Below are 51,090 nucleotides of genomic sequence, written 5' to 3'. Positions count from 1 at the left end.
TCTGAACCTCTCTGAGACCAGTAAAACCAGTAAAATGCTGTTTACACTGTTTACAAAAAGTGATTTATGCCAATATATTTTGACAAGAAGCCTATTTCTGCCTCATTTTAAGTCAGTTGAGCTCTCCTTGTTAATATTGACAAATTCAAATTAACTTGATAGCTGTTTGTACCTGTCTGAGACCAGTACAACCAGTAAGATGCTCGTTTTACATTGCCAAAAAATAATTCATGCCAATATCTTTTGACAAGAAGCCTATTTCTGCCTCATTTTAAGTCAGTAGAGCTCTCCTTATTAATATTAAACAGATTTAAGTTAACTTGACCTCTATCTGTACCTGTCAGAGGCCAGTAGAACCAGTAAGATGCTGTCTTCACATTGCCAAAAAGTGATTCAACTCTCTTTGTTTTGATGAGACACTTATTTCTGCCTCATTTTAACTTTAGATGTGTTCTATTGGATCAAACCGAAGATTTAGTTAACATCCAGTCCATCTGATCACTTCTTGTACCAGTCTGAAATTAGTAGAACCAAGAAAAGGCTTGTTGACCACCAGTCATGTGGCCAAAAAGTGATTCTAGCTCACAGGTGCAGACTGTGGTCAAGTGAACTTAAATCTGTTAATATAATCAAAAAGAGCTCTGTGAACTTAAAATGACACAGAAATAAGCTTATGTCAAAAGATATTGGCATGAATCACATTTTGGCAACGGAAACAGCTTCTTACTGGTTGTACTGGTCTCAGAGAGGTACAGAAAGTGGTGAAGTGAACTGGATGTTTATTAAATCTGTTAATATAACCAAGAAGAGATTGATGAAGTTAAAATGAGGAAGAAATAGGCTTTTTATTAAAATATATTGGCATAAATCACTTTTTTGGCAATATGGAAACAGCATTTTACTGGTTGTACTGGTCTCAGAGAGGTAATGACAGGGGTCAAGTGAGCTGGATGTTCATTAAACCTGTTAATTTAACCAAGAAGAGTTTGATGAAAACGAGGAAGAAATAGGCTTCTTGTCAAAAGATATTGGATGTAATCACTTTTTGGCAACGTGAAGACAGCATCTTACTGGTTTAACTGGTCTCAAACAGGTGTAGACAGTGTTCAAGTAAGCTGGATGCTCATTAAATGTCTTACTGTTAACAATGAGAACTCCACTGACTTAAAATGAGGCAGTAATAAGCTTCTTGTTAAAAGATATTGGTGGTAATCACTTTTTGGTAACATGGAAAAAGCTTCTTACTGGTTGTACTGGTCTTAGACAGTTACAGACAGCGGTCAAGTGAGCTGGATGCTCATTAAACCTGTAAATATAACCAAGAAGAGTTTGATAAAGATAAAAATGAGGCAGAAATAAGCTTCTTATCAAACGATATTGGCTGTAATCACTTTTTGGCAATGAGAACACAGCATCTTACTGGTTCAACTGGTCTCAGGTGTAGAAAGTGATAAGATGTACTGGATGCTCATTAAATCTATTATTATAATCCAGCAGAGCTCCATGAACTTAAAATAAGGGAGAAAGAAGCTTTCAGTAAACAGATACTGGCCTTAATCACTTTGTGGCAACATAAAACCAGCATGCTACTGGTTCTACTGGTCTTGGTGTATTACATCTGTAAATATAATATATGTGTATATATATACAAAGCAGAGCTCAGTGTATTTAAAATAAGGCAGAATTAAGCTTCTGACCAAAAGTTTTGGCTCTAATAATTACGTTTTGGCACCATGAAAGCATCTTACTGGTTTAACTGATCCCATACAGGAAGTTAAAAGTGGTGAAACAACTCGGTGGTCACTCGTGCAGTTTTAATCAGACCCAAAATGTAAAGAACAAACATGTTGCAGCAATATTGGGTCGTAGATCTGAGTCCTAGCTTCATGTCATAGAGTTAAACAGTCACGATCTACGATCGCTGTAAAGAGAATTGCGACGATTATTGCCGTCGTCTACTCAAAATCTAAAAGACGTTGCGTCACTACGTCCACTAGAAAACGTGAAGCGGATAATATTTACAATTTATGGCCGTTTGAAACCTAAATAAGCATCTGTAGTCCTACACAAACCGAGCTAAACGCCTTAACGAGGCGGTGCGCGCTCCCGCGTGCGGAAATCAATTTCTGGCAGTCACTTTTTGGCACGACAGCGGTGCCAATGAGCCTGTACAACTCCTTCCTCTGTAAGGGCTGATCTTCATCCGGGCAATAACATGTATAATAAAACTTGTAACTAGTAATTAGGTGTGAGTGTGCGTAGACGTAAGTGAGTAGCTAACGCTTTAAAACCATACGTGGTAATATTTTTGAGTAATGATCATTCAAACTACGAGAATATAAAATGTTGACGTCGTCAAGACTTTTGAGCAATAGGAGGCGACACGTTTTCTTTTCTCACTAAGGACACGTCAGAAACTACAGAAGCTAGGTAGGGCAATGTGTTTGAATGACAACAAACAAACCAATCTCTTTTTCGCTGGAATACCGCTGACACGCCGTCCACCAATAAGCGCGAATCGTTACGTGTTAGGGGCGGGATTAGGACGTGGTCAAGATTGTGCGTGAAAAGTGTATGAATACCAGGAGCGGAGCGGGTGAGTTTAATTAAGATTAAATATGAAGCCTATTAACCACCTTGTGAGCAGCGTTTTTGTTAAAGGTTATTGTTTCGCTGTTGTGTGTGAAGTAAGGGCTGGTATTTCAAACATGATTATGGAAGCGGCTTGTGGTTTGGGTATTCATTAAATAGCAGCTAGCACGTTAGCATCGCTAGCTATTCACAATTAAAGTTTAATAGAAGCGGCATCACTAGCATAGTGCTGATTAGCTGGAAGATGCCTGATTTCTGAAATCAGAGGTAATCGATCACCCCCATGCATGTTAATATGTAATAAACAAATGACTGCTGGAAATGTATTTTTTGATACGGTGTCACGATCCCCACCTGTAAGGCTGGCTGTACTGTTGCCTTAGTAAAAGGTAGCCTAAATGCTACGTTTAAGCTCGGCTTAGCTTCCATGTTTGTGCATTTACTTGGCACAATTATTTAATGTAAGATCTGACGAAGACTGATACAACCCTCTGCAGAAGCTTTCCAGAGTGGGTGCTTCCTGGTTCCTGACGCCACATCTTGGTGCGTGGCCTTATCTGGTTGGGCTGCACATAGCGGCAGCGATTTGCGAGACTTTAGCAGATTGTGAATGGCTTCAGAATCACTCGAATGTTGGACTAGAGATGCTTCTCTGGTGCCTCTTAGTATCAGTGTCCTGGTGTTACTGTGTCTTTCCTCCTGTCTTCAGGTAGTACGGTGAGCTGTTCCTAACCTCGCCAAAATGACCAAGCTGGGCTTCTTGCGTTTGTCCTATGAGAAACAGGACACATTGCTGAAGCTGCTCATCCTGTCTATGGCTGCTGTGCTTTGTAAGTCCACTACTTTATTTAAACCAATATTGTCTACATTGTTTTTAATGCAAACATGACACCTTTTATCAATCACACTTTTCCTCTCTAGCCTTCTCCACCAGATTGTTTTCTGTCTTGAGGTTTGAAAGCGTTATTCATGAGTTTGATCCGTAAGTGCTCCTTAAGCGTTACTTTTTCCAGCAATTGTGGGCATTTTCTTTCTGATATTGATGTCCCACTTACAGCTTTGCCTCACTTTCAGATACTTCAACTACCGTACCACCCGCTTCCTGGCAGAAGAAGGATTTTACAAGTTTCACAACTGGTTTGATGACAGGGCATGGTATCCTCTGGGGAGGATCATTGGTGGAACCATATATCCAGGTAGGAGTCCGATCAAAATGACCAAAGAATGGTGAACAATTACAAGCTTATAAACTGTGGCTTTTTCCTGTTTTTTAATTTTTTTATTTTGCATGTAGAATTCATATGTGATTTAGAACGTCAGCGAGCTTCTCCCTATCTCGTATTTCAACAGGACTGATGATCACTTCTGCTGTCCTGTACCACGTCCTACATTTTTTCCACATCACTATTGACATTCGTAATGTCTGTGTCTTCCTGGCTCCCTTGTTCTCCTCCTTCACTGCTATTGTCACCTACCATTTCACGAAGGAGCTGAAGGTAAGAATAAAATATTTCTGAATAATAATAAATAATATTTAGTATTAAGTATGAAAAAAATTTGCAGACTATTTTATTTGGCACTTAGAGTTTGAGTATATGTTGTAGGGCTGCGACAATGAATCAATGTCATCAACATTAATCGCTGACAGAAATAAGGGATAATGAAAAATCGATAATGATTTTCTGTTATCGATTAGTCAGACTGCTCATTTTACGGCACAGCGCGACAGCAAAATGACGCAGCTGCTGGCGAAATGCTGGAGAAAATAGATCAACCAGCAGCAGGAGAAAGGTTGCGACCTATTTTCTTTATCTAAGCATTAAATATTAAACAAAGACAACATCCTGAAAGTTATGCAAAACTCAGTGATTGGCTTGTAAATACTACAGCGATATACAAACACAAAAGCGGAAAACACAGTAATGGATGTGGCAGCTGTAATAAATGCTGTGTATAGATCCTGTGAAGATGCTTCATTAAGTGCTACTGCGTTTGTTACTTAATTCTTTCCGCAATTACTTGCGAGTGTCAGTTGGCTGAAGAGCTAGAAGGAGCCCACAGTCTCTATTGTATACAAATGATTAGTTGAAAAATAATCACTGAATAATCTATTATCAAATTAATCGTTTGTTGCAGCCCTAATATGTTGGTTAGGTGAAAGCTCCAGAATAAACAATTAACATAGAGTAACTCTGTTATGTTGTTCATTAATACAAATTAGGAAAACCCAGGTGAAACAATCTCTACTTTGTGTAACTTTAGTAGGCACTTCGTACAGTTACAGCACGCAACTGGCCACACAATGTCACTTGTAGACTTGAGCAGTGGTATGTCATGTAGAGGAGGAGTGTTTTTGTTGGATGCTGATTGTATGTTTTAAAATGTAATTTCTGTGTACTAAGTAGCTGTCTTTCTCCGCAGGATGCAGGTGCTGGGCTCCTGGCTGCTGCCATGATTGCAGTAGTGCCTGGTTATATCTCTCGTTCTGTTGCTGGTTCCTATGATAATGAAGGTATGTTTATGATGTACATAAAGATGCTAAAATTCAAACTGTCTAGAATTGTTAGTAAACACCCCCGTCCCCTCAGGGATTGCCATCTTTTGCATGCTGCTGACCTATTACATGTGGATCAAGGCTGTCAAAACCGGGTCAGTGTACTGGTCATCCATGTGCGCACTGGCCTACTTCTACATGGTGAGAAGATGTGAAGCATGATACAGTTTACTGACTGATGGCATCAGTAATTTCGAAAGTGCTTGCTTAAGTGTTTGCGTGTGTGCGTGCGTGTATAGGTCTCCTCCTGGGGTGGCTACGTGTTTCTGATCAACCTCATCCCCCTACATGTCCTGGTGCTGATGCTCACAGGCCGTTTCTCTCATCGCATATACGTGGCTTACTGCACTGTCTACTGCTTGGGCACCATCCTCTCCATGCAGATTTCTTTTGTTGGTTTCCAGGTAAGACAAAAAGTGTCTAATGTCAGACGAGCCAAAAATTCTGTGTCACATTTTCTGATGCCTGAATGAGAAAACATAGACTTGGCAAAGATGATAAATGATAAAGTCAGTATGATGTGCTTCATTTCTTGAGACACACAGTTTAACCCCCTGTCTCTCCTCTCACACTAGCCAGTTCAGTCATCAGAACACATGGCAGCTTTCGGTATGTTTGGCTTGTGCCAGATTCATGCTTTTGTGGACTATCTGCGCAGCAAACTCAATGCTCAGCAGTTCGAGGTCTTGTTTAAGAGCGTCATTTCCTTGGTGGGCTTCATCCTGCTGTCTGTTGGCACTGTACTAATGCTGACAGGTAAGAGGAGCAACATGGCACAGAAATATGAAGCTGGCATATACTTAAACAGCAGATGAACAAAATGTGTTTGTCTTTGTTGTTTGCCTGTTCCGTTCCGAGTTCATCTTTTGCTTCGTCTAATGACTCACTTTGTTTCTTTCAGGTAAGATCTCTCCATGGACTGGTCGTTTCTACTCCCTGCTGGACCCCTCATATGCCAAGAACAACATCCCCATCATTGCCTCTGTCTCTGAGCACCAGCCTACAACCTGGTCCTCATATTACTTTGACCTTCAGCTTCTGGTTTTTATGTTTCCGGGCAAGTATATACTAAGCAGCTCAGCAGTAACCCAGCGTTTGATATTGTCTGCTGATCTGCTGAGATTTGGCTGATGGTTATCTCTACTTTCACCACAGTTGGTCTTTATTACTGTTTCAACAATCTCTCGGATGCCAGAATCTTCATCATCATGTATGGTGTGACCAGCATGTACTTCTCAGCTGTCATGGTGAGTTTTGTGATGAGAAACATCTTCTTTTATTTTTTGTTATAATTTCGCATTTACAGATATTATCAGTATAACTAAAGCAAATAATAAATATATATCCTGTAAAGTTAATTTGGATTTTGAATACAGAACTCACATTACAGCCGTTTAATGTATCTTCAGGTTCGTCTAATGTTGGTGTTGGCTCCAGTCATGTGCATCCTGTCGGGCATCGGTGTGTCCCAAGTGCTAACCACTTATATGAAGAATCTGGATGTGAGCCGGCCAGACAAGAAGAACAAAAAACAGCAGGACTCTACCTACCCCATAAAAAATGAGGTAGGATGATTTAATAACAGGTTGACAGTACTGAGGCTCTTGGAGGGTGGAGTCATCAACAGTCTGTCGGCATTCTGAGACCAGCGTGACCTCCCTATTGATTCAGCAGGAGGCATTATCATTGGTCATATTGATTTTACTGTTTAAACAGAAAAAAAGACTGTTCTAGATAAATCGGCCATGCCAATGAGCTCGGCCAGTTGCTGTGATATTAGTGCTGTTGTAAAAATTTACACACTGGTTTTCAATCTATAAAATAGAACCGTTCAATGCGTGTTTCTTTTCAGTTAATGATCTCAAATTCTCAGATTGTGACCTCCTGTAGGTTCTAGACCCCAAGGTTGATAACCACTAAACTACTACTCTAAATATCACTGCAATCTACTAACCATAAATAAAGTTCACCAAAATGTGACTTTGACAATAGAGCTTTGATATTATTACTTTAATAGATTAGAGGGTCGGTCACGGTATTCTACTAATGTACAATAACAAAGCCAAATCAGAATTGGTACTTTTTTTTAATGATTATTTATAATTTGAAAATGCTTGTCTATTTACTTTTTTGAAAGTCTCTTTTGCAGATGTGTATCCGCACATCCGTGGTTCTATTATTTTTTTTCCAGTTAGTGCCTCCATTTAAAACTTGCTTCAACCTCCCAGGTTGCCAGTGGGATGATTTTGGTTATGGCCTTCTTCCTCATCACATACACCTTTCACTCCACCTGGGTCACCAGCGAAGCCTACTCCTCTCCCTCGATTGTCCTGTCTGCTCGTGGAGGTGACGGCAGCCGCATCATCTTTGATGACTTCAGAGAGGCCTATTACTGGCTCCGCCACAACACTCCTGAGGCCAGTCCTACACAAATACATTTCAGTTGTCAAACTACAATCGTGGCATAACTGGACTACGTGAGCAATGCAGAGCCATGACATGAAACGTTTCTATTTAAAGAGTCAAGACTTTTGTGTTTGCAGGATGCAAAGGTCATGTCCTGGTGGGATTATGGCTATCAGATAACTGCCATGGCTAATCGAACCATTTTAGTGGACAACAACACGTGGAATAATACTCACATCTCCAGAGTTGGACAGGTGAGCTGGTTAGCAAGACTGATCATGCTTTCTAAGTGCTGCTGTGTTTAATAAGCTGTTTGTTCTGCAGGCCATGGCATCTACAGAAGAGAGGGCCTATGACATAATGAGAGAACTAGATGTCAGTTATGTCCTGGTCATCTTTGGAGGACTAACAGGATATTCCTCTGATGGTACATGACAAATGAGCGGATAAGGGGTCCTGCAATTTGATTTCTGAACTTTTTATGCTGAGCGTGACTTAAAGCCAAGCTCCTTTGTCTTCCTGTGGGGTGTTTAATAATAAATGTTACTGTTTCTTGTTCAACATTAAAAGTGGCTTGTCCTCTTATCAGACATCAACAAATTTCTTTGGATGGTTCGCATCGGTGGAAGCACTGACACAGGCAAACACATCAAGGAGCATGACTACTACACACCCACAGGAGAGTTCCGAGTGGACCGTGAGGGCTCGCCTGTCCTGCTCAACTGTCTCATGTACAAGATGTGTTATTACCGCTTTGGCCAGGTCTACACAGAGGCCAGTAAGTATCTCAATAGAAGTTATTACAGGACTGTTAATTTTAAGATGACTGTTTAGTACACTATATTATATACTTGGTTACTATGAAACCCAGATAAGATGTAATGCTGATGATCTTCTCTACAGAACGTCCACCTGGCTATGACCGAGTGAGGAATGCTGAGATTGGCAACAAAGACTTTGAACTGGATGTGTTGGAGGAGGCCTACACAACAGAGCACTGGCTAGTTAGGATATACAAGGTAAAATAGCTGTGGCTCTAGAAAACGATGGTGTTTGATTCCTTCCCATAAGCTAAACAACATCCTATCCTATCCACCACTAAGCACTTATTCTTTCTAACTCTTGTGTTCTGTATTTCAGGTGAAAGATCTGGACAACCGGGGTCTTTCCAGAACATAAGACTATTAGAGAGGCGTGAAAGTGTCTTTTCACGCACAGCACTGAACACCTTCCCCCGTGGCAGATCATTGACAAGAACAATAAAGAATACCTTTTTATACATTTGTGGGGGTAGGCAATGCACAAGAGATTTTTTTTTCTTCATGGATTTTTTTTTGTGTGGGAAAAATAAAACATCTCATTTGTGATCAGAGGGAGCTGGTTTCAAAATGCCCATGTCTGTTAGAAGCGCAGTTTGTAATGAAGTGGCCAGAAGAAAGCTGTGTTTATGTATGAGCGCTTTGGATTTTTAGTGTGATTAAATAAAGTGGAAGGATAAAAAAAGGAAGTTGGACTTGTCTGGATATTTAATCCACACATGCATCACCAGCAAAGTATATTAATTGTGTGTTGACATTTATATATTCAATTAATAAATCTTAAATTATGATCAGCTATTAGTAATTAGTAAATTATGGATTAATAACCATGTAGGTAAAATAGTTACCTAATACTTCTCAAAAGTAAGTAGAAATACTTCTCACAGGTACTTAAATACAGAACGTTATACATCTATAGTAGATTTGTATTTTCAAAATCTGATGGTAGGAAAATAATAAGTGTAGATTAAAAAAAACATTTGTATGGCAATCATTTAATGTTGTGCAATTGTGCATATTTCAACTTATAATAAAACAAGCAGTGTTAGAGAAGCTACAATATATTTAGAACAGACAATAACTTATGTTGTCCCCACAATACAATAAAAAAAATTAGTAAAACTATGATTGTATAAAATTTTCTTAGCTCATGTCCCATCATTTACTTAACCAAGTCATAGTCAACGCTGGTCTGGCAGATCTTCCAGAAGTGCAGGGTTTTTTCTGTAAATATAGGCATTGGGATCATCATCCAGCTTCACCAGCTCAGCCAGAGATGACACACAGGGATCATGATCAACCAGCATCGACGGCAGATGTGAGGATTTGTGCTGGATACGGCAGGAGCGGCGCACAGGTGTCAGGAACTTTAAATCTTTGATGTTGCTCCTCCTCCTAGATGTGCCACGCTCCCCTTCAATTGTCTTCTTGACACTGCACAAGACATTAAAAGGACTGATTAGTTTTTCATTCAACACTGGAAAGATAAGTTTAAGATAGATAAGTTTTTAAACTTAAGCTTACCTTTGCAGGTATGGAGTTGTCTTTACACTATATTTCACTACTGAAGCGATTTCCATGCGTGGTGTGCTGACACCTTCATTGTCACTTTCCACCTCATCTGCCCCCCCCCCCTGCTTAAGACTTTCTTTAGGTTCCTTCTTCACTTGCTCAGACTCTTTAGATTCCTCCTTTGGCTTTTTATCCTTCAATTCAACTTCACTCATCTCCTGTTCAAGGTCTTGGAGAAGAAAAGAACAGTGCTTGTGTAAATACAAAGATCTGTAGTGCATCTGAACACACACACACACACACACACACACACACACACACACACACACACACACACACACACACACACACACACACACACACACACACACACACACACACACACACACACACACACACACACACACACACACACACACACGCGTAAATTAAATTACCATCATTGCATCTGGATGGTGTTGCCATTGCCTCCAAGACATCACACAAGTTCACAACAACCTGTCCAAAGGTAAACCAGTTCAACAGAACATAATAGTATCTAACTATAAAACACTCATGAAAACACTGCTTGTCCTTACATCATCCAGTCCACCCATCAGCACATCTACAGAGTTCTCGAGCAGCTCTGGGGTTTGCCTGTCTGCTGTTAACTGTATTTCCTGTGTATCTGCACAGTGAGCCGTGGAAGCAGAATCGCTCGCTTGCGAGCTTTGTTTCGTTTTACAATTTTCTTCTTTAGCAGCCTGAACATGAGACTGGGATTTTTGGTTCACCTTGGATTTTGCAAAGGATTTTGGGGGTGCTGATGTCATCATGGCCGGTCTCTTTAAAGTCTTTCCCTTGGAAGCCATCCATTTAGCCAGCTTTGCTCTGCAGGCAGGACACCAATTATTTAACATGATGTGCAAGAGAATCACAAATTGGTTTGTGTGTAGAACAAAACAAAATACCTTCTTTGCTCAGTAGTCTCCATAGTCAATCTGTACTGGCTGAGTTTGTTGCAGACAGGAGCCTTCATAACCTTGTCAGTCACTGAAATATTTATCTTTGAAGTCTGACTCCCACTTACCTTGGTGGGAGCCACATTGGTGTTTTTGGAGCTAGTTTTGGCTAATGTTGCTGGAACTGTTTTACCAGGATGGCAGCTACTGACAGGTGGCCTGGTGATCACTGAACTGGATGCTGGTTTTTGTGGACCACACCGTGCTAGATCACTTACAGATCTGGACCTGCTTTTGGTCACATTTCCAGGGTTTTGGATCACGGTTGCTCTGGCACTTGCTTTCCAAATGGATCCAATTTTTGACTGGACAACCTTTCCTTTGTACATGCCTGGAGCAGACTTGGATGGCATAGCAGATGTTGGCTTTGCTACTTCTTCAGCTATTATTCTGACATTGTTAGACACAGCTTCTTTTCTCTCCTTCTGCACAGGGTTCACCATACTTGGAGCCTTGCTGGATGTTGTGTCCACCTGTTCGGTGTTGGTTTTAAAAGGAACATGTTTTTTCAGGGTTTGTTTTTCAGTTTCAGGTTTCAGTTGAAATGGAGCAACTATCGTTTTGTGCCGTTTGATGAAGGATTTGTTTCCTTGTGCGGGCCGAGTATTCTCTTTGTTTTCCTATTAGAGTACAATAAGAACATTAAGGGCGAAAGGAAACTCAAAGCCAAAAGAACACCAAACATACAATCAACACAGCTTCACAAACATTTCGTGACCTACCTTCTTATTGCCGAGCTTTTTACTTGAAATTGCGACAATGTCCATTATGTCACAATTTTGTGTTTCTTAGGTGAACAAAGCACATCATAAGTTACATGCAGCTACTGGCAAAACTGCTTCACTTAACGAAGTTACGTTACGAAAATGTTATTAATAGCGGGATTTTATGTATTATGTATATAAGTTTGCTCTAAAGTTGTATAAAAATAACGTTAGAGGATCAAGCATTGGCTTACCCTATATTGATCTTTTGATAACAACGCCAAGAGAATCCTGCACAGCTTCACACGTTGCTTGTTGCCTCCCTGTAAGGAAAAATTTTGGATTTGAGTTCCCTCTGAAGTTATAATTCGTTTCTCAGGTATCGCGAGAAGCCCAAATCAACCAATAGAGTATCTTCAAACGAAGGACGAGAGTTGAAGGGGGCGGTGTTATACTTCGATTCGAAGTTTTCGTCCTTGTCGTTTGAATGTTTGAACCTAAATAGAATTCCAAGTGTACTGGTCCAGGACGGCCAAGCCCAAGTACAGTGTTCACATGTAATATAGTGGGAATATACACACTGATCGTTTTACTGGGTACAGCTGTACAGTATAAATCAATCGGATACGGTAATTCTGCCGTGAATACTGCCTTTACAGGTTTGCTGCATTATTTACATTACGTTGTACAAAAGTGCCCAATGAAATGGCAAGTTATTTTATTCTTTAGATATATAAGCAAGACTATTTAGGGGAACATTAAATGTTTACATTACAGTACAATAATATAAATATAATATTAAAGATAAATAAATAATGATCTAATTCTTAGCATAATAATTATTATAATTATTTTATGTATTAGGTAATCACTCTACTGAAAACGTATGTCAAACGTTTGAGCCTGACTCATACCTTTTATGAATATTTCTCTATAAAATTATGATACTCATTAAGGGCTACGAAGCTTTTAGGTGTGGCTGTCCTAAAATCGGCCGTGATGTGGTCAAGGCATCCGTCACGTGGTAATGACGATGCAATGTTTAATCTGATTTTAAAAAATGTAGAAACGCATGAACACGATAACTTTATGAACGCACGGTTTTTGAAATTATCGCAAAGGATTGTGGGAAAGGTCGAATTTGCGCGTTTCTGTAAACCGAGCACATGAATTTCAAAATAAAGTCAAATGTATTCTAACAACAAATTATTTTTAATTTAATGTTTTAATGCACTACTAGTGAAACGACATATTAAGGATGTGTCCAGTTCCTCAGTGGGAAGGATATATTTTTACGTTATGTTTATGACTTTTGCTCTTACAGGTTTTATTGTATCTATTGTTTTTATTTTGAAATCCTAATCAGGAAAACGTGTCCAAGAAGCTTCTAAGCGTTAGCAGCTAGCTATCAAGAAAGTCTTGAGCCCAACATTTTTTCAGCAAACAAAACAAACGTATAATGCAAAATCATTGCGCTGTACCAAGCTGCAGTAGCAGCAAATTCGATCCCCAGCCACTCTTCAGGTTTCCACGTGACCCGGAAAGGTACTGGTAAATAATTTAACACCGATACTAAAGCACGGGGTTTGTTTTTTAGTGCAGTGTGTGCAGGCAAAAGCCACAACAAGGTTAGACATACATGAACTATTTTATTTCCTATATTCGTTGTTTAGCAGACAGCTAACGGTAGAGTTCTTGGGTAAACCGCGTTAATGAGTTTGACAGGGTCAAGGGCTAATGCGTTTTGCTAGTGCATGAGGTGAAAACTTTCATTACTGTTGTCATTTTGGTTCTTTTAGATCCAAGAAGTGGGTTGAAAAATGCCAGAGGAAAGATCTTGCAGACAAATCACCAGACCAGCTCTACAGATTCTACAGAGTTTGTGGAAAACATTTCGATACATCTCTGATTGATAGTGTAAGTTATGTTTTTAAACGGCACGTATTTTGAACATTATATGACCTCTGCCTCTGAACTTATAGGTTTATGAAGTCTGTCCCACTAGTTGTTTCGTTTTACACATTATTGTCTTCATATATGCCTTTATAATATATTTTCTTTTGGCTTGACCATTTTCAGGAGGCTCAGCATACAATCTTAAAAGATGATGCAGAACCAACTGTATTTGACATGTTAGGGCAGCCTCCAAATGAACAGGTGAAGCAAACCAAAGAACCGGTGGTCATCAAAAAAAATCCCCAAATTCTTCATTTGTACATTTACTTCTTTCTCATTATATTGTCTGTAAAATCACATTTCTAATATCTCATTTTTGTAGACCAAAGACAATGAAACAGAGCGTAAGGGGAGGAAAAGTAAGTAGAAATGTCAACACACATATGCATTTGTATTGTAAAGAAACTTAGTCCATCTTGAATATTTCTGATGACTAAATTGCTTTCTGGCACTTTTTGCTTTTAGAAATGAAAAAGTCCCAAGAAGATACAGTTAAAGAGGATGTTCAGACATTATCGGAAGAGGATGAAAACAAAGAATTTCTCAAGTCTTTATTTGAAGTTCTTTTACTGCTAGGAGAGCAGAGTATTCCTCCTATAACTTATGGTGATAGCAAATGGGACACTCAAGGGCTGGGCAACTTTCAGGCATTGTTAGAATATCGTATGAATTGTGGAGATGGAAATTTAAAAAAGAGGTATGAGGTGAACAAACAGTGCTGCTCATCAGCTCAGCTAATTCACCTGCTTGAGGTCTGTGAGAAGTTTATTCGTAGTAAGCTGGTTGAGGAAGTTAAACATAATGGCTTCTTCTCATTACTAACTGATGATTTGGTGAAGATCTCAGAGGAATGGTACCTCCCTGTCTTCATTCGTTTTGTGGACCAGTCTAACTGCCAGCGTGAAAGGTTTTTTGGATTTTTGAACTTGGAAGAAGATGAAGATGTACTTGCAGAGAAACTGCTGTCTGAAATTACTGAATCTTGGGGTTTAGATATGGAGCAGTGTAGAGGTCAAGCTCACTCTTGTTCTGGGACTCGTTTCAGTAAAGTCAAAACATTTGCTGCAGCACTTCTTAAAAGGTATCCAATGGCAGTGCTTACACTAAGATCAACACGCACACTGAACATAGTATTGGCTGGTGGTATGGCTTTGTCAGGGGTTCAGCTTGTCATGTCTACCTTTATGAAGATTGAGTCATTTTTCAGTCAGTCACCTTTTCTGCAGTTGGAGTTGGAACACGCCATTTCCATTTTCTACCCTAACAAAGAGGAGAAAGCAAACAAACTAAAGGAAATCTGTCGTACCAACTGGACCAGAAGACATGATGCGTTTAACGTGGCAATGGAGGTACTGGAGGCATTACTACTCTGTGTAGACAGCGTGCATGACAATGAAGACATGAGGTGGACCGATCAAGTCACACACAATGCTCTAGAGATTTCAAAAGCATTAACTGACTTTGAGTTTATCATGGCCTTAGTGGTCCTGAAAAATGTCACTGCACTCACTCAAGCATTTGGGCAGAATGTTCAGGGGAAAGCAACAGATATCCATTTTGCTGCAGCAAGTTTAAAAGCTGTGCTGCACTCCCTGAAGGAAGTGTCTGAGAACATTGATGTGTATCATGAGTTCTGGAATGATGAAGCTGTAAACCTAGCTGCTGCAATGGAAATCCCAGTTAAAGTTCCTCGGTCCATCTTGAGAAAGCACCAGTCAGAGTATAGAAACATTCGGCCAGAGCATTACTATAAGAATCATCTGTCTGTACTTGTGGTGGACTACATCATTAAAGAACTGAACGAGCTCTTCTGTGAGGAGCATGTTAAGACTCTGAGGTGTCTGACGCTGGTACCAACCGTCATAGAGCAGAATAAGTCCACTGAACCTGAAGAGGATAGCATACAGGTGTTTAAAAATGACATACCAACAGTAGCAACCCTCTCCGCTGAGCTGCACTGCTGGTGGGTTAAATGGAGCAAAAAGGGAAAGGGTGAAACCTTTCCCTCCAGTCTCCATGAAACACTGCAGCTACCTGATGTGAAGTTTTTTCCAAACATGCTTGCAATCCTGAGACTGATAGGCATCATGCCTACCTTGAGTCTGGAAGACAGCTGCAATGTTGCATATAAGCGCTTCAAGATGTACATAGAAGACATTCCTCTCAAATTCAAATCCAAAAGTCTTGCTGTTATAAACCTAAACTATGATGTTGGGTGTGATCTGGATTCAGTGGTTGAGATGTACATGAAAACAAACCCTGAGGAGGCAGAAGAGTTGTAGTCAATAGTGATGTGGTAGTTCAGCTCCTGTACAGATTGTCTGCATCTTTGTGTTTTGTGCAAATTGTGTTATGTTGACCTTGACCATATCACATTGACTCTAGAGTAAAGCTCTGGAGTTGAATAGAATAAAGGAAAAAAATCACATTCTAATCTGATGGGTATAAAAGAGGCATAACATAAGATAAAAGAAAAAAATGTTTAAACTTCCAAACTACTTGTTGAAATACAAAAAACAGTTTCCTAGTTTGAGTCTGGGTTTAACTTAACAGTTTTTGTTTTGTTTTACTTTCTAATGTGACGCCTGAAGTTGCATTTTTTGTACATCATAAAAGACAGAATGTATGTGATTTAATCAAATGTCATACCAGCATATTTTTACGTAAAAGAAAGTGTTATCAGTGTTTCTAGTGCTCAAGAATTTGGAAAGATGTAAATAAAACAAAGCGTTATTTGGCTTAATAACTTGTGTTGATTTGTTTTTCCAAATCAATTATACTTTTAAAACGTTGAAGAAAGTGGAAACTGAAATTAAACATTTTCTTTATTCAATAGGCAATAATTTAAACTATGACTATAATTACTGATATTTACAGTGCAAAAGGTTGAAGGAGACTAAATCAGTGAAGACAAGGTCTGTCTTCACTTACCTTAAAGTTTTAATTATTAGTTTCAACACATGCAAGTTTTTTAGTAGTAGTGGTAGATTATTGCAATTAGCCTCTTTTCATTCACATTTCCAGTAATATTAGAGATAATGAGTTATTGGCACCAACAAATCTAAAGTGTGCTAAATAAAAGACTTTCTTTCCTTACTGCTGTGTTTTTTTAATGCCACTGCTTTGAAGCACCATTAATTCTGTGATAAACTCAGGTCACTATTGGGTATTATGATGTAGATCTAAAAATGGAGTAAATAATTTAAGTAAACAAGTAATTCCGAGGATCATCATCATCATCATTGATAGCTTAAAATTTCTTCTATATTTTGTATAAGTAAAAACTGGCAAAAACCATCTGACCTACATACAGTGATTGCTGCAGTAGACAATGTTGATTGGATTGTTCACATCTGTGACACTGTTCCTTGTATCTTACCCTTTTTAAAGAGGTTAATGGTAAGCATTTCCCAGACTATTTTATAAATAAGACTATTATATCAAATAAAAAATTATAATGGAACCATTAAGCTATGAATTTTTTAGCCTTGCTAGGTATGCGGAATTTATGAGAATAAACACTTTTTTATCAGCAACGGCAATCCCGTTTTTTTCCTGACACGAGCAGGAAGAGCTCCTCGACCAGCGGAACTCCGAGCAGCTCGGTGCCACACTGCCCCCTCCTGAATAACATTTAACACTGCACGCCCTAGTTCCTGGTTGATGTTAGAACACGCTTTCGGCGACTCTTGGCTCACCGCGCAGCATCAACTTTTGCAAGCATGGATTTAGTAGGTTCCTAGTTTGCTAAGGAGAGATAATTGTTAAAGGACACTTAAACACAACTCTACCGGTTGCAGATTTTGTATAGGGCACCACTCTGTAGTCTCCTCTGCAGGTTTGCTCACAGTAGGCTTGCCAGCTTACAATCGCCAGCTAGCTAGCTAGCCAGCTAGCTACATTGGAGTCCAAAATGACTGACGGCTGCGCCGTGGTGAACTGTGATTACCGCCAAGGGGAATCAACCACTGCACTTTTTGGCTTCCCCTCGGATCCAGAGCGGTAAGGCATGCGCTTATTTCGCTGAACCGTTTGTTAAAAATGAGCCACCGAGCTCACAGAACGACTGTGGTAGCTTGCTGCTGTTAGCTTAACATCATGCTGGCTAATAGTGACACAACTCTATGGAAAATGGCGCAGAGCAAGCTAACGTAAACGTTAGTCAAGAACGAAAAATCAGTGTGAAATTGGTTCTGCTCGGCCGCACAGCTTCGTAGACAGATAGTGACGTGCAATAGTGGCGCAATCGCTTTGTATTTGTGTTCCACGATTGCACAAATGGAAAGAAACAGTTGTTAAAAACTTTTCGGTCTTGTAATTTAAATCGCATTCGATACACGACACCTACTGTCTGACTGGCGTGGTAACGCTTCTATTACTTCACATGTTGCGAAGAAAACACTTCTTACCCATAACGCGAATTTGTTGTGTTTAATGCAACCAAACGGCGTAATCTGTGCGCCATAAATCAATATAAACTGTAACAAACTCAAACTTAATATTTAAAACTGGCGATAATCTTGTAAAACAGCAGTCTAGCGCCACCCTTTGTTCTGTTTATAGCTCGTAACGCAGTTTCTTTATATTGAAATACTGCTTGTAACACACACTTTAGCATTCAGCTTACGATCTTCTAAAGGTGAATTAGGTGTAATTATAGTAAAAATCACAGCTGTATGGCTTCCCTGCAGCTCAGCTACTTACGGTATTAAAAACGCATCTCTGAACAGGAAATGTAACCTTTGAATTGGGGGGGAAACACTACCACTAAACACAGGAGTGCCCATTCCTGGTCCCCGAGAGCTACTTTTCTGCTGATTTTCCAACTCACCCTGCAGATTACCTTGATCAGGTGTGTCAGTTACCTGCTGATTGATTGAACACACCTGATCTAGGTAATCATTATTAGCTAAGACAGGGAGGGTTAGAAAACCAACAGGACAGTAGCTCTTGAGGACCAGGATTGGGCACCCCTGTCCTAACAGATCATGGGTTATCTAAATGTTACAGGCAGAACCTAGCAGTGACTTTCTCCTGTCTTCCCCTGTCTAATGTTTACAACTAAACCACCGCGATTATATTTTTCAGTGATACTGTGCTCATTAAGTGCCGCATCATTGTAAAGCTGTACTGATTATTGGTTATTTATTTTACTAAAGGCTACATGTTCTTTATATACATCAAACAATACACAAAAGCATTTCAGCAAATTGATGTAATGGTTAATGTGACCTCAAATAAATAAATTTGTTTTTTCACTTCCTGTGTTTTGTAGCTGCAAGCAGTGGTTGAACAACTGTGGTCGCCAGGATTTGGCATCAGAACCCCCTGAGCAGTTGCATAAGCTGTACAGACTATGTGCAAAGCACTTTGACCCTTCTGTGATCTCAAATCCGGTAAGGATCATATCACCAATGTTTCCCCTACCATTATAATATCAAAGACATCTAGCTGGATAGTTGTGCAAGTGTTGTTACTTATTTGTAACTAATTTGACAATTACCAGGAGAAAAAACAAATTGTTGATTAACATTCTTCTTTACTCAATGTTACATCAATAATAGCTACAACTCTAACTCCAACTCTGATATTCTTCCAGTATTAGCTTGTATTTGTTACCGCAATGGATACCCTGACAAATAAATGTAATGTATGTAAATAAAAGTGTCATGAGGTGTCATATTTTGCTAAGCTTAATATTTTGTGAAAAATAATTCAAGAGGAAAATGTTGCAAGTTTACAAACCCAACTGATTAAGATTAAAGCAATGCACTAAGTTGTAAACCCCTCAAGATAAATCCATTGTATGTATGTGCTCCTAAATAGTCTTGGTTTGGCTTTTGTTTTTGTCTGATGATTAAGTGCTATCTAAAGTATACACACACACACACACACAGTTTGGTAGTAGTTTGAAGTGGATACATTGTTTTTCTTGCTCCTAATATCACATAGTGTGAATATGTTATTGGGGAATATTAAGAATGTGCATTATAATTTGATGTCATGCATCTTTTTCAGAGTGCTTCCGGTTGTGTCTTAAGGGAAGATGCGGTTCCTACAATATTTGACTTTGCAACGCCTGTGAATAAACAGTCCACTTCTAACCGGAAACGGGCTGGAGATATAGTAAGTACTTCTGGAGGCATATTTTCTCACATTGGAAAAATGCAAAGTGTAATATTTTCTTTTATCTTTCTAGCCTGAAGAAGGACCTACTTCTGTAAAGAAAACAAAAGGTACATAACTAAAAAATGCAGATGTCAAAAGTCAGGGAAAAAAAATGTCAAATCAAAAGTTTAATCCTTTTATTTTTGTCAATATCAAGGTGTGTTGGAAACATTTGGTCAGTACTTGCTAACTAACTTACCTAAGTTGAAATTACTTCAGAAATCATTCAATATATCCCCTGTTTTTGTTTTCCTGTCAGAAAACACAGCAACACTAGATGTGACCGAGGAGACAAATGTGTCTGAAGAGACTAGTGCAAGACCTGAAATGCATGGAGATATACAAATCCAAGAAGATGTAGCCACCTCAAAAGCAAAAGAAACGCTAAAAGCATATTTTAAGGAAATCCTGGCACTGACTGGATTTAGCATAAATGGTGCAAATATCAATACTGATGAGCCTATTGGAGGGGCCAGGGGTCAAGCTCTCAATCATGTCTGCATAGAGAAAATTGACAAGAATGAAATCCTGCAGTTCAGTGAAGACCTCATGCGACAGGAGATTCAAAAGAGCCTCCGACTGGCACGGTTCTTCTCAATTCTGTTTCAGGATGTGACAAGCATAGAGGGAAAGGATCAGATCCCAGTTTTTATTAGATCTGTCACTGTAGCAGGATTCCCACAAAAGCACCTTGTTGGGTTTTTGCCATGTGATGTCGATGCAGAGAATCTGTTTTACTTGCTTCTCTCAGAATTGCGAAACAAGTGGGGGCTGAGGATGGAACACTGCAGAGGACTGACTTACCTTGTAACGGGTAGTACTTGTCAGAAAATGAGAGACCTTGCCAGCAGGATTCTACAGGAGTTCCCACAAGTAGTTTTGTCACCAAGTGACCCATATGCCTTTAACATATGGATTATTCGGTGCATGCCTGTGCCCTCCATCCAGAAAGTTGTAGATACTGTCGAGGAGGTGGCTTCTTTACTCAGGAGAACACCAGAACTGTCTAAAAGATTGGAAGGAAATATCCAGCTAACATGTGGGCATCTAAAAGGAGAAGTAGAGCGAATCAAAGCAGCAGTCAGTGGGAACTGGGAATATACCACTGATGCCTTCCAGACCATGTTGGATATTTTGGAGCCATTCCTAAACTGCATCAATGAGATGATTTCAAAGGTTGATGAAGATACTGCTGAACAGATGGCCAAGCTTAAGTCTGTTTTGAAGAATTTCAATTTCATCATAACACTTGTTGTTTTGAAAAACACACTCTGTTGTGTGAGCATTCTCAACTCAAGTCTCAGGGGAGTAATTAGCATCAGCAGTACCTTGCAGTACACAATTTCCAATGCCTTAAAGCTGGTGAGCAAATATCAACAAGAGCTTGCAATATTTCACAGGAAATGGTTTTCAGATGCAGTTGGACGGGCCAAGAAGTTGGGGGTGGAGGTTTGTAAACCAGAGATGGACCAAGGAAATGCAACTGAGACACCATTGGAGGACTTTTACAGAGAAAGCCTGAGCCGGCCTATCTTGCTGTATCTAGTGGCAGAGGTGAAAAGAGTGTTCAGCACAGAGATGGTTAGGATTCTTCGATGGCTTTCATTAGTGCCATCTTACATGGCTGACCACAATTTCAGCATTCGCAGGGATAAAGTAGCAGATGCCAACTTGAACAACCTTGCAAGGCCTGACACATTTTATGAAGAACTGGGCTGCTGGGAAGTGAAATGGAGGCACGCAAGCAAGCGCAGAATCCTGCCAACCACAGTGTTTGCTACACTCAAGATTCCCGATATTGGGTTTTACCCAAATGTGCAGAGCTTACTGAGGGTGTTGGGCACTGTTCCATGTGTAAATGCAGAGGCAGATGTCTATGGCCAATACCACATGGTCCTGGAGCGCTGCCATGCCTACTTAACAGCCACACCTGTGGACAAAAGACAGTGTGGCATGGCGTACATCTTTGTGAACCAAGATGTTCACTTTAGCGTTGAACAAATGGTGGAGTCCTATGTCCAAAAGCATCCAGATATTCTGAAGTTACTGCAAATGGTGAGTTTCATAAGCAGGATACCTCGACTTGATAGCTCACTTTGAAGATTTATTTATCTTTTGTACCTAACACTAGGCTTTTTTTTTTGTGCTACAGAATGATGACACAAAGGAAAAGCCTCCCCAAGGTAAGTCTTTTATAGCCGATTTTAACATGCTACAGTTTGTGACTTCAACGCAAGGCTATTCAATTGTGAATAGAATATATAATTGAAGGCAACTGAACTACAGCTGACAAACTGTTAATAATTGAAGATTTGTAATTGGACACTTGAGTGAAAGGAATTAAGCAAGTTAAATTCTATTTTGTCTTAACTTACATTATCTTTTTGTTTTAGCACCAACTCAGAAAAACCATGCCGAAAAAGACACAGAGGAAGAGTTACAACTCCTAAACCTAGAAATGGACGCTGACAGACTTGTGGAGATGAAGTGTGCAGAGACAGACAGAGAAGCACTTAAATCTGCTTTGCAGTCCGCAGTGATAGCTGCATACAGCAGTCAAAGCAGGCTGTGTGGTGAGACGTCTGCTGCCCAGGATGCAGAGGTGGAGTATGTGACCAAGTCTGAAATGAATGAAGTTCTCACGGTTTGCGAGACTGCTGTCAGGGAGGGAATTCTCTTGGAAGTGGGGAGTTCCTTCTTTTCTTTGTTCATTGACCGTGTTGTGAAACTGGGGGAGACGGACTACCTTCCTCTTTTTCTGAGGTTTGTGGATAGTTTTGACGTAATGCGACTGGAGTTGATAGGATTCCTCGAGGCAAATCTTGATTGTGAATCTATGGTTCAGCGTCTCCTGGAAATAGTTACAGTTGATTGGCATCTTGATTTCAATAACTGTAGAGGTCAAGCATACCTTGGTTCTGGTGACATCTCTTACAAGCTGAAAGCCTTTGCCTGTAAAGTCCAGGAAAAATACCCCCTTGCTATAAGCACACACTGCTCTTCTTACTCTTTCAACACATGGTGGTCAAAATCCATCCCAGTACCTGCTGTTAAAAGAGCGCTTGATACATTTGAAGAGGTTTTGATGTTTTTTGGCAGCAGTGCTGCTTTAGAAAAACAGCTTGACCATGTAATAGCATATGGGCTTCGAGAGAGCTTTGAGAAAGTCCAGGAGATACAAGGGAAGTTCTGTGCTCTTTGGCAAGAGAAGCATGACTCCTATGAGGTGTTTGTGCAGATGATAGAGCCTCTGGTTGAATGTTTGGAGAAAGTCAAGAGCAACCCACAAAGATGGAAAGCATCCGTGTCAGATCAGGCTGCAGTACTTCTCTGTAAGGTAATGGAGTTCGATTTCATCATTGCAATGGTGGTTTTGAAGAACGCCTCATCTTTTACCAGAGAGCTCAGTGCAGGTCTCCAGAAGGACCACTTCAGTGCTGCATCTCAGCTATGCCAGATCAGTGGTATTGTGGCCACTCTTAACAGAGTAAAAACAAATATGAAGGTATTTCACCAGAACTGGTTTGATGAGGCTTGTGCAATAGCGCAGAGTCTAAGGGTGCAAGTTGAAGTGCCTGAAAGCGCTTTGCCAAGAGATGGCATGATTAAGCCAGTTGGGTTTTACAAAGATGGTTTAAGTGTTCCCCTAGTAGACAACCTCATCAATGCAGTGAAAGATCATTTTTCTGACGACCACAAAGAAGCTCTCAACTTTCTGTCTTTGGTGCCATGCTCCGTCACAGTGAGTTACATGTTTGAGAGCTTGAAGTCAAAGCCTCCTCTCTACAGCCGAGACCTTCCTGATGCTGACAACTTCTTCACGGAGCTCTGCTGTTGGAGGGTAACCTGGAAAACCAAAGTGGCTTCTGTGACCATCCCAAACTCTATATTTCACACATTGCGACTGCCACTAATGCAATACTTTGGAAACATCAATGCACTGCTGAGAGTCATAGCTGTGCTACCCAGCACAGTACTGGAGGACTGTGGTGTTGAAATGCGCCACAAGAAGTTCCTAGAGTACCTAAGAAATACAAATCCTAAAGACCGGTCCCCATGCTTGGCAATGCTGCAGGTGGGCACAGACTTCAGCAGAGACCTGGACCGCATGGTGATCCAGTGTTTGAAGGTGACACCACAGACCTTGGAGGGTATCTGTCTGGTATGTATTTGAGCAACCTTTGTCTTGCATATGTTAAATTAAAATCTATCCTTCTTCGTATTTTTGTGAACTCTGAAAAGCTGATTCTAACGCCAATTTGTATTGCGCCTACTCACAGGACCATGAATCCAAAAGTTTCATCAGGCAGTCTGACAATAATATGGAAGGTAAGGTTGCTGATTTAACTAATGTTCGATCTAATATTCATTGTGTTTCTATTGTAACACCCATGTTGTGTCTTCTCTCTCGGTTTGTCTTTATTTAGTTGATTATATCAAGGATGAAACAGAGGAGCCAAAAACTGAGCAACTACCCGAAAAGATTGAAAACCAGGACATGAAACAAGCAGATGAAAATGGGCAATCAGGAGATAATCGCCAGACTTTGGCAACACTATTCAGACTTGCGGCACTACTGGGAAAAAAGAACGGCAGTCTCTCTGACCTCCCAGAAGATGTTGTAGAGCTTTATATTCAGGAGCTGAGCATGTGCCACTGGTTTGGAAATCAGAGCAAATTCACACCTTGTTTGGGGGATGATGAAATGGTGAAAACCCTCATCAATGGAATCAGAGATGTAATACTCAAGGAAATCAAGGACTCACCATTCTTCTCACTTATTACAGATAAACCTGTTAAAGTTGCTAATAAGACACACTTACCTGTTTTTGTCAGGTATGTTGCAGAGTCTGCTCTTAAAGTGGACCTCATGGGTTTCTTACCATTTGATGAAAATTGTTACATTAATACACAAGCAGAAAACCTTGCAAGGATTCTCACTGAAGACTGGGGCCTGCCAATGTCTCAGTGTCGAGGGCAAGCATTCATGCACTTGGGCTCAGGTTATCAAAGTCTGAAGAAAATGTCTTTGGATTTCCTCAACATTTATCCACTCGCAGTCATAACACCTAGTGAGTCTTGTGGCCTTGCCCACTGGCTGACGGGGAGTGTGCCATGCCAATCTATATCTAAAATGTTGGATATTACAGAAGACCTGCTGATGTTTTTTGAGGATTCTCCTGGTTTAGAGAGACAGTTGGCTCAGGCTGTTGATGGGCTTCTAAATATGCCGAGGGAGGCCCTGGAGGAAATCCCAGAAACGTGTTGCTCAAGGTGGAAAAAGAGAGAGGACTTCTTTGACATACTTGCAGACACATTGGAGGGCATCCTCAGCTGCCTGGATGTCGTTAGCACAAGTGTCACAGGTGCGAAGTCGGTGCATGCACAGGTTCTCTCTGCTGCTTTAAGAAACATGGATTTCATCGTCACCCTTGTAATCTTGAAGAATGCCTGTGCTCCTCTTCGTAATTGTAGCACTGTCTTTCGCTGTGGAAACCCTGCTGATATTCTGTGTGAAGTGGAAAAAATCCCCTCCATCATAGAGGCTCTTAACAAAATGTTGGAAAATGTAAGCACTGTGCACTCCTCTTGGTTCGAGCAGGCCTTCCAGTTAGCAAACAAGGTAGCACCTGAACAAGTGTGCTTCTCTGAGGAAGCCAACAGCTATGAATCCCCTGAGGTCTATTACAGAGAACATCTGAGTGTTCCTCTCCTCACAAGTCTCATAGATGAAATGAAGTACAGCTTCTCAGACAACCACTTGAAGGCCCTGTCAGTCCTGTCACTGCTGCCCTCCTGCAATCCACAGCCAGTTCTGTCTGATTCCACAGACAAACCATTCAGCCTCTACCTTGCGGATCTTTCAGAGCCGGAAGCAGCTGAACAGGAAATAAACACCTGGGCCACTGTCTGGAGAGAGAAATATCAGGATATTGCGCCTCCAACATCCATCGCTGAAACATTGGCTCATCCTGAGTCAAATAACCATCCAACTGTTACCTTACTGCTCAGGCTAATAGCTGTCCTGCCAAGCGTAAGCATGGAGTGTGATTTGATGAAGACAACGCTTAATTCAATGCGGGACTTGTTAAAAAGTACTCTATGCAAAGGCAACCGAATTGATCATGTGATGCTTGGTTTTCACTGCAAAACCCTGCAGAGACTACCAGAGGCCATTGAGAAGTGCATGGAGTGGGCTCCAGAGAGTACTGCATGTCTATCCCAGGTAACCACGATGAATTTATTTACGCCATAATAGAACTACATCAATTACTTGGTTTGTTTATGTGCTTGGCTAAGGGCTGTCACTCTATTTACATTGGAGCAAACGTTTGAATTGACACCAATGTGGCATTCTCAGTATTTTTAGTTTCTGGTTGTAGCGCTTAACAAGTTAAGTAGCGCAATAGGTGATGTCCCGGTCCCCTAATGCATAGGGCACATCGTGTGTGTGTGTGTGTGTGTGTGTGTGTGTGTGTGTGTGTGTGTGTGTGTGTGTGTGTGTGTGTGTGTGTGTGTGTGTGTGTGTGTGTGTGTGTGTGTGTGTGTGTGTGTGTGTGTGTGTGTGTGGTGTGTGTGTGTGTGTGTGTGTGTGTGGTGTGTGTGTGTGTGTGTGTGTGTGTGTGTGTGTGTGTGTGTGTGTGTGTGTGTGTGTGTGTGTGTGTGTGTGTGTGTGTGTGTGTGTGTGTGTGTGTGTGTGTGTGAGTGTGTGTGTGTGTGTGTGTGTGTGTGTGTGTGTGTGAGTGTGTGTGTGTGTGTGTGTGTGTGTGTGTGCATGTGTGTGTGTGTTATGTCTGTGTGTGTGTGCGTGTGTGATGTGTGTGTGTGTGCGTGCGTGTGTGTGTGTGTGTGTGTGTGTGTGTGTGTGTGGTGTGTGTGTGTGTGTGTGTGTGGTGTGTGTGTGTGTGTGTGTGTGTGGTGTGTGTGTGTGTGTGTGTGGTGGTGTGTGTGTGTGTGTGTGTGTGTGTGTGTGTGTGTGTGTGTGTGTGTGTGTGTGTGTGTGTGTGTGTGTGTGTGTGTGTGTGTGTGTGTGTGTGTGTGTGTGTGTGTGTGTGTGTGTGTGTGTGTGTGTGTGCTGTGTGTGTGTGTGTGTGTGTGTGTGTGTGTGTGTGTGTGTGTGTGTGTGTGTGTGTGTGTGTGTGTGTCTCTCTCTCTCTCTTTATCTCCACTGAAGATAAAGTGGCAGCCCTAATCTGGGATTTGGCTACTAGCAAAGGTTCATCCTTACAAATGTAACTGTTTTCAGATTTTGTCAATTAACTTAAATGTAACAATCTTTCAATCAATGCTTTATTTATAAAGCGACGGATAACAACATACAGTTGACCAAGGCGCTGAGCATGAATGAAATCACAGTATAAAAGGTAGTAAAACGTAAAACTGGGACATGACACAAAAATAAAACAAATTATTAACATAGTGGCATACCCCACTCAGTAGCTGTGGACAGAATTGGAGGCCATTTCAAAGGTGAGTTTTTACTTTAGATTTAAAAACAACCAGATCTTAGGATGACCTGACACCATATTTTATTTATTAAACAAGTGTAAAAAAAACACAATTTGTGTGGCTTTTGTCACAATTGTAAGTGTTTTTGCACATATTTTTTTAGGTGAAGAAAATTTTGCAGACACTAAAGCTGAATAATGGTGAGTACACATCATTCTGATTATGAGTTTGTTTTATTTGGAGATTGGTATGCTTTCTTGATGATTTTTTTTTTTTAATTATTATTAGGAGGCGTCAAACAAACAGCACCAAAAGAATCCAACGTGTCTAATGGAGCACAGAAGTGTGGCGATGAAGAGGTGAACTGTGGTAATAATGAAGCGAACCTGGAAGTTGCTCCAGGGCAGAGGAAAGCAGTGTCTTTTTATGAGCCAGCACTACGTGAAGAGATCCTCAAAGAGCTCTGGGACTCTCAGTTCTTTACAATCATAACTGAGCATGCTGTTGAAATTGACAGGGAGCTTTATGTTCCGCTGTGCATTAGGTACCTTAACAAAGAAGACATTCAGTGTGAGGAAACATTGGCTTTCATTCCTTTAGGGGAGGACACTGTTGTCCTTGCAGATGCTATTGAGACCACTCTTTCTGAAAAGTGGGGCCTCAATATGGAGTACTGTCGAGGACAGGCTTTGCTGGGTGTTGGTGAAGTGGGGGCTCAGATGAGGGCTGTAGGTTTAGCCATTGCTAAGAAGTACCCTCAGGCTGTAAGAACAGTCAGCTCCGCCATGTCTCTTAACGTGTGGCTTGCAAAATCCTCTCCGTCTGCAGAAGCTGCAGATGGAGCCATTCTTATTGGCAAAATATTACACTGGCTCACAGAGGATGCAGAACGCCAGAGCAAACTGGAAGAGATGATCATTCACATGTTCCAGCACGATGAAGGAAAGGCCAACGAGCTGAGGGACAAACTCATCAAGAACTGGGAGAAGAGTCACGACATGCACGAAGTGATGGTGGACCTACTTGAAGCAGTCGTTCTCTGCCTCAATGAGCTGACAACCGAGGGGGGAGTATCAAACCAGCAGCACACGTTGCAGTTCCTTGACGCAGTTAGAAACTTTGAGTTCCTTCTGTCAACAGTGGTGCAAAAGAACGTCCTGAGTGTAACTAAGAAGCTAAGCCAGTCTCTTCTAGGAAAACCCCTAGATATGCTGCTTGCTGTGAATAATTTGCCCGATCTCAAAGCATCCCTTAGTAAACTCAGAAGTGACATTGACACCTATCACAAAGCATGGTTTGAGGAGGCCGTGATGTTGGCTTCAAAACTTAACGTCACAATAGTGCATTCAGTACTTCTAGATCCGCTTAGTGAGTTTTACAAAGTATCTTTAAGCATGAAGGTTGTAGAGCACTCCATATCGGAAATTGATGACCTCTTCACAGAAAAGGTATTGGATACCTTGCGTTGTCTGGAGATTGTGCCTTACGCAATGTCCAAAGTAGAAACCAGCATTCTCAGCAGTCTTGTGTTTCGCTTATACAAGGAGGACTTGCCAGATCAGGCCTCCCTTCACTCAGAGATGAAGATATGGAAAGAGAAATGGCTGGATCCCCTGGCAGGCTATCTCCCGACCACTGTGCTTGACACCCTGAAGACGTCGCAGATAAGAATTTTTACTAACATTGAAACGCTTCTCAGACTCCAGGTCATCTTGCCTTTTTCAAGGAGAGAAAGTAACTTCAGGCAGGGAAAACGGAGCTTACAGGAGTTCATACAGCAGGATAAGAGGTCCCTCGCTGAGCTCCACCTTCTGTAAGAGTTGCAGGTCTTCCATTGCGGTTTGCAGACTTGCAAAGTATTTCAGATGTCACCATCCCCACACTTAGGAACTATTTTGTCTCTACTCTAATTCAACTTGATATTTGACTGTACTGATTTAAATTCTATCATGTTCCTTTTTTGTTGTTCACCTGCAAAACATGCCTGTGTTATATTTTGTTCTTTTATGCTATAGTTGTACAAACCAATGGGACCAATGTCTTGGCAAACGAAAAGCAATGGTCAATAATGATTCTCGATGCTTGTGTGCCTTGATGCAAAACTTGTAATTCACACCATCTACTATGATAATATACAGAAAACCTGTAAATGTTCCATTGGCATTTGAAATGACTCATTTTATCCTTACCTGAAATGAGCAGTTTGATTTCTGTATCACCATCATGACTTGAATTATTAAACAACACCCTTACTTTTGCTGGGCACAAATACAAATGGTTAGCTCCTGGGTTATGATGGTTCCTGTCTCTTTGCAGGAATTAATTTGCTGTAAACGTATCTTTGAAAGAATGTTTCCCTAACAGGAAAACCTTCATATATATTTGTCAAAAAAGTAATAAAATTATCCAAAATATGTGTTGCTGTGTGGTCATGTCTGAAAGTTAACAGCAGATGGTGCAAATAGACTGCCATGTGCCTTGACACGAAATTCTTTCAGAATCTTTTCTTATAATTATCTTTATAATTATTTCAATATATCACAATTATTCTTTTATACTTTTGGTTTATAAGTTAGCAAAACTTTGCCAGTGTTAATGATTCCTTACTGAAAATACAGTTTATGGTTTTAAGTATTTCTAGTGTGATTGACTTCTCATGGCTTTGTACGACAAACATCTCCTGATAGTAAATATTTCACCATCTCTTTGTCTTCATGTGAAGGTGTGTGAGTCATAGGTCCAACTAGTGTTTAGCAGTGATGCAAATCGTTGCTTAGAGGTTTCATTGTGGCTTCTGGGCTTTGGTTAATGTGTAATATCTGAGAACAAGTGTATTCAGTGGGTCAGCAGTTGATAGTTGATACTGTGTTGCACGTCAATTATTTGCTGTGAATTCCAACTTGGTTTTTAAGTCTTTACAGGGATTTCAGAGAACAAGTTATTACTCTTATTATTATTGATCAGTCCAATAGCAGACTCCAGAATCTCATAGCTTACTGACACGAAGGCTCAAGGACTTACTCATCCATGTCTGGAAAAGAACTTCTTTTCCAGACGTGGCCTGAAGAAGTTAACTTCCAAAGTAATTACTCTAGATTTTAAATAGGTCCAAAGAAAGTCTTGATGCTTCAGACTCCACCATCAGGTTGTTTGTGTTGACATGAAGCCAACCTATCTGTAACACAGATGACCCCACAGAGTGCGCACTTCAAATAGAGCTGTGGTTCCCCCCGAGCTGTAACAACAGATGCTTCGCCTGACAAAGCCCCAATTGTCAGTGCTCAGCTCGGTGTGAAAGGAGCATCTCCGCGTCCCCGTTCAGCTGCTGAGCAAACGGATCTGCCCCCGCTCAGGCCGTAGAGCGTTCACATGCACGTATAGGAACGGCAGCGTTGTCCCATGCGTGTCCTGCCAACAGCAACACGCCTACAAGCTGTTATTTATTCATTTACACTGAGGATGTGGACCTGTTGCTGTTTCAGTCTCAGGTGCAGCATGTGCACTGGAGCGTGGCCATCACATCCTCCATCTTCAGGCAAAACTATGCATTGCCATAATCGACCTGTGCACCAGGTTTCCTGTTTGAAAACGGGGTTCTGCACTGATCTAAGACCTGTGGCACTCAATAATCATGTCCATATATGGGCTGGATTTAACTACACTCTGTAGGGAAACCAGCAGGCTTAAGTAGGTTTTATTTCAAGGTTCCCTTTCAGGGAAAATTGACAACTAAGTCCCAAAACGCTCCTCTTTTACTAGCAGTAAAACCTTTAGTTTGAACTATTTGATGTCAACTTGTTGGTTGTAGAACACTTAATTTTAACCTTCATTTAAATTTAAAGTGGCTTGTTACCACTAAAGCCTTTAAATATTTTACTGAATAGAAGATTCAAAATTTGTTGGCACACTTGTGTGATTTGTATGAAAGCATCTATTGCTCTATACGTTCTGCAACACTTTGGCACAGCAGAGGCCACAGCGCTTTGAATTCTAGACGCTATTGAAATCCCATCGTAAGCTTTAATCATTCACGAGGACGTTCTGGTGCTCTCACGCCTTTGCCGACCACCAAAGGCCTCAATTCATGAGAACCAGATGTACACACATGGTTTATCTATTGGTGCCTGTCCCCGTCCTTCCTCTGTCACTCCTCTGCCTCATGCTCACCAGAAGAAGCGGGCCCAGCGAGCACGCTCTGTGTAGTCACTAACGAACCCCAAGTGAAACCCCACAGCACCACCATCACAGGCACGTTTTACCAGCACCTTTTTAGATGCAATGATAAGGCTTCATGTCGCACGATAAAGGCCTTGTGACCGATCTATGACGTCGCTCTTGAGAAATGTGTCTCAAAGAGAAGTTCCACTCAGTTATAGAACTCACCCTTATTCGTCTCAAGCGATGCATGACTCAGTTTGAGCTTTTGGCTGGGACCAGCTGGACAGTAAATAATGCAGCACATCTCCAGATATTTTGACGTTGGCCAGTCTTCCAGTTCACAGCTGTAAGTGTTCATCTGTTTGAAGAGGATTTAATGGTTAAATAGCTTTTCTAGTGCAAGTGTAACTAATGTTACCAGACGACACAACTTTTAAAGTCTCTTACTGACATTTTATGTTACAGAAGCCTGAATTAAATGACTGTTTTTCAGCAAATTAATCATTAAATTTATTTAATTTATGTTGTGCTGGTTATATGTCAGCACTGTAAGTAGTGCTGACATATAATAATACATAATATCTTCAAACAACAACCACGTGGTTATTTTGTTTCTGGGGGACTAATCATCGGGTGAAGGTCTGAGCTTGTTGAATGCACGTCTCATAGCATTGGTTCCTAGAGGACTGCATGACATGTTCAAAAGTGCCCCCATCTATCACATGAAAGGCCTTCTGGTTATAGTACAGTGGAGTAGGAAGTAAATGGCAAGCACAAGACACGGGTCCAGTCACAGACTGGACGAAGCCTGTTGCTTCTGTGGAGATCCCCACTGTGAGCTACGGCAGTTGGACAAAACGATTTGATTGTCAAATGTATAATGTGTCGCCCTGGCTCACCCTGATGATAAACACTGTGTTCTGATTATCTGACTGCGTTCAGCTGGCAGCAACATTCAGCATTCAGGCTGAATGTTACAGATAGTGTTCACTGATCGTTTGCATTTGAACATTCCTTCTTAAGTTCTTGCTTTATTGCATTGGTGAAGTGCAGTAATCAAGCTCCTGGTTTTAAATTTGATTAGAAAATGATCTGTGGTTGAACGAGTTCAGCATGTAATAGGAAACAGGCCGAGATGAACATACCTCATCACAGACTTCCTGCTTTGGTAATTATTACATTATTACAATTAAGAAAATTAAATCAGCTTGATGTGAAAATTTAAAACTTTAAATGAGCTTGTGTAATTTTATGAAATAAATTATATATTAATTTAAATGTTTGGAGAGTTGAGAACATATAATCAATAGGAAATCAATAAAAAAAATTGACGCTTGATTTTGGAAGCTGAGCTGCTGGTTTGGTTTTATATGACTATCACTTTAGGACTATGGGAGCAACTTCCAGGGGCATAATAGTAACCCTGCACCTATTCAAGGCTCTAATCCTCATGGGTGAAAGTTGAGTGTCCTTACTTTTCCCCCCAGCAAGCTCACAGATTCATGATATTGGCTCAATCCTCTCGAGAGTCGAGACACAATGGCTACAATGGCTGAGCCTGGTGAGCCCTCAGAACTCACTCCACTCAACCGCTGACACTATTTGCAGCCGGAGCTGAGGAAACCCCACGCTTCGATAGATCAGTGTGGAAAATGTGCAGTGTTTTCTAAGTTTTATCTGTGATCATATTTTTGCCACATAAAAAAGTCATGCAGAGGTAATTTTAAATCCTTCATTATTTTAATGTGAGTTTAAATCTTTAGGTTTTTCTCCCATTTACTGATAGAAGCTTATTTGAAAATAAATATCCAGCTCAACCTCAAACCACATCCAGGCTGTATAATAGAAAAACAACAATAAGAAAATGAAGGTTTTAGAAACTTGGAACAGTTTGTGCTTCACATATAACAGTAAATCTTTTCATAGACACACTTTTGTAGCAGTAATCCCACCACGTCAAAAGCTTCACAGATTCTCAGTTTTAAAATGACAACGTAACTGTAACAATATCTCCCTAAAGCTGCTTGTGATCCTACATGTGGACTATCTGTCATAACTCAAGCGTTATTCTGCCATTCTGCTCCGTGTCCCTCGGCCCCTCTCCGCCGTGCTGGCTGGTAGGTGACATGGAGGGGTTGCATGTTGATCCTAGCTCTAGGTTGGAGATGCTGTGTGTAAAAGGTTCGTAAAAGGTTGTAGACGATCCCCCCCCTCACATACACACACACACTCACGCCAGCCTGTGCCCATTCGCAGTCGACTGCCATGTAGAAACACACTAAGTGGCTCTGGAGCAATGACCACAGCACCATGAATAAAATACACAGGCTGTGTAGAAAACACTGTACGGCAAAGAGATTTTCACAGATTTGTGCGTGTTCCTAGAGGAAAGGAGTTTGTTGTGGTCCATAAACATGTCTGCTCCAGAGACAGCATGAGAACACCTGATCTTCTGGTCCCGGTGCACCAGTCACAAGGTCAAGGTCTGGACTTGTGCTTTTGTCTAAGCGCTGGAGGTGCAGCAGATTCTCAGGGAAACTATAGCTTCCTTTCCCACAGCTGGCTCTGCGACGTATCACTTACAGTGTGGTTAATATTTAAGGAAATCAGCCAGCACAGGAAAACTCTGTGTAGCTTTAAGGAAGTTTTATTAAGTTTTTTTTTCCTTAAAGAACGCACGGTATGTTGGATGTGTGTACCTGAAATACCACAGGTCACATTGTATTACAGGGCATATACTGTAACTATTACTATATATTTTCCATGGTAATAAATAAAAGACGGTTTGTGTCACGGTGAATGCGCTATTCTGGTTTGCAGCTTTGCTTCCAATGCGGATGTTTCCTGTTCAAAACTATATTTAAAATGATACCTATTACCCTGAATTTCAACCATTTCTGTATTGGTAACTATGAATCATGTTCTTTGAACTTTAATTGTATTGAGCCTGTTTTGCTTTGCGTGTAGCTTTTCTGTTGTTCTAAATGCAAACAAATATAAAAAAACATTACAACAACCTAATTTTTTTTTATTTCTACAGACTTTGTTGTTCAACTAAATTCACCATGGGGCTTTAGCAGCATGTGTGGCTGAGTCGCATAATAAATACTGCAATCAAAGATATTCCTATCTGCAGTACCAGCTTATACTATATTTCGTGGTTACAAAAAAATATTGGTAACATGGAATCATATAAATCACCATTTAACATGATAAGGTTACGTCTAAATGTCCTTGTACAGCTTCGGGAATAATTTAAGGAATGTTAGGGGAGAATAATAACGATACCAGAGAAACTATAAAAATGTCATTAGTTTAAAGTCGCCGTGTGGACTATTCATCATCATAGACGCACAGTAATTCAGCTCAGCTCCCTGCAGGGATATTATGGGACTATTCCAGAGCACTTTCGGTCGGATATCAGTCCTGCAAGCCTGCATTACAGTGTTTCCGAATGGCCCTGGCCTGGCCACAGTGCAGCGCGCTTTCTTATGCTAATGCTGGTCTGACATCAGCAGTGAGATCAAAGCAGGGCAGGGGTACATTAGCCGATCTGCCCCCACTCAGGCACACACACTCTCCTCTACTCAGAGCTCACCGCGTCCCACCGCACTTACACGCGCACAAACTCTCTCCGACACCGCTCTGGTACCTTACACACCATGCGTACCTGTCCAGAACTATTAAACCTTGCCGTGCTGGATTATACTCATGCGTCAGACCGCTGATACCGACTCAGACCGCTCTCCACGGATATTCTGACCAACTGAGATTTGACTTTTGGTTTCTTGCGTCCCTTGTTTTAACGGTGGAAACTGTGCGTCGCGAAAAAGGTGAGGTCAAACTCAAAGTCTGGATTTACACGCGTCTAGCTCGGATTTACGCAAATGTAATGGGTTTAAACTGCGGGGTCGTTCAGAGGATACATGGCTGGTTGTTGGACAACAGTGTTTGGCTGTGATGCAGGGATGTGCTGGGAAAGGTGAAGAGGAATTAAACTTACTGAGCTCAGCGCGAGACCTGGGAAACAGCTGGATTTAAAAAAAAATATTTCCACAGATTAATAAGAGACATGTTTAAATCGTTCAATCGTCTATTTTGCTGTTTCATCTTCTGTTCACTCCGATTGATTCTGATAAAAGCTACATATAATTCAAGTGACAAATATACAACCCTAATTTCCTTAAAAAACTTAAATACAATTGTTCGACCTTAGTGAATCTTCACCAATTAGTTCCACGATGATCGTTAGAACTCTATCAAGCGCCCACTTGGTCCGGAGAATCTTTGTTTAATGAGAGACGCGTGAGATGGTGTGTGTGAATGTGTGCGTCTTATTTTTAGGAGGAAATAGGAGCTGCCGTTCAGACAAAGTAAATTTAACCCGTATTTAGTCAGAGCTGACACCGAGGGGCACACAAAGCGCATTGTTTCGGGTTATCGTCACAGGGAAATGCACTTAAACGCTTTTTGTAACCATTTGAGGTGCGAATGCGCCACAAACGTTACACACAGACTTGCTCCGGCGGGTTTCACTGAATGTATTTAAATAATTAATATTCGCGATTTCACAGTTTCGAGCGCGTCTCGGCCAATCAGCGACGAGCAGCTGGACTGTTTCTTTACAAAAAAGCCCATTATCAGCTACCTGCAGGTTTAACGCGCTCACTTTAAGCTCTCTTCAAAGAGATTATCTGCCAGGAACGCACCGCGCTATCAGATCGACCGCTCACTGCTAAACTGTCCTGACATTTTTCAAAACAAAAAGTGATTTCTTTACATATTCAAATTGGAGTGGAAGTGAAATTAATATATGACCAAAGACTAAAATATAGTATATACGCAAATAAGACCCAACTCGATGAAAAGTAGCTGTATAAATATCCTAAAGCCTTACATGTGATTGCCATTGACCTTTTTTTTCCATTTCACTATATGATAGAATACGTAACTTGTCGAATATTAAAGTCTTTTTTATTGTTTCTTTCTTTGGTAAAGACAGCACCCTGCCTTTCTGAGATGCAAAGTAGGATTTTTGTGTATTTAAAACATGTTTACTGTTGCTCAATTCTTTTCATATTTTTGTTTTGCATTTCTAGCAAAACAAAAAAAAACGTTCTTGTTATTTATTTATAAATGAATGTCTGAGCTTCACAGGACAGAAATATGTCTGACTTTTACTTTTCTAAAACTAAAGACTCTGACACACTAGTCTTGAATGCATCAACTAAAGTACTTATGAATGTGGTTGTGTCTTGAAGAGGCTGTGTTCTAACTCACGGAGATTATTTACTCTATATGTTACAGGGTTTACAAGCAGAGGCTGTGCCATGAGCGCTGACCTTTGAGTCCAACCCACGAGCACAACAGTTCTTGGCATTGTCCCCCCTCCCCTTCATCCACTGTCCCACCATGAGGAGCTGCTCTCACGTCCTGCCTCTCGGTGTGCTCACAGCTCTGCTTCTGTCTCAGGTCTGCTCCGGCATCAAATGGCTGTAAGTGTTCCAAGGAGTGCTGCCATCTCGTTCCCTCGGCTGTTCACCGTCTTTACTGGGCTTTACGTTCGAACAAGGTCACAACAGGCAATGTCACTGGGACGCGCGCTGTGGCTTGGTCCAGTGTTTTATGGAGTGGAAAGACTGTGTTGGCTTTGAAAATTTTCCCAACATTTCTTAACTTGCTGTTGGTCAACGCAAAAACGTTGGCTTTGTACATTTAGATCTAATAGCTGATTGTCTTGAAATCCCTCACTTCATGAATATAGGCCTTTTTATTTAACTAACTTGAATGCATGCTTACAAATGGAGGCAGAGCGTGTTCATTTCAATCTGAGACCTGCATATGGGTTGAGACATCACAGTGGCGCAGAGAGGTCACAGGTCACGGTATGTAGTCTAGTCAGTCCTGAAATCACGGTAAATATAGTGGCTTCAGGCGGGCGATGTAAATGTTGACACAAACATTGACGGCTCGAACAGCACACCGCAATGTTTTTATGGTTCTGTAAAAGTAAACAATAAATTTCGCAATAAATTTGGAAAGTAAGCAAAAATTGCCAAGATGCTATTTCTTTTATGTTTGTTTCCACTGGATGTTGTGCATGCCTTGTTTGGCCTTCTCATAAATGCTTCTTTCTGGTTAGTGTTTTTGCTTGTGCCTTACGTCGCTGTGAAAACACAGTAATCAGACAGAACAACATTGCTGGCCTCCTATCAGCATGAGTGTCAATAGTCACAGTGGGGGGACGTGGGCCTATGAGAGCCGGGGTGTCATGTGCTAGATCCAACGAGTTTGGATAATGCAAGTGGCACAATGCAAACCAGATGCAGCTGTAAACACCTGCGGGTGCCGCATTACCGTGAGCCCGGGGGGAGTCGCAGCTTATCATTGGGCAAAGAGCAGTGGCCCCTTGGCTCCTAATGCGAAACAGGCCGAGGTGCCCAGCTCTCACAAATTCTGAAGGCACAGACTGCGGCCTACTTGCCCACTGTGGCTTTTCCATTAAATGAATCCCTAATAAGTCAGAATTGCTTCAATCAAATGTGTGCAAACTTATAATAGTCTGTAACCAGATGATTTAGCCACAGAATGTGATGTTTCTTGCAGTGGAAAATGCAAAGGTTGAGGGATGGATGCAGTTGTTAATCAGCCAATGAATCAGAAGCTATTCTTTGGCGTATTTAAAGTATTTTATGTGCTTCAGCAAAAAGCCCAGAGCCAAGAACGTGTCATTTCTGTTATTAATCTCCAGCAGACTTTCCTTTGGGCTTTTTCTGTGATAAGATGGTTCTTTACTCAACCATGTGCCTCAGTCTTTATCTATTTCAAAGACTTAAAGAAACTCGAACGTCTCACACAATGTCGTAACTAAAATTCCCAGCAAGTAAACAGGATAATTTCCCAACTCGTGCAGCTGATGAAGCAATTGTCGGTGTTGTTGTCACCAGCTGTAGGTAGGAGGCTATGGATTTGTATCACAGTTATGCTGAGCTGTATCTCCTGTTCTGATTTCTCTCTCCCACCATGCAGAGCCCTGTCACACACCCCTGCGTCCTTACACATCAACCAGACCCAGAGCTGCAAGCTGCTGCCTGGCCTGGTCTCCAGCCAAGCTAATCTGTGTCGGAACAACATGGAGCTGATGCAGACAATCATCCAGGCTGCCCGTGAGGTCAAGAAGACGTGCCAGAAGACGTTCGCTGACATGCGCTGGAACTGCTCCTCCATCGACATCCCCGCTGATGCCCAGAAGTACCGTCCGGATCTGGACAGAGGTACGGCCATAGTTTGACATTTGGTGAATATCTAGAAACCACAGTCATTAAGTGCTGCCTGGTTTGCAGTTCACTTTACAGTAACCAGTGTAATGATCCCGAGGCCTTCAGCAATATATGTATGTGTGTGTAGCATAGTAATACTTTTCTTCACAAAATGTGTTTTTGGCTTTGAACATGAGGAGCATTCGCGCTTCGTCCCTACGGCTCCTGCTACATTTGGAGGACACTTCTCCATGTGTCTGTATTGTGTATGATTTAAGAGCCTAAAACCTGCAGCCCCGCGAGCCTGTTGGCACAACTGTATGACTCGTCCACTTCTGTTGCCAGAAGGACCATGCAGCAGTCAAACGGTTGCTAGGCGGTGGGTGGAGCAAGCTTCACAGCGCTGAACAAAAAACAAAACGTGGCAGCCATTTGCGAAAGAACAGTATGCACTGAACCCGACGCGGCTCATCATTGCACAGGGATCGCTTTAATCCAAGCTTCCCAAGGTCATTCGTGATTTGTTTGTTCTTTCCAGTTGCACCCTGGGCCTTTCAGTCTAAGCAGCTGAGACAGTTGAGTGGAGATCTTTGGAACTTATTCTCAAATGCATGTCCTTAAGGGATCAGAAATGAATTGAAAAAAGTTCCTCATCCGTTATCAATTAAAGCAAATCTCAAAATGAGACTGTGGATGACTTCAAGTGATTGAACTGACCAGTAAGGTCTTTAAAATTCAAATAGTAATTAGTTGCAGTAAAACATTTTAATAAGCAGAATTTGAATTGACCTGAATGGTTGGTGTTTCTTGGTTTGACAGGGACCAGGGAGGGAGCCTTCGTCTACGCCCTGTCTGCTGCCACCCTCAGCCACACCATAGCCAGGGCGTGCACGTCTGGAGACCTGCGCCTGTGCTCTTGTGGCCCCATTCCTTCAGAGATACCGGAGCCTGGCTATCGCTGGGGGGGATGCGCTGACAACCTCCACTACGGTTTGATGATGGGCTCCAAGTTCTCCGATGCCCACATGAAGATGAGACGCTCAGGGTCGGCTGCCAACAAACTCATGCAGCTGCACAACAGTGAAGTCGGACGCCAGGTGAGCAACGGGGAATTGTGCTCTTCTAACACGTGTGACAATCCCACATCCAGTGAGCCTTATTAATCTGCATGTTCTCTGTCCTCGTGTGTAGGTCCTGAGACAGTCAGTGGTCATGAAATGTAAATGCCACGGTGTGTCCGGCTCGTGTTCCATAAGGACCTGCTGGAGAGGTCTGCAGGACCTAAGGGAGATTGCGATGGACCTGAAGACTAAATACCTGTCTGCTACCAAAGTGGTTTATCGACCCACAGGGACACGCAAGCAGCTGGTGCCCAAAGACATTGACATCAGGCCAGTGAGGGAGAACGAGCTGGTCTACCTGCAGAGCTCCCCCGACTTCTGTGCTAAGAATGAGAAGCAGGGCTCCGTTGGCACGCAGGACAGGTGGGTGCGAATGTGATTGTGTGTTTTACTTTGGAGCTATTGTACCACCCATGCAGCCGATAAACAGGAAATGAGCAGTCCCAAATGTCTGCTTGTCCGCAACGCTGACTCCGTGGAGCACTGTCCTTCCCGGTGGCTCTATTTTGTTTGCAGGTCTGCTGATAACAAGCTCTGGCCCCTAAGAAGACTCTGTCTGTGGCTTGTCTGAGCATGTGTCAGTGAAAAGGCCCCTGCAACAGGACTCCTGTTATCTCCAACAATGACTAATGCAATTATTCTTAGCACAGAGTGCATCCAAACTGATATCAATAGAAGAGAGGGCCACACAAATGGGGAAATGCTTGATGGTCCCACATAAATAAAGAGACACATGTGGTTTTTGAGAGCATCAAGCAGCTGATCATCTAAGACCTGGTTCAACTAAACCGAGCTTCTCAGATGGGGCAAGGTTGAGCATTACCAGCCTGCAAGTCCACTTAGCAGCACGTCCTGCTCGCAAAAATGTCATTGCTCACATGACTAACTATATGTGTCCCTCAGCACTCAGGCCTCTCAGCAGATAACCACAACGCATGCTTAATGTCAAGGACACTGTTCTCGGTGCATCCCTCCCAGCCGCCAATTGTTGTCTTTGGACAATTTAGCAGATCTGAAATGTTCATTGGTCTATTAGTACTGCGTCTAATGGCTTCAATTTTTATGCTTTGACTCATTAAACCCAAGAGCAGCAAACACTTTAAATATGGGACATAGGAAATGAATTTCGGTTCTTAATGTTTTTTTGTTTTGCATAAAAGCATAATGCAAATGCGAGACATTAGTGTTCTATTCTCACACAAAAGCAGCTATAATAAAAGCTGTAATGTTTCTGTTTGCGTCCCAGCTCCCACTGATTCAATAAACCTGACTCACACCCTCAGTGACTCTCGTCCCTCCTCCTCCTTTTCTTCAGTAGCAGTCATTAGGTCAGTGTTCTTCTCCCCTTACTGGTCATTAACACTCTGCCATCATAAAACAATGCAATTATGTGGAGCGGGCAAGCTAAAGAGAGGGAGGGCACCCCTGTCTGTTCAAAGTGATTTACGGCAGGGCTATTCTCTGCTGCCTTGGGCCTCTGAAATGAGAGGCTCCAAAGTATCAACAGCCCAACGGAAGAAAAAAAAGTGTTGCACAAAAGGTTAAGGCACAGTGGCCGGTCAAGCTCTTTAAGGGACTATTGTGGGATCTTCACAGCCTGTGGGACTGTGCAGAATGTTTTAGAATGAAGCTGTAAACCTGAATTGTCCCAGGCAGGAAACCAAATCAGAAATACATGTGCTGCATCTGTGCTCAGTCCACAAATAGCTGCCGTTGTTTCCGAATGACAACTCAACACAAAAACGTGTCTGACTTGACTTTCTCTGTCTGTGCCACTTTCAGGCAGTGCAACAAAACGTCCCTCGGCAGCGACAGCTGCGACCTGATGTGCTGTGGCCGTGGCTACAACCCGTACACGGAGAAGCTGGTGGAGCGCTGCCACTGCAAGTACCACTGGTGCTGCTACGTCACCTGTAAGAAGTGCGAGCGGATGGTGGAGCGATACGTGTGCAAGTGAGCCCGCGTTGGCTGCTGGTCCGACCAGCCAAAGCACTACAGAAACCAATGGCTTCTAGCATGTCTTTCACAACACAGCACGCGGTGGTCAACGCTTGTCTCACTATTGTTTTTGTATCAAATCTCCAAACTGCTAAATGGGCTTTTTTTTTGCTTCACATACCTGGATGTGGAGGATGTCGTACCATTGCAAGTCGAAGACCGCCGTCCTTCTAGGTATTTCCTCCTTCTTGTTAACAATTATAAGCCCTCCCCAAACAGGGAGATTGAAAGTCTATTTTATTATATCTCAGTTAAAAAATAAATGCTATTGGAGTTTATGCGGGAGTAGAAGGATTATCTTTTCTCCTCCCTAGACAGACTTACATTTGGCTTGGTTCAATGGAAATTCAAGCGCTGGGATGGATCGATGCGGTACTGCTATTTTATTTTTTAAAGGTACTTGGACTAATAGAAAAATGGACAATAGAGGAAAAGGGAACACAAAGGGAACTTCAGCTACTTTTTCTGTCATGGAAGATGTTTGTGGACAGTTTGGACTGTCATGACGTGCCTATGGATTGAAAGAAGAGTAAGTGAGAAATGGTGCCTTTTCTCCTTTTTGTCTAACATGCTCTATTTTTCTTAACATATGAGATGAACTCATGGATGTTCACAAACCACTTTTGTGTGGATGTACATACTGTTATTTTGTATACTGAAATAAAGAGAAGTATTTATGAAATAATTAAATCATCTTGACATGGAGATTGAATGGATTTTTTTCTTCCCAGTCTGGAAAATCTGCTTTTTCAAAATTCATTGAAATGAGTCGAAAGGCGCAGCTAGTGGACTCGGTTTCAGCTCATTTCCATTTCTGTCCCTCCTATTACAGCCTCAACACTGTCACACCCGCAGCTGACTGAAAGACAGACCTCGAATAGCAATGAGTATGTTCAGAGCAGTCAAGATATTGCCACCCTGTGGGTACAAGTTTAGTTTGAAGGTAGTTTGGTGGTTGATGCCCCTAAATTTGCACAGACACCTGTAAAACAACCTCACATCCTCTGGTGAAACATTTCTAGATACAAGCGGCTTAAAGGTTGACGAGGCTGGAGGATGGACACGGTGGACCCGTTTGGCTTGGGGGCAGGGAGGCTCTGGCCTGTGCAGGTGAGCAGTCAGGTCGGGCCACCAATAGCCTGGGGGATCCTTCAGTCACTGGCGTTGCTCAGCCTGGCAGTTAGAGAGAACAGTGAGTTTGCCTGCTTAGAGTAGTGAAGTCTTACTGGCCTTTAGACAGAATAGAGGTGGCTCAGCAAAATACTATTGACGTACTGAGGAGTGTCTATGCGTTGGGGAACTGCACAGCCGCACAGCCAAAAGCATGTGGCTCTAGATACATGACAACAAACTGATCATCAAAACTTGCATCCTTGTGAAATTGAAATTGTTCTTATGTAAATGTTTAAATACAGTTGTGAAGTTCTTGCTCCCACACAGAAACAATACCAAACGACTGTGAGCAAAACTTAAGCTTTGAAATCAGAGTACTTCAAGACTCCACAACAGATTAGATAGGGCCTTAAATTTGACCTGTTTAGTCTGGAAATGCTGAACCTGAGCATCTGAGGCTGAGGAGTGTTATCACTGAGCCGTGTGACTATTCAGACGACCTCTGTGTGACCCTTTCCAAATACCTCCTTTGGTCGTTGTCCACACAATAGAAAAGTCATGCAAGGAATGAATGTGCCCACAACACGAACGTGTTCTTAATGTTAGATTGCTAAACGTTCTCAATTCAAGCATTTTCCGTCTGCCATCACTAAGCGGTGATCATGGAGCTAAACACGTACAACTAAAACTAATAGAATAGAACAAGTTGCTGTTGATGTTCCTTTCTTTTCTCTCTATCTTTGTCAACGGCCATCTAAGTATTGCTTCACAGTTGGCATGACCCCACACTCTGTGGGAATTGCCTGGTAATAGAGAAGCAAAATAGGACTTTAATGGAGAGCAGTGAAAATATCAGGGGTCAGTGTCAGCCCAGACAATATGATGCCAATTGCCTTTGTGCAGGCTGCAGCTCAGAGAACTCGCTGTGAATGAGGAAGACAAAGAGTTTGGCTGGGGTGGTAAAGCCTTTCAGAAGTGCTGACCTGCACTGTAAATGGACTTTTGTGGACCCCACCCCCGCCGTCAGCCTCCGGCCCCTAAATTGGACCCCAGCAGTATGTGCTGTTAAAGAACATTTTTGTGTGTGTGTGTGTGTGTGTGTGTGTGTGTGTGTGTGTGTGTGTGTGTGTGTGTGTGTGTGTGTGTGTGTGTGTGTGTGTGGCTTGTTGCTGGGAAAACATCATTCAGATTAAAATACGACCCTCTGGCTTAAGTGATACTTAAGTGTATATTATTTTAGTATTTTATTTTATGCAAATTATCTGGTTTATCAATAAGCTTGGTTTGGGTAAAATTATTGAAATGCATCTTTACCTTTAAATAATAATAATTAGAATATGTAACTTCACCTTTCAATAATAATAATTAGAATAAGTAACTTTTTACTAACACTAGTTAACACAAAGTTGAATATTTGAATACAACAGATTAAGAGTCAGCCTTTAATTTATTACAGCCCACAATCAGGAAGTACAGTACTTGGTCACATTATGGGCTCAATAGAGCGATTTAATAATCTTCTTTATATTGTTACTGTAATATGTTAAATTGGACTGAATTAACTACTTTTAAACTATGTTTACACCTTAAAATTTGCAAACCGCAAAAATTTGCAAACACTAATAATGAAATAAACTTGTAGTTTTAGAATTGGTGCCTTTCTTGAAAGCAGAGCAGTGGCATGAGCTGGTTAAGGCCGAGAATAGATGAAAAAGCTTTGGGGGATACTGAGACAATCAATTATTTTGAGTAAAAGAAGCAGCGAGCTAAGTCGCGCTGGGAAAAGTCAACACGGGCTAAATGTGGCCCAGGGGGCTGCAGAGCCGCCTGCACCCTGAGTTGAGGAGTCAACAAACAGCGAGCGAGCCAACAAAACTCAGAGGGGTTAAAGAGCCAAGCTGCACAATTTTATTCACGTAAAGATTAGTGAAGCGACACTGTGTTTGCCCAACGTCTGGCTGAGACAACCCGGGTAAACTTATTATCCAGTACATAATTCAAGAAGAGAATTCAGAGCCACACACAAAAAGCATCAATTCACCCACATGCCTAATGGCTTCTCACTTGTTTGTGTGTGTGTGTGTGTGTGTGTGTGTGTGTGTGTGTGTGTGTGTGTGTGTGTGTGTGTGTGTGTGTGTGTGTGTGTGTGTGTGTGTGTGTGTGTGTGTGTGTGTGTGTGAGCCTGTCGGAGCTGGACTGGGAACCTCCCACTGCTCAGAGGCCAGAGTGAGAGTGGCTAAAGCTGAGGTGTGTACGTCTTAACCAAGCATCTTTCTCACACTTGAACCTGAACCCGGTGCTTGGGTAGATAAAGGACCCAAACACAACCGCAAAGTTATAACCTACATCAGTGATCAGCCTATATTAGCTGCTTTTTCCCAGGCTAATATTCTAATCACAAGACGAATCATGCTGGTTGGTATATGAAGGGGTGATGTTGCACAAACAGTGATTTTTGCATCTATATTAATATTTGGATTAATTGTTCATCAAGTTGTTTTGTGTTTTGACTTGTTGGCAGATTTACAGCACTGTTTCATGTGCCAGATGTTCTTGGTTAATTCATTTATCGCTTGTCAGCTTTAATACGTCTGTGAACTACGAAGGAGATTATATGAGTTCACTGTAATACTAGAAAAATTTGGAAACATTTGGTATAAACTAAGCGTCCTGCTCCGGATTGATTTGTGGATCTTCATTCGAGGCACAGCACAGCTTGAGCATTCCTCTGTGTCGGTGTCGGTGTTTTTCGAAAAAATGCGCGAGTGGATGCTGTTTGAAAAGGACTTTGTTTGTCATATATACTGATGTATTGAAAACAGATGTGAGTCCTGTTTATTTCGAAACAAATACTCTGCTCTCACTGTGACTGTGACCCCAGGGTCAACCCGGAGAATAATTTTTCTTCTGCGTTTTTAATTTTGTGGCAGTTAATTAATGGCCGGTGATCACTTCGTGACTGTGTTTGGGTCCTTCGTCGACCCAAGCATGTGTAAACGGGTTTAGGTCTAAGTGCAAAAATGATGCCTCCAGTTGACTGGTTAAAACGTACACACCGCCTTGGCTTTAAACTGTGTGTTCAATGTGAACCACCCCGGATCTGGCTCAACCATGTGGTCCTTTCCAGGCTGAGCAGAAGAAAACCAAGCATTTTCTTCCTGCTGCGGCTCCAGCGTATCGCATACGCCTTCGCAATTTATTCAGCTTCATTATTTATAAAAAAAATCCAGGCTGTAGACGTGAGGAGGGAGCGGCCTTCGTACAAGCACATATTTGTTTCAGTCTAACTTAAAGGCTAATTTTGAATGGTGGCCAGATTACCCCCCTCGCTTTAATCGCTTCCATATTTCCCAGCCTGAATGAGGTAATACCATTTATTTGGTGAAACTCTGAGTGGGACAGGCAGCCAGCAAAGCCATTATGTGTGATTAGCACTGTTTGTAGCACTGATTTGATTTGTGAAATGTCTGATTAGCAGCACACCGAGTGGGAAGGAAGGTTTCTTTTTACTTAAAAATATCCAAATGGAAACTATGTGCCACTATCAATCATCAATAAAGCTGCTACTGAAATGAAGCAGGTGCTGATTTTTAGAGCTTCATCCACAAAGGCATTTTTTTCAAAGTTATACAACCGAAGCGGGATTCAGCCTCACACCCTCCATTACTGAATACACCATATTCTAACACACGAATGATCTGAGATCAATCAAACAATCTTATCTAAGAACTCCAGGAAAAGAAAAGGTTGTTGACGCACACATACTTAGCAGGAAATAAGTCTGTTTCACACAAGTAATTATTCCAGATAAAAGTCATGGAGTTCATTATTTAGAGCAGCTTTAATGAAACCCTGGGGAGGCGTTGCTTACCTGCTGTTTGGATGGAGAGCCCACACTAGTCTCAGTATGGATGCTGTTCTTATTACCAGAGTTTGCCTGAACAGCGTAGGCCACCTTCCAAAAACGACACATCCTGTAACGCTCTTCCTAAACCTTCATGAACACAGGAATGCTCCCCATTCAATGCTTTTTACCACTAGGTCACATTTACATATTAAACTGAAACAAATGTGTGTAAATGAGGTGTAATTCGTCTTTATTTAAAGAGGGATCACCGGAAGGCCGCGCAGCAAGCGTGTATGGAGGGTTAAAGCAATTAACACACATCGCTGTCACATCCAGCTGGGGAGCAGGCTTCGGATGTGCTGCCAGTTGAGCCGCTCGCTGCTCATTTCTTCCCGTGCTCTTTCTAAATAGCCCAGTCCTAATATTTACTTCCAAGGTAGAAGTGGGAGGTGGCTGCAGGAACTGAAGCCTTCATTAATTTTGCGGAGGGAAACAAACACTTTTCCTTTGAGGGCAACAGTATTAAGCAGCAATAGGGTGATGTTAAGTGTTTGTCTTGGCTGGATGCATGATGGAAGACGCTTCTCTCTCGCTTTTCACGTGTCCCGTGAATCTAAAGTTGTGTACATGTTAGTGCTGTGGTTATCATAAATGCCAAGCACTTGTTTTTATGTGTTCTGTTCCCTCCTCCATCAATCTTAGCTCCTTCCTTCTTCTCTACTGTGCTGAGAAAATCTTCATTGCAATCCTTGTTCTGTATTTGGACCAATGTCGGGCTAAGATTCTTTTCTTCATAGCATTTAGTTTAGTTTATTATTCATAAGCCGATGCGTTTATACTCCTGTCCAGTCTGGTCCCACTAGGTCAGTGTCACCATGTGGATGTTATGTGATCGTGCCCTTTATGCAGATGGCTTTTTCTCTGGCGCTCTCCATCAGTGGGCTCTGTGTAGCATCCCTTCAGTCAGCGTCGGGACCGCGCAGCCTTCATTCCTTAAGTGTGTTTGACAGAAAGGATGCAGAGCACTTCTGGGTGATGGACAGCCTCTTCAGCAGAGAGGCCCTCACACTTCTCCTCTGCCTGCCAACTGGGGATTAGCACTTTACTGGCCCCACATCCCCTCCCCACACCCTGTGCTCACCTCGCTGGTTTCCCATCACTGTCCTCCAACTGCTCTCTCCCAACCCAGCGTCCGCCTCTAGCATTCCTCAGAGCGTCACATGGGCCTCGAGCTCTGCTGGTACTGCCTCGTTTAAAAAGAGTGTAGCACCAGCACGATGCCAACATTCCGGCCCGGCGGGGGTTTTGTTGGAGGGATTTCCTGTGGGCTTTGAATGCAGCGTGGTACAATTACTGCTGCTCAACAATCACCGGCTGTGACAGGTGAACACAGAGCCAGGGACGTCCCAGAATCACGGGGCTCTGAGCGTTCGGCCTCCCTGGGAGGCTGATGACCGTACACCGGCATCCTAGTAAAGCAAAGACTCATTCCATCCTCATTACGAATAAACAAAGCTGACATTAAATCAGCTGGTGCCTGAATACAGTAGGTGTAAGCTAATTTTCAGTAGCTCACTGCTTTTTATCAGTTAGACCGACGGTTTGCTGCATATTAGCCTTAAATTAGATCCCATTTAGGGCAGATTAAATCAACCCCGCTGCTCAACAAGATGCAGCTGTATGTCTACCTCGATTTCAGTTCAGGTACCAGAGGACGCTTTGATCAGGACTGTGGAATGCATCTCAGGATCATTTATCCTTGCAGTTTTCTTTCGGTCACCACCAGTAATAGGACTTTGGGTGTATTTATATTTTTGACCTTAGCTGCATTTTTGCCTGTGAGCACACACACACACACACACACACACACACACACACACACACACACACACACACACACACACACACACACACACACACACACACACACACACGGTTCTCTTTGGTCTCTCTGGTTTCTACCGAGGTGAAGGTCAGAGCACAGATGCCTTTAACAACTTTGATAGAGGCTGATTGACGCAGAACAAATGCAGGACTGGAGATCACTGGAGAGTTGAGTCGAACTAGATCTCTGCTCTCTATTTGTCTGGATGCTGTCTCTGTGTCAATCTCAGCAAAGACTACGTAAAGCTTTGATTCATTCTGAATTTTTGTCCTTCGTTCTTTGGGCCGTTGTTGTGTCAGTATGCATTTGTTACAATTTGTAAAATTAGATTCAGGCATCTGCTCTCTTAAACTTGGCAAAGCTAATAATTCATTCTTAACTGCAAGTCAGAGATTTTTGCCAAAGGTAAATAGATTCCCAGAATGAGAAGGTCAGAAATGTTCTCTGATCCGTTACTCAGCAAAGTGCCAAGACCTCAATTGCTCTCAGACTTGACCCTGTTTCTTCCAAACAGGACCAGGATTACTGAGGTATTTTAGTTGTGGCAGCACTGGAAGAAAAAGACAGTAATTATTTGCGATGTCATTTTATGTCCCGAGCTAAATTATTGGTTTGGGGCGTAGAGGAAGAAAGTGCCGAGTCCGAAAACGGAGAAAAAAAGGTTCTGGCGCAGAAGCTGAGACGGGCACATGAGACGCTCACCACATGAAGGCCAGGCCTGACTCCGCTTTGATCAGCGCCAGCTCTGACTGTGAGGAACTGTTTAACGTCTGCATTCCGGCGTCTTGAGCTGCATCTTCGTTTGTTTGTCTTCCACTTTGTTTTGATAAATGATAGTTCACATGCGGTCACCCGTCAGATGTGATATGGTGGACGTTCCTATGCTGAATGCGGGACTACCTGGGGACCCGCTCTTCATTCCTGTTATCCGAGTCGCACTGATCCTTTTAATGGCCAGATCGGATAATAAAGAAATTCCACATAAGCTGAGCTCCACTTGTTTACATTTTAGATTTTGGTCTTACTGTGAACCATAACTCTGCCAGAATCAATTACCACCTTCAGAGCTGAGTCTGCTGCTAATAAAAGTTCAATGAGTCAGAAAACACCTTGGTTCTACATGGAGTGACGTGCCGGAGAGTCAAACAAGCATACTTCCTCCTTCTCCACATGCCTGAGCAATGTGTTCGAGCAGCCATCAGCAGCACTTATGATTTTTGAGCCTGTGCTGTCTGACACCATGCAGCATAGAAAACAAGCTAACTTCATAATCTTAAAGGGTCAGTTTTATGTTTTTATGTAAACCTTTCTCCCCTTCAATAGCTCCATTGGCTGCTTGTCTCCTCAACACAACTTTATTCTCGCAGACTGAAAATTATTACCTAATGAATACACTAATACCTTTGATTTTAGAATAATAAAATGAGCAAAAATGCCACAATACAATTAATTCACAACAAAAACAGCACATAAAAATGAATCAGATCATTAATCAATTTAGATGGATGTTAACGTACAGTACATATTTTTGCATTGATTATACATTATTACACTGTACATATGACTATATTTGAACTTTATTTAAAAATAAAATTGTCCAACATCAGACTGTTAAATGTTTCTACTAGCAATAATATTCCAACTAAAGAACATAATAAGGCCTCTTTTCTTGTTTTAACACAAGTTGTAGCTAAATCATTCTCATCTGCCTCTTTATTAACTGTATTTTGATGTAGCTAACTTTGCCAATATAAAAAGTTTTTTCTGCTGAGGTTTGAGTTGTCAGTCGATCACTCACTCATCGTTGTAAGGTGTAGGAGCAGCTCTACCCTGGAATCAACCCCCCCAGCCATAAAACAACAGTGATCACCACTGTAAGTAAGTAAATAAGTATAAAAATGTCCTTAATTGAGGTTTAAATCCCTATTCCACATCAGCAGCCTGTTTACTTGTTGGTGACTGAGGCTTACTCTTCTCATTGTAGATTGGACTCAGTACACATTGCTGTTCTGTGTGGAAAAGCCAGCATGGACTTGACTGGTGGATAATATAAGATATATATCCACACACATATGGACAATTCTTAATTATATTCAGTTTAAAGTTCACACAGCAGAAATATTCAAATCAGCCCTTGTGACAATTTAAATGCATTTTTACTGTATGATATTAAAATGAATAACAAATTGAGATGTTTTTCCTGACTGTAATCGGAGTGCCCTGTGGTTTCTCAGTTCTCCACATGCTTGTGGAAAGAACTTTACACTTCTGGGAACATAAAACCTTGGTTAATGGCAGCAGCTATAAGCAAAGACAACACATCACATCTGGATGAAATGTTGGTTTGTGTGGGAGAGAACGCCAGCATAGGAAGGATGTAAGCATTCACGTATCTTCTATTTGCATTTAGTAGTGCAAATTTAAAAAAGACACAATATCATCTAAAAGTAACTGAATAATATTTAGCTGCTACAGCTCAAACATCCCTCGTGCGTGTTGTCTCCTTAGTTGCTCCTGCACACAGTCATAAATACCATGATAGACAACCA

The 51,090-nt window shown here is 41.7% G+C and overlaps 5 protein-coding genes across 12 annotated transcripts; 4 read left to right on the top strand and 1 right to left on the bottom strand.

The window, feature by feature from the left end:
• The first annotated feature begins 2,440 nt into the window (after positions 1–2,440).
• On the top strand, positions 2,441–9,059 carry stt3a (STT3 oligosaccharyltransferase complex catalytic subunit A). 2 transcript variants are annotated; one of them, XM_029173565.3, is made up of 18 exons: positions 2,441–2,596; positions 3,302–3,422; positions 3,514–3,574; positions 3,667–3,788; positions 3,943–4,088; positions 5,014–5,104; positions 5,181–5,287; positions 5,386–5,550; positions 5,722–5,902; positions 6,048–6,203; positions 6,302–6,393; positions 6,556–6,711; positions 7,375–7,563; positions 7,690–7,806; positions 7,877–7,979; positions 8,142–8,330; positions 8,456–8,571; positions 8,693–9,059. In XM_029173565.3, exons 2-18 carry the CDS (start codon positions 3,335–3,337, stop codon positions 8,729–8,731), a joined length of 2,118 nt encoding a protein of 705 aa, XP_029029398.1. In that variant the 5' UTR covers positions 2,441–2,596; positions 3,302–3,334; the 3' UTR covers positions 8,732–9,059. The 2 variants fall into 2 exon arrangements, with proteins under 2 accessions (XP_029029398.1, XP_029029399.1); XM_029173566.3 differs by lacking the exon at positions 2,441–2,596 and adding an exon at positions 2,704–2,859.
• Positions 9,060–9,345: 286 nt separating this feature from the next.
• Positions 9,346–12,520, bottom strand: si:ch211-266i6.3 (cytoskeleton-associated protein 2). 3 transcript variants are annotated; one of them, XM_029173568.3, is made up of 8 exons: positions 12,502–12,520; positions 11,842–11,910; positions 11,606–11,670; positions 10,833–11,503; positions 10,656–10,752; positions 10,320–10,380; positions 9,895–10,111; positions 9,346–9,804 (listed from the first exon to the last, which is right to left on the bottom strand). In XM_029173568.3, the coding sequence occupies exons 3-8, from the start codon at positions 11,648–11,650 to the stop codon at positions 9,552–9,554; spliced, it is 1,344 nt and encodes a 447-aa protein (XP_029029401.1). In that variant the 5' UTR covers positions 11,651–11,670; positions 11,842–11,910; positions 12,502–12,520; the 3' UTR covers positions 9,346–9,551. The 3 variants fall into 3 exon arrangements, with proteins under 3 accessions (XP_029029401.1, XP_029029400.1, XP_055370385.1); XM_029173567.3 differs by lacking the exon at positions 12,502–12,520 and having other exon boundaries at positions 10,461–10,752; XM_055514410.1 differs by lacking the exons at positions 11,842–11,910; positions 12,502–12,520 and having other exon boundaries at positions 10,461–10,752; positions 11,606–11,828.
• On the top strand, positions 12,108–16,289 carry LOC114869367 (52 kDa repressor of the inhibitor of the protein kinase-like). Of its 5 annotated transcripts, none has more exons than XM_029173562.3 (5): positions 12,108–12,246; positions 13,387–13,504; positions 13,667–13,744; positions 13,866–13,902; positions 14,009–16,289. In XM_029173562.3, the coding sequence occupies exons 3-5, from the start codon at positions 13,718–13,720 to the stop codon at positions 15,823–15,825; spliced, it is 1,881 nt and encodes a 626-aa protein (XP_029029395.1). In that variant the 5' UTR covers positions 12,108–12,246; positions 13,387–13,504; positions 13,667–13,717; the 3' UTR covers positions 15,826–16,289. The 5 variants fall into 5 exon arrangements, with proteins under 5 accessions (XP_029029395.1, XP_029029392.1, XP_055370383.1 ...); XM_029173559.3 differs by lacking the exon at positions 12,108–12,246 and adding an exon at positions 12,943–13,132; XM_029173561.3 differs by lacking the exon at positions 12,108–12,246 and adding an exon at positions 12,986–13,138.
• Positions 16,290–17,178: 889 nt separating this feature from the next.
• LOC114869301 (uncharacterized) lies at positions 17,179–29,576 on the top strand. Its single transcript, XM_029173423.3, has 11 exons — positions 17,179–17,545; positions 18,819–18,939; positions 19,562–19,669; positions 19,743–19,779; positions 19,971–21,766; positions 21,864–21,894; positions 22,105–23,873; positions 23,992–24,040; positions 24,139–25,937; positions 27,324–27,360; positions 27,449–29,576. The coding sequence occupies exons 1-11, from the start codon at positions 17,457–17,459 to the stop codon at positions 28,975–28,977; spliced, it is 7,365 nt and encodes a 2,454-aa protein (XP_029029256.1). The 5' UTR covers positions 17,179–17,456; the 3' UTR covers positions 28,978–29,576.
• Positions 29,577–34,875: 5,299 nt separating this feature from the next.
• wnt11 (wingless-type MMTV integration site family, member 11) lies at positions 34,876–42,401 on the top strand. Its single transcript, XM_029174523.3, has 6 exons — positions 34,876–35,151; positions 36,626–36,813; positions 38,348–38,592; positions 39,397–39,674; positions 39,769–40,061; positions 41,481–42,401. The coding sequence occupies exons 2-6, from the start codon at positions 36,731–36,733 to the stop codon at positions 41,653–41,655; spliced, it is 1,074 nt and encodes a 357-aa protein (XP_029030356.1). The 5' UTR covers positions 34,876–35,151; positions 36,626–36,730; the 3' UTR covers positions 41,656–42,401.
• Positions 42,402–51,090: the final 8,689 nt, after the last annotated feature.

The sequence above is a fragment of the Betta splendens genome, chromosome 14 (assembly GCF_900634795.4).
Source record: "Betta splendens chromosome 14, fBetSpl5.4, whole genome shotgun sequence".
Taxonomy (NCBI): Eukaryota; Metazoa; Chordata; class Actinopteri; order Anabantiformes; family Osphronemidae; genus Betta; species Betta splendens.
Note: the sequence above shows the minus strand (reverse complement) of the source record. Positions and strands in the feature narration are given on the sequence as shown.

Excerpts from the sequence above, each read along its gene's own strand:
- LOC114869301 (XM_029173423.3), top strand. The coding sequence starts at position 17,457 with ATGACTGACGGCTGCGCCGTGGTGAACTGTGATTACCGCCAAGGGGAA. Across the intron at positions 19,670-19,742 it reads GGAAACGGGCTGGAGATATA|CCTGAAGAAGGACCTACTTC; the intron begins GTAAGTACTTCT and ends TTATCTTTCTAG. Across the intron at positions 24,041-24,138 it reads GTCTGACAATAATATGGAAG|TTGATTATATCAAGGATGAA; the intron begins GTAAGGTTGCTG and ends GTCTTTATTTAG.
- LOC114869367 (XM_029173559.3), top strand. The coding sequence starts at position 13,047 with ATGCAAAATCATTGCGCTGTACCAAGCTGCAGTAGCAGCAAATTCGAT. Across the intron at positions 13,505-13,666 it reads ATACATCTCTGATTGATAGT|GAGGCTCAGCATACAATCTT; the intron begins GTAAGTTATGTT and ends GACCATTTTCAG. Across the intron at positions 13,745-13,865 it reads GGCAGCCTCCAAATGAACAG|ACCAAAGACAATGAAACAGA; the intron begins GTGAAGCAAACC and ends TCATTTTTGTAG.
- wnt11 (XM_029174523.3), top strand. The coding sequence starts at position 36,731 with ATGAGGAGCTGCTCTCACGTCCTGCCTCTCGGTGTGCTCACAGCTCTG. Across the intron at positions 36,814-38,347 it reads TGCTCCGGCATCAAATGGCT|AGCCCTGTCACACACCCCTG; the intron begins GTAAGTGTTCCA and ends CCCACCATGCAG. Across the intron at positions 40,062-41,480 it reads TCCGTTGGCACGCAGGACAG|GCAGTGCAACAAAACGTCCC; the intron begins GTGGGTGCGAAT and ends TGCCACTTTCAG.
- si:ch211-266i6.3 (XM_029173567.3), bottom strand. The coding sequence starts at position 11,650 with ATGGACATTGTCGCAATTTCAAGTAAAAAGCTCGGCAATAAGAAG. Across the intron at positions 10,753-10,832 it reads GAGACTACTGAGCAAAGAAG|AGCAAAGCTGGCTAAATGGA; the intron begins GTATTTTGTTTT and ends TCCTGCCTGCAG. Across the intron at positions 10,381-10,460 it reads TGATGGGTGGACTGGATGAT|GTTGTTGTGAACTTGTGTGA; the intron begins GTAAGGACAAGC and ends ACCTTTGGACAG.
- stt3a (XM_029173565.3), top strand. The coding sequence starts at position 3,335 with ATGACCAAGCTGGGCTTCTTGCGTTTGTCCTATGAGAAACAGGACACA. Across the intron at positions 4,089-5,013 it reads ATTTCACGAAGGAGCTGAAG|GATGCAGGTGCTGGGCTCCT; the intron begins GTAAGAATAAAA and ends CTTTCTCCGCAG. Across the intron at positions 6,394-6,555 it reads TGTACTTCTCAGCTGTCATG|GTTCGTCTAATGTTGGTGTT; the intron begins GTGAGTTTTGTG and ends ATGTATCTTCAG.